The sequence below is a fragment of the Jaculus jaculus genome, chromosome 2, assembly GCF_020740685.1.
Source record: "Jaculus jaculus isolate mJacJac1 chromosome 2, mJacJac1.mat.Y.cur, whole genome shotgun sequence".
NCBI lineage: Eukaryota > Metazoa > Chordata > Mammalia > Rodentia > Dipodidae > Jaculus > Jaculus jaculus.
This window is the reverse complement of record NC_059103.1, coordinates 143,314,062-143,386,150: the sequence shown is the minus strand read 5'-3', so window position 1 is coordinate 143,386,150 and position 72,089 is coordinate 143,314,062. Positions and strand designations below refer to the sequence as shown.

The 72,089-nt window shown below is 42.5% G+C and overlaps 1 protein-coding gene across 1 annotated transcript; it reads left to right on the top strand.

Moving 5' to 3' along the window:
• Window positions 1–42,147: 42,147 nt before the first annotated feature.
• Sbspon (somatomedin B and thrombospondin type 1 domain containing) lies at window positions 42,148–67,810 on the top strand. The gene is made up of 5 exons (XM_045144024.1): window positions 42,148–42,367; window positions 47,233–47,427; window positions 63,687–63,777; window positions 65,037–65,213; window positions 66,166–67,810. Exons 1-5 carry the CDS (start codon window positions 42,154–42,156, stop codon window positions 66,281–66,283), a joined length of 795 nt encoding a protein of 264 aa, XP_044999959.1. The 5' UTR covers window positions 42,148–42,153; the 3' UTR covers window positions 66,284–67,810.
• The last annotated feature ends 4,279 nt before the right edge of the window (window positions 67,811–72,089 follow it).

The window sequence follows — 72,089 nt, the reverse complement described above, 5'->3', positions numbered from 1 at the left end:
CAAATGTCATAATGAAGTTCAGGGAACTCTGAGGAACTTCCCATTCTCATATAATTATTTATGAGAACAAATATTCTTAGTACAAACATAAAATGGAATAAAATTATGCCAACAATAAACATATATACCCACAGATACATGAATTATTATTTTTATTATTTTTTTAAAATTTTTATTTATTTATTTGAGAGCATCAGGAAGAGAGTAAGAGGCGGAGAGAGAGAGAGAGGGAGAGGGAGAATGGACACCCCAGGGCCTCCAGCCACTGCAAATGAACTCCAAATGCATGCGCCCACTTGTGCATCTGGCTAACATGGGTCCTGGGGAACCGAGCCTTGAACTGGGGTCCTTAGGCTTCACAGGCAAGTGCTTAACTGCTTAGCCATCTATCCAGCCCCATGAATTATTTTTAAATCTTTGTATTTATTTATTTGCAAACAGAGAGTGATAGAAGAGAGACAGACAGAGAGAATGGGTGCACCAGGGCCTCCAGCCACTGCAAACAAACTCTAGATGCAATGTACCACTTCGAACATCTGGATTTATGTGAGTACTACAGAATTGAACCAGGGCTTTTAAGCTTTGTAGGCAAGCACCTTAGCCACTGAGCCATTTCTCCTGATCCAAATTTATCTTTAAAAAGCTATTCTTGCTAACATCGAGCTGTTTTGAAACCCCCATCCACATACACACACAATACCCTAGTATCTCTGGGATGCATTCTTAAAGGTTCCATGGATAAGGAAAAGCACTTACTGCCTTACCCCTACCTTGGTGTGTGCAGACTGCCTAGGGGCTTCCCTAATTAGAAATGCACTGTGGTTTCTCCTGCGTTCGTTCAAACTGCTCAGTTGAACTAACTAAAGGGAAAGGTCCCTGACTTTGGGTGGAAAGATATAAAGCAGAGCCTTGTTGGAGGAAGTGTGTCAATGTGGGTAGGCCTTGGAGTGTGATGGTCTGGCCCCAGAATACCTACTCTGCTCACTCTATTTCCTCTCTGATGATGTGGAGATGTGGCACCCAGCTGTCTATTCCTACCATGATTTCTCCACCATGATAAATCTCCCCCTTGAAACTGTGAGCTGAAAGTCAACTGTTTCCTCCATCAGCTGCTTCTGGCTGAGTGCTTTATCCCAGCATTGAGAAGGTGACTACTACACAGGAGTTCATTGGAAGGAGGAAAGGGGGTAAAAGGAGGTAATGGGAGGAAATTATGGTCAAAATACAGCATCACACACATGGAAAGTTGTCAATAAAAGATAATCACTGCATAGTTGCACTCATCTACAGCACCTAACCTGAATCTACCCAAGATGCTGACATACCCAGCAAGCATCTCGAGGACTAACCATAGGATAGGTGGGGAGGGAAGGGAGGGCAAAGGAGAGAGTGGGGGACCCAAATGCCAATGGTACCATAAAATTCTACATCCTAAAACACAGATCAAATGGTTGAACCTTCACCAGGTCCTTAGAGGGAAAACCTGAGTCACAAGGCCCTGGACAGGGTATGATGAAGACTAACCTTAATCTTCTACTGCTTCTTTCTCTCTCTCTCTCTCTCTTCTCTCTAGCTCTTTTAGATTACTTATCTTTTTCTTCCTTCTCTTAGTGGGAACTGACCTGTAACTCCCAGTACCAACATGTGGCTATCATCCACAATGAGCTTTTGATCAGAGAGACCTACAAAGTTTCCTAAAAGAATGACAGATTTGCGTCATGACCCACCAAAAGTTAGTGGTAAGACCCTACTGCTGAAGACACCATATGTGGTTGACACATAACATGGAGTGATATGGCTGGAAGCTGGAAGAGAATCAGTTCCCAGATAGTCAGCACATCCAGTGCCAGAAGGTGCTACATGGGTGGCTGGAGGAAAATGACCAATATCTGTCCAAACAACTCATTGTCTAACCTACTTAACATTAAATAATATGTCATAATGCTCGCATAAGTGCAATAGTGGTGCACAGCCATGGTGAGAAACCACCTACTCTTGATTTGGCTAACTGATCCACTCAGTGAAACAGAACCCATAGCTGGAGCTGAGAAACAAATCAGAACTAGATCCCAAAATGAGCCCACTCCCCATTATCAAGATACTACCAATTGTGGGCTATAAGAGGGCCTACACCTATCAAATTCTCTCTAAAAAGTAATGGTTATCCCATTTATCTGGTGCTAACTTTACTCTCCACTGGAGGATCTGCTTCTCTTTTTCAGATAGATGCAGATCCTAAGGAAAGAACCACCCCATCATACCTCAAAAGGGCCCCAGCTGAAACTCAGAATAATTGGCGAAACAAGCAAGAGTGCTGTTTTCTTGGTGAACCTGGTACCAGCACAACGGTGAAGGAGATAGACACAGAGAACAATCAACTCCTACCAAACCAGATACACAGAGACATAGAGGCTCCCAAAACCTCATCACTGAAGCAGACCTAAAATGAACCCAACATGGCTCAGGAAAATTTGTGGAACGGGGGGGGGGGGAGGGGAACGAATGTCAGAGCCACACTTTGAGTCATGATACACAAAGACATTCCTCCTACCCATGACTGAGGGATAACCCCACAAGGCATGACCCATATATCCCAACAAGGAGGGTCCCTCTTTAGGGGGCAAGACAGGGAAGAGGCTAACAATGGTAACAGTTTGACTGTATTCACTGATTGCAAAACTAATTTTAAAAATAATTTAAAAGTTAAAAAAAGTACATTGTTAAATTGCTTATCCCAAGGCTTTTGGATTACTTGAGGCTTTTGAAATAAGGGGTCCAGTGTGATCTAAAGTGAAGCTCAGAACCAGTTTAATGATTGGCCTTAGTGCATAGAAAGTTTCTCTTTCTCCCATTATATAGTTTGTTAAGAAAAACACCTTTCTACAAATTTCCCTGAGCCATGTTGGGTTCCTTTTAGGTCTACTTCAGTGATGAGGTTTTGGGAGAGGAGACTCCTTGTCTCTGGATATCTGGTTTGGTAGGAGTTGAGTGTTCTCTGTGTCTATCGCCTTCACCTTGTGTTGGTACCGGGTTCACCAAGAAAACAGCACTCTTGCTTGTTTCCCAATTATTCACATGTTGGATCATGATATACAAAGACATTGCCTCCTACTCATAACTGATGGATAATCCCACAAAGGATGACCCATATTCCACAAAAGTGTCCCTGAGGAGGACTGCAGTCAGGGAGGAGGCTAACAATGGTACCAATTTGACTGTATTTACTGAGTATAAAACTAATTTTTAAAAGAAAAGAAAAGAAAAACACTTTTCACTGATGTTTCCATTCTCAGATGAGGCCATGGGCTTTCTAACATAAGGGTCTTCAAAATGTTTAGTTTAAAATAGTTTTGAATTCAGGTGTGGTGGCACAAGCCTTTAATCCAAGTACTTGAGAGGCAGAGGTAGGATGATTGAAGTGAATTTGAGGCCACTCTGAGACTACATAGTGAATTCCAGGTCAGCCTGGGCAAGAGCAAGAACCTATCTTGAAAAAAAGAAAACAAAACAAGAGTTTTGAAAAACCTTATATGCCTCGCACTTAAACATTTTTATAACTATTTTTAACATTGATATAATTTGAAAGAATGCAATTTGAATTATGTTGTTAATATTGCCACATAAAATATTATTAATGGTGGAGAGATTGTGCAAAGGTTATAGTCACTTGCTTGCAAAGCCTGACAGTCTGGGTTTAATTCCCCATTACCCATGTAAAGCCAGACATGTGTCAAGAGTTTGTTTTCAGTAGAAGCAGGCCCTGGTGCACCAATTCTCAAATAAATAAATTTTTTTAAATGACACTATTACATTGCTCAAATCTATCCACTTAACTACAAGTAACATACCTACTTTACAACAGTATCATCATCTAGTTGGTTGGAAAAGCACCAGCTAGTCAACCAGGAGTGAATATGCAGTTCATGGGAAAGCTCTTCTCTAATGGTGGGCAGGTTGTCATCTTCCTTTTCATCCTCAGACTTGTCTCTCCATTTCACTTCTTCCATAGAATTTATCACATTATCTTGTGCTTGTGAGTTTTTACTGAGCACTCCTCCATAATTTTCTACAATAGACATATTCGTGGAAATGTTTTGACTTCTTAGTTTTCTAAGACTGTTAACAATTTTATTCTGGAGTGAGTTCTCAAATATTATCAGAAGTCATTTATTCAAAACAATGCATACATTTTCAAATTTTTGTGAAAAAAATTATCAGGTATAAAATATAAAGTTTTATTGCAATTGTGTTTTGTTGCCTCCAGCTTCTCCCCAGAACCAAGCTAATCATGGTGCTGACTGAGGGCAGCAAGGAGACGCCCAGGAAGGAGTTTCATTCTCTTTGGGAGAGGAGCTATGTAGGAAAGAACCCCAAACACAGGCCAAACAGCTGCATTTCAATTTTTTTTCTCAGCTGGCTACCATTTTCCAAAGGTCAAAGGTCCCTACTTCTTTTAATCTCTGTTTCCCATCTTCGCAAACCAGAGTTAATACAATACGTGCCCTGTTTTCCTCCACAAAGTTTTGGGAAGTTTTATCCAAGATAATGTAAAATGAGGGCCTCACAGGGAATTACAATAACCCCACTGAGGAGGACCCTCTATGGAATGAAGGTGGGGAGAGGGGATAAAAATTTTAAAACTGGTGGGTGTGAACGCAGCTCAGTGGTGGAGTGCTTGCCGAGCATGCATGGAGCCTTGGGTCAATAAAGTTATGTATAAATGCTTGTATGCACTGAAAACAAAACACAGTTTCTTATTACTGTTACTAGTAAAAGAAGGAAATACACTTTCTGAAAATTTGCCTGTTTAAAGTTTATCTGTACCCTAGGCATTAAAATAAATGCTTTTTTTCTAAAGAAACATTTCAAGGTCCCTTGAGATCCTTGAAGTAACCTAAAAACATGAAATTTAAATGATTCTTAATGAACCTAAAGCATTTAATAATTACTCCAGTGGGAAGTTAGCTGTAGGTGAGTTCCCTGCTTGGGATCACAACCCAAGAGAGACCATCTACCTCCTAGTCACCTAGAAATGAGTTTGCAAGTCAGAATCACACTCTGTACATGCATCATGCAGTTCCTGGTCTTAGCAGTTTTCTATTCTAGACATTGGGTATGATGAAGGGAGGGGGTGGATATCTGTAAAGCGTAAACAGATACAGGGAAAAAGCAAGGGAGAGAAGAGGGACAAAGACAACAGAAGGATGCAGTGTGTTTGAAGTCTCCCCATCTTGATCCCATCAGTCAAATCCCCTGGAGAACAAAGTGAACTGAGCTTGTTTGTGGCCAGTCTGGGTGAGTAGCATGGAGGTGTGGCAGCTCCCCCACAGCCCACAGCCACACCTCAGCCCCGCTTTGAAGTTGACCTGAACCATCCTTTCATGGAGCTTTCAGTGTGCTGTGGCTATAATTTAAACTTGAACCAGGAACAAAGTGTTTTTACTATTGAGTTAATTCTCTCAGAGGAGGATCTCCATGTGTAGATGGCTTCCCTCTGTCTCTCCCTTCTTGGTGGTACACAACACACACACACACACTCACACACACACACACACACAGAGAGAGAGAGAGAGAGAGAGAGAGAGAGAGAAAGACAGAGAGAGAGAAAGACAGAGAGAGAGAAAGACAGAGAGAGAGAAAGACAGAGAGAGAGAAAGACAGAGAGAGAGAAAGACAGAGAGAGAGAAAGAGAGTTTCGAAACCAGCTCTGCATTGAACCAACAGGTCAGTAAAATATGCACCAGGGCTCACTTTGGGAGCCAGTCAATGATAAAACTTTTCTAAAAGTTTTCTTTTACCCTCCATCTTACCTTGATTTTTTTTCTTTCCTTTCCTTGCTTGCTTACTTTTCCTTCTTTTTTAGAAAAATGGTTTCTTATTCTTTTGGTTTGATCTATGTATTTGTTTATTTGGAGACAGGCTCTCATGTATCCTGGGCTAACCTAGAGTTTACTGTGTAGCCAAAAATTGCCTGAACTTCTGATTTGCCTGCCTCTACCCAAGTGCTAAGACTCCAGATATGTGCCACCAGACCAGGAATATGAGTGCTGAAGATGGAACCCAGGATTTAGTGCATGACAGTGAAAGACCCCCCAGAGGGAGACCTTCACTCAAGTCTCGAGATAGCACACACCCAAAGACACACAGGAGACCAAACTTGCTGCAAAAGCATGAGGCTTTATTCGGGAAACCAGAGCTCTGGGGTCGACATGTATCTCATGCAGGAAAGAGGAGTCGACCCTGAGCCCTATTGGGTGTTTCTTTTTATAGGGTTTTTAGCAAGGAAGGGAAAGGGGAGGGGGTTTCACAAGGGCATTTGCCAAGCTTGTACAGTTATGTCTACATATCTTTTTTTTTTAATATATTTTTTAAAATTATTTATTTATTTATTTGAGAGCGACAGACACAGAGAGAAAGACAGATAGAGGGAGAGAGAGAGAATGAGTGCACCAGGGCTTCCAGCCTCTGCAAACGAACTCCAAACGCGTGCGCCCCCTTGTGCATCTGGCTAACGTGGGACCTGGGGAACCGAGCCTTGAACCGGGGTCCTTAGGCTTCACAGGCAAGCGCTCAACCGCTAAGCCATCTCTCCAGCCCATGTCTACATATCTTATTTGTGCATAACCAGAGTTTAAGTCCTTGGTCAGGCTGTCTTGGGAAACTGTTTTATTATTTTAGTTTTTCTCAAAACTGTATTTTTGTTTATCCTCTTCCCGGGACATAAAGTTTAGGTTGACCCAACCAACTCATATCTTGGGCCACCTGCAGCCTATCTTTTAGCCTATTTTTGATTTACTCCTTTCTGAATATACAGTTCAGACTGTCCCCTAGCTGTAGCAACCAGCTGTTTTTTCACTAAGTTTACTTTAAAATTTTCTATCCTGCCTTTCAACAGACACACACACATCTGAGTTACATCCTCAGCCCTCCTTTACTTCTTAAAATACTAAGGTACTACTATTGGCCTTGTAAATTCAGTGCTTATTATAAAAAACTAAGAAAACATGGATAAGGAAAAACAACAAATCAACATGAAACTTCGTCCACATTAATCTCAGTCAACATTCTGGTGATCCGTAATTTCCATGTCTTTGTCTCCCTGTCTCACTGTATGTGCATGTGGGTATATCTTTTTACACATTGTCACTGTATTAGAACTCAGATCGATTGCTATCCTCCCAATTTGATCCCACTCAAAATGAAATTACCCATCTATTTGCTTGTCTAGAGATACCTTAGTTTCACTTACAAGGAATCAACACTTTACTGTGTAACACAATATGATTCTCAAGTCATCCTTATGTGAGGACAGTCCTCCAGTTTTGGTGTGTGAGGTTGATATGGGTTAAAATTTCAGACTTCGGGGCTGGAGAGCTGGCTTAGTGGTTAAGGTACTTGCCAGCAAAGTGTAAGGACCCACGTTCAATTCTCCAGATCCCACGTAAGCCATATACACATGGTGGCCCATGCATCTGGAGTTTGTTTGCGGTGGCTAGAGGCCCTGGTGTGCTCATTCTCCCCTTCTCTCTCTCTCTCTCTCTCTCTCTCTCTCTCTCTCTCTCTCTCTCTTTCTCTCTATCTCTTTCCCTTTATCTAATAAATAAATACAAATAAAATACTTAAAAAACTTTCAGAATTCTCAGTACACCCTGATATCAGTGTTTTATGAACTGGCTCTCTAATGACAAAGTGTGAATGAAAAATAATACAAAAGACACAACCAATGCATGGCCCTCACGAGGTTCACCTCCTCAGTTCACTCTGTCCCCAGCTTCCCAAGAGCCCATTGTTCCATGTGGTACAGGAATCCTGGGAAGATGCTCTAGTGAAGCCATGCTTGCTTATGGATACCACATCACCACTTCACTCAGCAACCTGGCACTCAATAACCCACCAGCCCTGATTAAGGGATGGGAGGAAAACCTAGAGAATGGATAGGACTGCTATGGGAGAGACGTTGAAGCAACAGTTAAGGAGGAGAAAGATGGAAAGATTCTGAGCTTTGCATTTCTCTACCTTGATGGGTGTTTCAGTAGTGAAGGACCAGGCACCAGCTCCACTCAGTGCACACAAATATGCATATGGGGGAAGGCATATCAGGTTTGGGCAACTGGGAATTTAGATACAATCCCTCCTTCTCATCTCTGCTTCACTGTCCCTTCAGTTCCTCTGTCTCCTAAACAATATCTTCAAATCACTCTCTTGGTTTTTGCTCACAAATAATCACAAGCCCTAATGTCACATACATCAACCCTGTCCCGGTACTCACCACATCTATGTATCATTTCCATATCTTATTTCAAATTTGTAGAATAGTGGCTGGTTTTTAAGACACATGGGGATTAGAAAACTTAAAGACCCCATTAAAAAGGAGTCTCACCCTTGATAATTCAATCATAGGAAAGAGAAAGAAAGGGACTGAAAGATCGCATTTGTATTTGGGTAGACTATCATAGTCTCTGACTGGCTGCCTTTGAATCAAATGTCCACCCAAGGACGACACTGAGCTGTAGTTTGGGCGGGTGGGGCCAGTTCAGGGTTGTGATCAGGGAAAAACAACAGGGAAGATTTGTTACAATACTTCCTTCAACCTATGTTTTCCACTAGGGAATACAAAATATAAATACAAATAAGAAACATAAAAACATGTACAAATCAGACCATGTTCACCTCACCTTAAAATCCTTCACTTGGTCCTTGATCTTTTAAGATCAAAATCTTTAACATGGTTCATGAGGGGAAAGGAATGTGAGGATACAAACATAGGGTAATCTAGAATGGAAAACACCAAAAGCAAAACTAAATGTTGGATAAGGACTCTGAGCTGCTAAATTGGTGGGCTCAGCTTCTTCATTATAAAATTGTGTTAGGGGTTAGGTGAGCTTCAATTTTCTCTGCCTTAACATTCTGAAATGTACCAGATGTGCACTGTAATTTTGGGACAGAAATCCATTCCAAGGCAGGAAATAGGATTTGGTTGCTATAAGATGGCTCATGAATTCTCTATTACTCAGCTTTCCATTGCCACTACTAAGTAGCTGAGATATTAGGTTAAAAGGAAAGGCTTGCTTTGCCTCATGGCTTTAGACATTCCAGCCCATGACCCGGTGACTGGTTGCTTTTAGACTTCGAGTGGGTGCGATGCTGGGTGGCAATGGTCATGAGCATGTGGTGGAAGAAATTGTTCATTTTATGACCAAGAAGCAAAGGAGAAAGAGAAAGAGGTAGAGGTTGGATCCAACAGTCTCCTTCAAGGGCATACCCCTTATGATGCAAGGACCTCCGAAAAGTCCCCACCTTCAAGAGATACCATTGCCTCCTAATAGTGCCTCCCTAGGGACAAAGATTTTAACACATATGACTTCAGGAAACATTCAACTCACAACAGATGAACTCACCTCCTCTTTTTTTAATATTTTATTTTTATTTATTTATTTGCAAGGAAGAATGATGCAGAGAGAGAGAGAAGAGAGGGAGAGAATATGGGTGCGCTAGGACCTCCAGCCACTACACATGAACTCCAGACACATGTGCCACCTTGTGCATCTGGTTTATACGTGTACTGGGGAATTGAACCTGAGTCCTTTGGCTTTGCAGGATAGTACCTTAACCACTAAGCCATCTCTCCAGCTGAACCTCCTCATAACTGCTAAGTAAAATTGAGAAAGCAGCACTTGTAGCAGGCTCAGTGCATAATACACTGACCAAATGTGACATTGTAGGAACAACCACACTGGCACATTCCTTTAGGCTTCTGCTAACACAGTCAAAGGACAATTGTGGTTCTTAGACCACTCTTTCAAAAGCATATTCCCAAAATCAACTTTTGAGGTAATCTGAGTTTTAGCTTTGTGAAGATATGACAAGTACTGAGATAACTCAGTCCAAAACCAATTTTGGGAATTTGTGCAAGAATGTGAAATTAACAACCAAGGGAAAAGTAAAAGTTTCTGTGCATGCCTTGTGTGGAGGGTGGATGAAATCGTGTGTCAACAATTCATTGGTTTGATGACTAGAATGGCTCGGTGAGGTGATGAAGAGGCTCGTGCTGTAGGATTTTTAGAACAAGCCTGAAAACACTTCATTCATTCCCACTGAACAATGTGCATGTCCCTGAGGTCAAAGATGACATCCCTCACTGTAACAGGCCAGGGTTTTAACAAATCCACATGCATCCATAGTACCAGACTGAAACTAGTGGTTATGTGGAAGACTGCTCAAAGGTCCTTTCATGGGGCTGGAGAGATGGCTTAGCGGTTAAGCGCTTGCCTGTGAAGCCTAAGGACTCCGGTTCGAGGCTCGGTTCCCCAGGTCCCATGTTAGCCAGATGCACAAGGGGGCGCACGCGTCTGGAGTTCGTTTGCAGTGGCTGGTAGCCCTGGCGTGCCCATTGTCTGTCTGTGTCTCTCTTTCTCTCTCTCTCTCTCTCTGCCTCCTTCTCTGTCTGTTGCTCTCAAATAAATAAATAAAAAAATAAACCAAAAAAAAAATTAAAAAAAAAAAAAAAAAGGTCCTTTCATGTAACATTCTGCTTGTATGCCCCACCCTCCTCCTAGCTCATCCCCAGTGCAGTAGGAAGTCCGTCTCTTCTGCAGGCTGGCCTTTCTCTCTTCTCACTCACTCAACACCCTAGGAAATTGCATATGCACTATGAAGGCTGCCTTTATTAGAGGGATAGAGGTGCTAAATTCTGATTCGTAATGTTTAATCACTCTATCATCTGTGTTGCTGTATCATCTTATAATTACCACCCTTACAGTATTAGCTATCTGTCTACCCCTCTAGATTATACATTATATGGCTCTATAGCAGTCATTATTATTCTTGTATGGTTATACTTCCAACATCTACCCTAACACCTGGCACATAAGTGGTATTCAATAATGACTTAGAGAGTTGATTGTGTTGATGACTGTGGGGAATGAGGAAGAGGGGAGAAGTGAGAGTAATCATTTCATAAGGACTTTTATCCTAGTTTATTATTACACTTAAAAGAACTACAGATTAATGCCCCTTAATCATTTAGTTTACACATCCCAGGTCCCTGAAAATCACAGACAATGCCTTGCCAAAATTTGCATCAATCCTCAGCAAGTCATGTGCCGTAGAGAAGGAAGGCTGCCCTGCATGCTTGGGACCATGGGCTGCTTGGCCTGCGTGCTGCTCTCTGTTGGTTGCAGAAGGAAGGGCTTGCCCAAGCTTTCTAAATTATATATATAACTATTTAATTATTTGCAAACAGAAAGACAGAAGAAGGCGGGCACACCAGGGCCTCCAGCCACTGCAAACTCCAGATGCATGCACCACTTTGTGCACCTGCCTTCGTGTGGGTACTGGGGAGTTGAACTCTGGTTGTCAGCCTTTGCAGGGCAATGCCTTAACTGCCCAGCCACCTCTCCGGCCTGTGCTGAAGCTTTTAAGCACACACGTGAGATTTATCTCCTTTATGAGTCAGTTTTTTATTTTATAAAATAGAAAAAATGATGTCAAGTGTGCATGTGAGATTTATCTCCCTTATGAGTCAGTTTTTTTATTTTATAAAATAGAAAACAATGATGTTTTTAAGTGGGAATGTGAAGTATTTTCAATGTGATAGCTTCTAGGAGGATTGGTCGTGAGAAAAGACAAGAAATACATATGTATGCATGTTGGTTTTGTCTCACCAAGTCTATCTTTGGTTGGTAAACATTTTAAACATCTGTTCTAGTGTGCAAATACTATAGTTTCATATAAAATAAACAATCTTAAAATCAATATGCTAGCCTTGCCTACTGTGAATGTATTTTATTCAGAGACTGTATAAATACTCAAAAGTGGAAGTCACTGTCAGTGTTGTAAAAAAATTTTATTCTGATAAACTGTATATGATGGCAAAATAACTATTTTCTCAAAAAAATTTTAAATTGCTAAAAAAAAAAAAAAAGTACTACAGATTGAGGGTCTGGAAATGTAGCTAAGACAATAGATGCTTGCCTGTGCATGAGATCCTGGGTTCATTCCCCACCACCACATCAACAAGGAGTGGTGGTGTATGTCCATAATCTTAGCACACAGGAGGCAGAGAGAGGCAGATCAGAAGTTCAAGATTGTCCTTGGCTACATAGCAAGTTCCAGGCCAGCCAGAAATACATGAGACCCTGTCTAAAAAAAAAATAAAATACTACAGACTAAAAATGGAAATACACCAGAATCCAGTACAATTTAAATATTAGTGGTTGGAATGGGAAAATGCTGCATAGGATATATTATTCTATAGGTTATTATTCTGAGGAAAAGAAAACAAACTGGCTTACATGGAAAAGGGTGGGGAAGGACTGACTAAAGGAAATGACAGTAGCTGGGTAATCTTCTTTTTTCTTTCTTTTTAAAAAATTTTTATTTATTTATTTGTGAGTGTATATATAAGTGTGAAAGAGATAGATGGGGGTGGGGGGATTGGTGTTCCAGGGTCTGTAGCTATTGCAAACAAACTCCAGATGCATGTGCCACCATCTAGCTTATGTGGGTACTGGGGAACTGAACCTTGATCCTTAGGCTTCACAGGTAAGTACTATAACCACTAAGAGATCTTCTTCAGCTCCTGATTTATTTATTTCTTCTTTTTATAATTTATTTTATTATTAGATAAGGACATATTTTGAATGTAAACATCACATATTGGTACCATTCTTTCCCACCTCCCTGCTCCTTTTCTGAAGAGCACTTCCTTGTTGGGGATAAAAGTCAAGCCCATGGAGATTGTAGGTTATGTATTTTGGGTGGTGGGAGAGCAACTGTGCAAAATGTCCCAACTTGTGGCACTAACAGTGTTTCCACTCCCTCTTCTGCAAAATTCACTGAGCCATGCTGGGAGCATGTTAAGTCTACTTCAGAGATGGCACTTAGGAGCATCTGGATCTCTGGTTTGGTAGGTGTTCAGTGGTCTCAGTATCTTTCTCCATCACCCTTGTGCTGACATCAGCTTAACTAAGAAAGCAGCACTCTGGCTCGTTTCCCAAATTCCTCTGTGTTTCCAGCTGGGGCTGGGGTGGAGTACGCTGGGTCATTTATCTCCTCAGGTCCAGTTCCCATCTGAAAAAAGAGAAGCAGATTCTCCAACAGAGAGTGAAGTCAGCACCAGTTAAATGGAATAACCATTATTAATTTAGAGAGAATTAAATGGGTTTAGACACTCTTATAGTCTAAGGTTAGTGGGAGCTTGGCAATGGAAAGCAGAATCATTATCTAGATATGATTCTGACTTTTTTCCCAGTTCCAGATATGGCTTCCTTTCCACCGAGCAGATCTGTTAGCCAGTCCAAGAGTAGCTGGTTACCCACCATGGCTGTGTGCCACTATTACTCTTATGTGAGCATCACATAACGTTGTTTGCTTCTGAGTTGCTTAGACTTTGAGTTGCTTGGATAGATGCTGGCCACTTTCCCCCAGTAGCTCATGTAGGACCTTCCAGCACTAGATGGGCTAATTGTCTGGGGACTGGCTTTCCTCTGGATTCCAACCAGTTTTCTCCATGGTCCAAACCAACAGCATTTGGTTCTTCGGCAGTAGGGTCTTACCATTAACCCACAGTGTGTAAGCAAGTACTCTAACAGAAGTATGTCTTGTTTGTTTTGTGAGATCTAGTATGTCTCTCTGATCAACAACTCATTGTGGATTGATACTAAATCCTGATACAGGGAATTACAGGCCATTGCCAAGGGAAAATGAAAAAGAAATAGCCTGAAAAGAAAGAAACAGGAGAAATTTGAGGATAGGCTTTATTTCACTATCTACAGGGCCTTTCAAATCAGGTGCTCCTCTAACATCCTCTTGAGGGTTCCACATTTTAGTCTGACTTCCAGGATATAGAAAATAGGGTTAACTTGACTTCTTCCTTTCCAATTTGAATCCCTTTTATTTCTTTCTCCTGTCTTATTGCTTGGGCTAGTACTTCTAGTTCTATGTTGAAGGGCAGTGTTGAGAATGGGTATCCCCTATCTTGTTCCCAATCTCAGTGGGAATTCCTTGAGATTTTCCCCATTAAGTATTATTTGGGCTTTAGAAGCTTTATATATATAGCATTTACTGTGTTGAGATATAAACCTTCCATGCCTATTCTTTCCAGTGTTTTGATCATGAAGTAGTGATGTATTTTACCAAAGGCCTCTTGTGCATCAATTGAGATGATCATGTGGGCTCTTATGATTCAGTTTATTCATGTGGTGTATTATGCTGACTGATTTCCATATGTTAAACCATCCTTGCATCCCTGGGATGAAGTCTAGTTATCAAGGTCAATAATGCTTTTGTTTGGTTGTTGAATTCAGTTTGCAAGGATTTTGCTCAGGATAGTTGCATCTAAGTTCATAGTTCTATAGTTTTCTTTCCTTGTTGCATCTGTGTCTGGTTTTTGTATTAGGGTGATGCTAAGTTCATAAAAACAGTTGGAGAGGATTCGCTGGTCTCCAATTATGTAAAATAGTTTGAGAAAAATTGGTGTCAGTTCTTCAATGAATGTTTGATAGAATTCAGCTGAGAAGCCATCTGTTCCTGGACTTTTCTTTTGGGAGAGGTTTTGATTACTTTTCAATATCCATGGATGTGGTAGGTTTGTTTAGGAGTTTAATCTATTCTGAGTTTAGTTTTAGTAGGTGGCATGTGTGTAGAAATTAATCCATTTCTTACAGATTATTTAATTTTGGTGAGTAGAGGCTTTGGAAGTATGTCATGATGATTCTTCCAAGTTCATTGATGACTGTTGTGATCTCTCCTTTTTTATTTATGATTTTGTTAATTTGAGAATTTTATTTTATTTTGCTTGATCACCTTGGACTATGGATTATCAATCTTGTTTACTTTTTCAAAGAACCAGCTCCTCATTTCACCAATTTAAAAAATTTTTTTTCTTAGTTTCAAATTCATTAATTTCTGCTCTAATGTTGATTATTTCTTTCCATCTGGAGCTTTTTGAATTAGATTCTTCTTGTTTTTCCAGTGCCTTTCGGTGGACAGTCAAATTCTTTATTTGTGATCTCTCTGTCTCTGTACTGAAGGCATTGGGGGCTATGAATTTTCCTCTTATTACTGCCTTCATTGAGTCCCATAAGTTTTGGTAGGTTGGGTTTTCATTATCATTCAAATCTAGGAATTTTACAATTTCTTTTTTGATTTCTTCCATGACCCATTCATTGTTTAAAAGTGTGTTCTTTAGTTTCCAGGAGCTAGTAGAGTTCTTGATGTGTCTCTTGTTAATTTCTAGCTTTAAAGCATAGTGATCTGACATGATGCAGGAAGTTACTTCAATTTTCCTGGCTTTATGAAGACATGCTTTATGGCATAATGTATGGTCAATTTTGGAGAAGTTTCCATGGCCTGCTGAGAAGAATGTATATTCTGTAGATTTGGGGTGGAAAGTTCTATAGATACCCATTAGGTCTAGTTGATCTATGATTTTGAGTATTAGTATTTCCCTGTAGATTTTCTGCTTGGATGATCTGTCTATTGATGACAGTGGAGTACTGAAGTCTCCAGCTATGATGGTGATGGTGTTTATTTATGTTTTGTTGTTGAGTAGATTTTGTTTTATAAACTCTGGTGTCCCTGTATTTGGCACATATGTATTTATGATTGTGATATCCTCATGTTGGATCTTCTTGATGAGTAAGAAGTGGCCTTCTTTGTCCTTTTTGATTACTTTTGGTTTGAAGTCTATTTTATCAGATATTAATATAGCAACACCTGCTTTTTTATTTCCATTTGTTTGGAATATAATTTTCCAACCTTTCACCCTAAGGAGGTGTCTATCTTTAGTGGTGAAGTGGGTTTCTTAAAGATAGCAGATAGAAGGGTCCAGTTTTTTGATCCATCCTGACAACCTGTGTCTTTTGATGGGTGTGTTAAGAACGTTAATATTTAAGGTTATTACTGTGGGGTTTGAATTAATCCCTGCCATGATGAGATATTTTATGGAGTTTGGTGCTTTCTTGTGTTATGTACTGTTTTGAGCCTGGTTTATTTTGGTCATTGTGATCTTCTTGTTGGCTCTTGAGACTGGTTGTTTGACTGTATTGTGTGGAGTATTCCCTCAAGTATTCTCTATAAGTTTGGCCTTTTGTTCATATAATCATAGAGGTGACTTTTTTCTTGGAAAGTTTTTCTTTTACCATCTATTAATGAGGAATAGTTTTGTTAGGTAGAGTAGCTTGGGTTGGAAGGCATAATATTTTAGACTGTGAAGTGTTCCATTCCAGGCCCTTCTGTATTCAGGGTTTCTATGGAGAAATCTAATGTCATTCTGATGGGATTGCCTTTGTATGTTGTGAATTGCTCCTCTCTTGCTGCTTTTAACACTCTCTCTTTGTTGAGTATGTTCTCTATGCTTTGGATCTGGATTTCCTCTCATTCTGGTATACCCATGATCTGGGTGTTTGGTCATTCAGGTGTCCCACAGTTACCTCATATTCTGTTTATTTGATTTTTTTGAACTTAGCAAAGTTTTTGTCCTCTTCTGTCTTGTCTTCCAGATCAGATGTTCTGTCTTCCACATGAGTACTGTTGGTGAATGGTTGTAGAGAGGTTTTTATAATTTCTATTTGATTTTTGTTTTCTGTTGTGTTATTTTGTATTGTGTCCATCTCTTTTTTAAGGTATGATTTCAATTTGAGTTCTGATTTTCTTTTTTTTTAGCATTTTTTAAAAATTTAATTTATTAGTTTTCATTTCAGTGAATACAGGCAGTTTGGTACCATTATTTAGGCTCATCTGTGATCTACCCCCTCCCATTAGACCCTCCTTGTCAATGAAAATGGGTCGTGCATTGTGGAGTTAGCCCCCAGTTATTAGTATGATAAATGTCTCTGAAAATCATGACCCAACATGTAACTCTGACATTCTTTCTGCCCCCTCTTCCGCAAGATTTCCCTGAGCCATGCTGAGTACATTTTTGGTCTGCTTCAGTGCTGAGCTGTTGGGGGCCTCTGAGGCTTTGGCTCTCTGATTTGGTAGGAGTCGATTTTTCTCTCCGTTGATCTCCTTCCCCTTTGTGCTGGTATCCGGTTCACAGGAAAACATCACCCTTGCTTATTTCACCAGTTGTCCTTAGTTTCAGTTGGGCCCCTTTTGAGGTATGTTGGGGCAGCTCTCTCCTTAGGATCTGCATCTATCTGGAAAAGAGAAGCAGATTCTCCAACAGAGAGTAAGTTAGCACCCGGGAAATTGAGATAACACTTACTTTTTTGATAGACAGTTTGATAGGTGTAGGCCCTCTTATACCCTGTGATTAATGGTAGCTTGATATTGTAGAGTGGGCTTGTGTTTGGGTATGGTTCTGACTTGTTTCCCAGCTCCAGCTAAAGGTCTAGTACCACTGAGTGGATCAGTTAGCCAAATCAAGAGCAATTGATTCCTCACCATGGCTGTGTACCACTATTGCACTTGTGTGGGCATCACATCCGGTTATTTGTTGCTAATTAGGTTAAATAATGTGTTGCTTGGACAGATCTTGGTCATTTCCCCCAGTCGCCTATGTAGCGCCTTCTGGCACTAGACACGCTGATTGTCTGGGGACTGACTCTCTCCTGGCTTCCAGCCATGTCATTCCATTTTACACGTCAGCTGTGTATGGAGTCTTCAGCAATAGGGTCTTATCACTGGCCTTTGGTGGGTCATCAAGTACTCTGACAGAAGTCTGTCATTGTTTTGGGAAACCTTGTAGGTTTCTCTGATCAAAAGCTCATTGTGGATGGTAGGCCCAAGCTGGAAGTGGGGGTTTCAGGTCAGTGTCCACTAAGAAATTGAGGAAAAAGATAACTAATATACAAGAGTTAGAGAGGAGAGAGATAGAGGAGAGAGGGGGAGAGGGAGGGAGGGAAGATGTAGGAGATTTAGGTCAGTCTTGATCCTACCCTCTCCAGTGTCTTGTGGTTCAGGTGTTTCCTGTAAGGGTCTAGTGAAGGTTCAGCCATTTGGTCTGTCTTTTAGGAAGTAGAATTTTATGGTACCATTGCCGTTTGGGTCCGGATTACTGTTTTCCACCCTTTGATTCCCTCCCCGCCCTCCCATGCATCTTATTGTCTAGAACATGAGGTGCTTGCTGGGTATGTAAGGCATCTTGGGCAGATTCAGTTTAGGTGTTGCAGATGAGTGAGACTATGTGTCGATTTTTTTTTTCTGTGATTGGGTAAGTTCGCTGAGAATGATCTCTTCCAGGTTCAACCATTTTTCCTCAAATTTCTTTATGTCGTTTTTTCTTACTGCTGTATAGAATTCCATTGTGTAGATATACCACATCTTTGTTATCCATTCTTCTAATGATGGATATCTGGGTTGATTCCAGCTTTTAGCTATTACGAATTGAGCTGCTACAAACATGGTTGAGCAAATCTCTCTGGCTTTTGGTTTGAAGGTTTTAGGGTAGATGCCCAGTAATGGTATAACTGGGTCTGTTGGTATTTCTATAGTCAGCTTTTTCAGGAGTCTCCATATTGCTTTCCAAAGTGGTTGTACCATCCTGCATTCCCACCAACAGTGAATGAGTGTCCCTGCTTCTCCATATCCTCGCCAGCATTTATTTTCATTTGACCTTTTGATGTTGGCCATCCTTATTGGGGTAAGGTGGAATCTCATAGTTGTTTTAATTTGCATTTCTCTGATGATTAGGGATGATGAACATTTTCTTAGGTGTGTGTTTGCCATTTGTATCTCTTCCTCTGTGAATTGCCTGTTTAACTCTGTGCCCCATTTTGTGAGTGGGGTATTTGTCTTCTTATTGTTTAGACTTTTGAGTTCTTTGTAAATTCTAGAGATAAGGCCTCTATCAGTTGGATAACCTGCAAATATTTTCTCCCATTCTGTGGGTATTCTATTGGCTTTGCTTATTATATGCTTATCTGTAAAGAAACTCTTCAGCTTCATATGATCCCAATGGTTGAGTGACTGTTTAAGAACTTGAGCCACTGGGGTTTTATTCAGGAAGTCTTTTTCCATTCCTATATCGTGGAAGGTACTTCCTAAATTTTCTTCCAGTAGGTTTCGAGTTTCTGGTCTTATGTTGAGGTCTTTGATCCATTTGGATTTGAGTGTTGTGCATGGTGAAATGTGTGGATCAAGTTTTAGTTTCCTGCATGTGGTTATCCAGTTTGTCCAGCACCATTTGTTGAAGATGCTATCTTTTTTCCAGTCTATATTATTTGGGCCTTTGTCGAATATCAAGTAGCTATAGTCGCTTGGCCCAAAATCCGGGTCCTCAAGTCTATTCCATTGGTCTATACTCCTGTTTTTATGCCAGTACCATGCTGTTTTTATTACTATGGCTTTGTAGTATAACTTTATATCGGGTATGGTGATGCCACCAGAGGTATTTCTTTTGCTGAGGATATGTTTGGATATGCGAGGCTTTCTGCCTTTCCATATGATATTTGAGATCATTTTTTCTATGTCTGTGAAGAACACTGTAGGGATTTTAATTAGAATTGCATTAAATCTGGATATTGCCTTTGGAAGGATTGTCATCTTCACAATGTTAATTCTGCCTATCCAGGAGCATGGGAGGTCTTTCCATCGTTTCAAGTCCTCCTCAATTTCTTTTTTGAGAGTTTTTATATTTTCATTGTATAGATCTTTTACTTCCTTGGTTAATATTATTCCAAGGTATTTTTTTTTTGTTGTTGCTATTGAAAATGGGACTATGTCCTTTATTTCTTTTTCTGTGTCTTTGTCATTTGCATACAGAAATGCTTCTGATTTTTGTGCATTGATTTTGTATCCTGCTACTTTGCTATAGGAGTTAATCACCTTCAGGAGTTTTGGGATGGAGTCTCTCAAGTCTCTTACATATACAATCATGTCATCAGCGAATAGCGCTAACTTAACTTCTTCCTTTCCAAATTGTATCCCTTTTATTTCCTTCTCCTGCCTTATTGCTTGGGCTAGGACTTCCAGAACTATATTGAAAAGCAGAGGTGAGAGAGGACATCCCTGTCTTGTTCCTGATCTCAATGGGAATTCCTCTAGTCTCTCTCCATTAAGTACTATTTGGGCCTTTGGAGCTTTGTGTATTGCCTTTATTATATTAAGATGTGAACCGGCCATGCCGATTCTCTCCAATGTTTTGATCATGAAGTGATGTTGTATCTTGTTGAAGGCCTTTTCTGCATCTATCGAAATGATCATGTGATTTTTATGTTTAAGCTTGTTTATGTGGTGTATTACATTGACAGATTTTCGTATGTTGAACCACCCTTGTCTTCCTGGGATAAATCCCACTTGGTCAAGGTGGATAATGCTTTTGATGTGTTGTTGGATTTGGTTTGTGAGAATTTTGTTGAGGATCTTTGCGTCTATGTTCATTAGGGAAATAGGCCGATAGTTTTCTTTTCTTGTGGCATCTCTGCCTGGTTTGGGGATTAGGGTGATACTAGCTTCATAGAAGGAGTTGGGTAGTTTTCCCTGTTCTTCAATTGTGTGGCACAGTTTTAGGAAGATTGGTTTGAGTTCTTCCATGAAGGTTTGATAAAATTCGGCTGGGAATCCATCTGGTCCTGGACTCTTGTTTTTTGGGAGGTTTTTTATTACTTTTTCAATCTCCATGAGCGTGATGGGTTCATTGAGGTGGTTGATCTGCTCTGAGTTTAGCTTTGGTAGATGATATGCATCCAGGAATTTATCCATCTCCTCCACATTTTCCAGTTTTGTGGAGTAGAGGTTTTTGAAATAAGTCCTGATGATTCTGCCGATTTCACTGATGTCTGTTGTGATCTCTCCTTTTTCATTTTGAATTTTGTTAATTTGGAGTCTCTCTTTTTTTTGCTTGATCAAATTGGCCAGAGGTTTGTCAATCTTGTTTATTTTTTCAAAGAACCAGCTCTTTGTTTTGTCAATTGCCTTAATTGTTTCCTTGGTTTCCAATTCATTAATTTCTGCTCTGATTTTAATTATTTCTTTCCTTCTGGAGCTCTTTGGGTTGGATTTTTCTTGTTTTTCCAATGCCTTTAGGTGGATGGTTAGGCTATTGATTTGGGATCTTTCTGTCTTTTTTATGAAGGCATTGAGGGCTATGAATTTTCCCCTGAGGACTGCCTTCATTGTGTCCCACAAGTTTTGGTATGATGTGTTGTCATTGTCATTCAATTCCAGGAATTTTGCAATTTCATTTTTTATTTCATCCACTATCCATTTATTGTTTAAGAGTGTGCTATTCAGTTTCCAGTTGCCATTGGGGCTCTTGTTGGTTTTTTTGTTGTTGATTTCTAGGACTATAGCATTATGATCTGATATCATGCAGGGAATTATGTCAATTTTCCTAAATATGTGGAGGCTATCTTTGTGACTCAGTATATGGTCTATTTTAGAGAATGTTCCATGGGCTGCTGAGAAGAATGTGTAGTCTGTGGATTTGGGATGGAAAGTTCTGTAGATGTCTGTTAGGTCTAAGTGCTCTATGGTTTTGTTGAGCTCTCTTACTTCCCTGTTGAGCTTCTGTTTGGATGATCTGTCTATTACTGATAATGGTGAGTTAACGTCCCCAGCTATGATGGTGTTGGTGGTTATTTCTATTTTATTGTCAAGTAGGTTTTGTTTTATGAACTGCGGTGCCCCTGTGTTTGGTGCATACAGATTTATGATTGTAATATCCTCTTGATGGATTGTTCCCTTTACAAGTAGGAAGTAGCCTTCTTTGTCTTTTTTGATTGTTTTTGGTTTGAAGTCAACTTTATCTGATATTAATATAGCTACACCTGCTTGTTTCTTATTCCCATTTGCTTAGAATATTGTTTTCCACCCTTTCACCCTGAGGAGGTTTCTGTCTTTAGTGGTAAGGTGGGTTACTTGAAGGCAGCAGATTGAGGGGTCTAATTTTTTGATCCACCCTGTTAGCCTGTGTCTCTTGATGGGTGAATTAAGGCCATTAATGTTTAGGGTGATGACTGTGAGATTTGATTTGATCCCTGTCATGTTCTGGTGGTAGAGGTGTGTTGGCATTTTCATGGAATTTAATTTTTTTTTTTTTTCTATCTACTCTGGGTTTGGTTGCTGTGATCTTCTTCTTGTAGGCATTTGTGTTTGGTTATTTGTTTCTTCTCTGTGGAGAATTTCCTGGAGTACTTTCTGTAGGTTTGGTTTTGTGTTCATATAATTGTAAAGCTGAGTTTTGTCATGGAAAGTTTTCCTTTCACCATCTATTATAAGGGAGACTTTTGCCGGGTAGAGTAGTTTGGGTTGAAAGCCATAGTTTCTTAGAGTTTGGAGAGTTTCATTCCAGGCCCTTCTAGCTTTCAGGGTTTCCATTGAGAAGTCTGAAGTATTTCTGATGGGGTTTCCTTTGAAAGTGGTGTGCTGTTTTTCCCTAGCTGCTTTTAGGATTTTTTCCTTGGTGTCAATGTTTAGAGTCTTAATGATAATATGCCTTGGGGAGTTTCTCCTTTGGTCTAGTTGGTTAGGAGTTCTGTTTGCTTCTTGAATCTTGATGGGCCTTTCTTTTAAGAGACGGGGGAAGTTTTCTTCAATTATTGTGTTAAATAAGTTCTCCATGCCTTTGGTCTGAAATTCTTCTCCTTCTGGTATTCCAGTGATTCTGATATTAGGACGTTTAAGTGTATCCCACAATTCTCTCATGTTCTGTTCACAGGAACTTTTGAACTTACTGAATTTTTTGGACTCTCGAACTGTTTCTTCCATCCTGTCTTCCAGATCAGAATTTCTATCTTCCACTTCGCTGAGTCTATTCTTGAGAGCCTCTAGTGAGTTTTGGACTTGTTCAATTAAGTTTGCATTTTCTACTACTTTCCTATGTATCACTTCCATCGCTTTGTCCAGCTCCCTTTTTGTCTCATTTTCTGATTTTCTTGCTGATTCTTGGAAATCATCCTTGCATTTCTTTATGTTTTCATTTAGTGTGGCCAGCTGATTTTTAAGGTCCTCTTTTTTTTCACTCTCCCTCAACTCTCTTAGCTCTCTTTGAATTCCTTCCAGTGTCTTATCATATTGCTCTAGCTTAGTGATGGTAGCATCCATACAATTATCTATCCTTTGTAGCTTTCCTGTCAGTTCTAGCAGTAGTTTGGTCAGGGTTGCATTGTTCATTGCTTCCACTTGATGTTCTGATCCTAAACACTCTTCTATGTTTTGGTTAGTTGTGATCCTTGTTGGACTGGGTGATCTGTCTGGATTTTCTTCCATTTTATTTTTCGTGTTATTTCTTTTGCGCTGTGGTCTACCCATGTCAGTGGATGGGCAGGTAGGTGGGTGGAGCAGCCTGGGATCTAGCTTAATGCGAATCCAAGGCAGCCTGGGGCAGTTGTAAGCAGCCTGGGTTTTTGCTCAGTCTTGCTAAAGCCGCCTACCTATAGCCTGGCAGGGGCACCAAAGTTGCCTGAATTCTCACCCAGTAATGCACCTAAGCTGCCTGCCTTTGAGCTTGAAAGGGGACTGAGGTAGCAAGCCCTGAAGGTGCCTAGATTCTGGCTGGGTACACTGGGGTCTGTAAACAGTCTGTGCTCTTCCGCCTCAGGGGAGTGGGGGCTGGGTGGCGATGTACAGGTAGGGGATGGCAGCTGCGCTGGCGCTAGTGACTCAGTGTGGACTTATGTGGCTCTTGCTGTGGGGTGGGCCCGCTGCACGTGCAATCGTAGTGCAGAGGCAGATGATGTGGGTACGGAATCAGGACACAGCAGAAGCTGACCGGCGGCAAGTGATGTGAGCACAGCAGCAGGGGATCTGGCAGCCACCTATTCAGGACAGGGGTGGCCCCACAGGCCTGCAAACCGAGCACCACGTGGCTGGTCTACTCGCAGGATCAGAGAACAAGGGCGAGGTAGGAGGTCTCAGCTTCAGTGCAGCAGGCTGGCAGGCGTGACTGGTGGGTGCCCAATCAGAGCACAGCCATGCGGGATGTGCAGAGGGTGCGTGGGCGGGTGGGCAGAAGGGGGCGCGGGGTGCGATGGTGTGTATGGAGTGAGTGGGGCAGGCGGCAGGGGGCGGTCGGGGTGCGCCGGGGCACCGGGCAATCAGGGTGGGGTGTGCGGGAGGTGGCAGGGCTCGGGGGCGCAGGGTGGGGTGCCCTGGAGGGGCGGGGGGCGTGGGGCACTCTGATCAGTTAGGGGGGTGCACATGCAGGGGAGGTGTGCGGGGCGTGGCAGGGTGCGGGGCACCTGGGGGGCGCGGGGGGGAACGTGGGGCGTGCGGGGTGTCACAGGGTGCGCAGGGGGGCGCAGAGGAGCTTGCGAGAGGCGCGGGGGGCTAGGGGCACAGGGCACGTGGGGGGTGCACGGGGTGCGCAGGGGGTGTGCAAGGTGCGCATGGGGGGAGGGGGCGCGGGGCACACCGGGGTGCAGGATGCCAAGGGACACCGCAGGGTGCTCTGGACGCGCAGGGGGGCGGGGCTTGCAGGGGGGGTTGAGGGGGTCGCGTGTGGGGTGCGGGACGTGGAGGGGGTCGGGGTACGCTGAGGCACTCAGGGGCGCAGGACGCGTGGGGGTGGGGCACAGGGGGCACGGGGCACGCCTGGGCACGCCTGGGCACGCAGGGGCGCGATCGGGACTACGGGGGCGCCCGGGCCACGTGCCGCAGGGGGACGAGGGGCGTGTGGGGTGGGGGGCGGGGCGCAGGGGGGGTGCAGGGAGTGCTTCAGGGAGCACGGGGCTCAGGGCGAGGATGCTCTGGGGCATGGCGCAGAGCGCATGGGGAGGGTGGACGGCTAGGAGCGCGGGGCGCTCGGGTGGGCGCGGTGGGGGGGGCACAGGATGCTGTGGGAAGCTGCGGGGTGCTCTGGACTCGTGGGGGGGGGGTCGCGCGGGGGAGGGGGTCAAGGGTGTCGCAGGTCTTACAGGGGGTGTGGAGCACGCTGAGGTAAGATGGAGCGTGGGACGCTGGGGGACGCTGCAGGACACCACGGGGCACTCTGGACATGCAGCAGGGGTGGGGCGCACGGGGGCCGGAGGCTCCAGGAGCACTTGGAGCACGCCTGCCGCGTGTGGGTAGGGAGTGTTGGGCGCGCGGGGGGAGGCGGGGGGGGGCGGAGCGCGGGGGGGGGGCTCAAGGCGCGTGGGGGTGGGGCGCGGGGGTCTCGGGGCGCACGGGGGCGCAGGGGTGCGGGGCACGCCTGGGCGCCCGATGCGTGGGGCGCTTGGGGCACGCCTGCTCAGTGTGGATGGGGAGCATGGGGCGCGCGGGGGGTGGGGCGCGCGGGGGTCGGGCGCGCGGGGGGCATGGGGGCGCAGGGCAGGCCTGGTCGCCCAGGGCACGGGAAGCTTCAGTTCGCTAGGGCTGCGCCTCTGCGTGTGGATAGGGAACGTGGGGCGCACTGGGGGAGAGGGGTGCGCTTGGAGGGGCGGGGGGTGCGCGGGTGTGGGGCTCAGGGGTTGTGGGGCGCGAGCGGGCCGCCGGGGCACTGGGCCGCTGAGGCGCCGGACCATGCCCAATGCGGGGATTTGCGGCGGGCGGGGTGGCGGGGCGTGGGTCGCGGGGGTGTGTGCTTCCCTCTTTTACCCGGATCTGTGCTCTCCCTCTTCAAAAAGTTCCTAATTTCCCTTGTATACTTACCTTTTTTTCCCCTTATTGTTTGTAGTGCTGCTAGGCGGTTGCCATCTTGACCGGAAGTCAGTTCTGATTTTCTTAATGCTTCTGTAGTTCATTCTTGTATGTGTTCAAGTCTTCATTAAACTTAATCAACCAGTTGTTGAGGTCTTTCATTTCTTGACTTTCCTTCAATTTATTCATATCTCTTTAGAGGGTTCTAACATTTTCTTCAATCAAGTTAAGCCTACTGTCAAAGGCTGAATGCTCTAAGAGATTATTTGGTTCAATTTCATTGATTTGATTATTGTTTCTTAGATAGTTTGCTTCCAGTTCAGTGATATATTTTTTTTTAATCAGGGTGTCCTTGGTTGTTGGGTTTTCATTTTGGGAATGAATTTCTGTTGATTTCCCTGGGATTTCATTGGAGGCTTCCATAGTAGGAGTAGGCATCTTTAGTGAAGATGTCTCCATTTTCTGACTTTCTTTGATGAGTTTGCATTGTTGTCTACCCATTTTAGTAAGACTCTATTTTACTGAAGAGGAAGCAGTTTTGATCCATTGCTCTGTTCACTGACTCAAGTGAACAGGGAAGTTAGTACCTACTGGCTAGTCAGGATACCAGAACAAAAGGCCTGATTCCACAACTCACACAGGGACCAGGCCCCTCCCCTCCCCAGTAAGTCATATTGGGGCCTACCAGGACCAGGGGACTTGGAGGAGCAAGAGAATAGGAATCTGACCTACTTTGTACCATGCCCTACAGGACAGTACAGGAAACCTAGACTGGGGAAGTGGGAGAAACCCAGATACAGGCATCTGGCCTACTCACTCCAGACCACCATACCTGTGCACACACTCTTCTGCAAGGAACTCAGACTCTGGCTTTGGGAGGAGCCCAGATATGGGTCTAGCCTTCTCACTTCAGACCACCTGAGGAACTCAGACCTGGGAGGTGGGAGGAGCCCAGAAATGACATGCTCGCTCCAGACTGCTGCAGCCTGAACCTGGGTAATCTTAAGGGTTGTCAAACTCTACACCCAGGCGCAATTGAATTTCAAAGCACACAACCTTCTTCCTTCTAAATATGGAAATTCTTACATGTTACTACCATCTATGAAGTCATTTCACTGGTTTACAAATGTAGGTAGAGGAAAAGTAGAAAAGAGATAATGAGAATAAGGATCCTCTCCAGAAATATTATCAGTTTTGAAGAAGAAAGAAGAAAGGCAGTTGCTATGGATAGAATTGTGTTTCCCCCAAATCTTTATGTTGAATTCCTAACCCTACTATCTCAAAATATGACCTTATTTGGAAAAAAAAAATCATTGCAGATGAGAGTAGCTAAGTTAAAATGAAGTCATCTTGGAAAGGGTGATAGTCCAATATAATGGTTATCCTCATGAAAGGGTGAAATTTGGACTCAGAGCCATGCACACAGGAAGAATTCCACATGAATGTGATAATGGCCATCTACAAACGAAGGAAGGAAACAGAAAAAACACAGAACAGATTCTTTCCTCAGAGCCTCAGAAGGAACCCACTCACCCACATCTTGATCTCAGGCTTCCAGCCTTCAGAACGGAGACAATACATTTCTGTTTGAGCCACCATGTTTGTTTTGGTTTTCCTTTGCCCTAGCAAACAAATACAAGACTGACAGAGAATGTGTGCACGTGTGGAAGAATGAGTTCTTGGGGTGAATTCATTGACTTGAGGATGTATGGTTTTGAGCAGGAAGCAAACGGGAGAGGACAGTGACTTCATTCCTGGCACAAACCAGCAGATGGCGCTGTTGATTGGAGCGGTTCTCTGTGGTAGGAGGAAAGGTTAGTTGAGGTGGGTCTTTCCAACTTTGCCTGTGATTGCAGCTGATGTAGCCTGGATGTAATGCTGCTGAGCTTGCAGACTGCTGCCAACTTGTGGTCCAGTACCTCTGCAATTCTTGGGGGGTTGCAAATATGGGGAGTTGTGGGAAATATTTCTGCTTGTTCTAATCTGGAAGGTGTACATGGTGCAGTATAATATGTGGGCATGGATTTAAACTTTTGCCACCTCTGACTAAAACACAAACTCCTAAAGGGTTTTTGACTAGTGGTGGTGTTCTGTTTGCATATCATCTTATATAAAGTTACACAGTGGTTTTTCTGGCCTGACAATGTGGCACATACCTGTAATCCCAGCACTTGGGAGGCAGCGTGAGATGGATAATGTGTTCTGGGCTACATAGCAAGATCCTGCTTCAAAAACTAGAAAGTTGGGCTGGAGAGATGGCTTAGCGGTTAAGCACTTGCCTGTGAAGCCTAAGGACCCCGGTTCGAGGCTGAATTCCCCAGGTCCCATGTTAGCCAGATGCACAAGGGGGCGCACGCGTCAGGAGTTCATTTGCAATGGCTGGAAGCCCTGGCGCGCCCATTCTCTCTCTCTCTCCCGCTATCTGTCTTTCTCTCTGTGTCTGACGCTCTCAAATAAATAAATTTAAAAAAATGAACAAAAAATATTTTAAAAAAAACTAGAAAGTTTTTCTTTATGATAATTTTATCCCTTAAAGGAGATAAATATGTTTTAAATTACATTTCTACACCAATAGTATGTACAAAGCTTGTATTTAAACATCTTTGAGGGCTGGAAAAATTACTTAACAGTTAAGGGACTTGCCTGAAAAGCCTAAGGACACAGGCTCATTTTCCCAGTATCCATGTAAACCAGATGCACAGGTGGCACGTGTGTCTGGAGTTCATTTGCAGTGGTTAGAGGCCCTAGTGTGACCATTCTCTCTCTCTCTCTTTCTCTTTCTTTCAAATAAATAAATAAATATAACAAAATAATCTTGGAAATTTAGTGTAGTGTCACATTTCTGTAACCACAGCACTTGGGAACTGAGACCAAAGGATTTTGAATTTTAGACCATTTTAGTAAGCAATGGCTATGAAAGTTGTGCAGCGAAAAGGAACCCATAGCTGTAAGTGGGAACCAAGTCAACATCCTATGGAGACCAAGATGATGGATTCCAATGAGAAGCTTCCACTAGTCTTTGACCAAAACTGAGGCAACAGACATCAAAATCTCTCTAAATTAACAATGTTTGGCCCCTTTCACCTATGCTGAGCTCACTCTCTATTGGAGAATCTGTTTTCTTTTTTCAGAAGACAGTAAGAACCCAGGACAACCAAATTCTACCAACAAGACAAGAAATGATAGCTGACTCACTTGCAGGAGATGAACCACCCTTCACATATCAGCTAGGGCCCAGATGAAACCACAGAGGAACTGAAGAGATGAGCGAGCCTGACAACCAGTGGCAGGGCAATGGAGACAGACACTGAGGACTTAAAAAATGTACCAAAGCAGAAATCTACAAGCCGCTGAGAGCACAACACTAAAGTGGAATTGATACACACCCATTAAGACTCAGGAAAATTTGTGTAGGAAAGGTCTGAAAGACTGTAAGAGCCACAGGGTGGGAGGGAATATCCAGAGGCATTGTCTACCCGTTCCCCTCAATGACTGACTGCTGCTCTTATGTCTCAACCCCATGGTGAATACCAGCAATCCAACAGAGGAGGGCCCTCAGTGCAATGGGGGCAAGGACGAGTGCAATGATGGTAACAACACATGATGTGTCCATACAAAGACTGTACTTAATACAGTGGTGGTTTGATTCAGGTGTCCCCCATTAACTTAGGTGTTCTGCACGCTAGGTTCCCAGCTGATGGAGATTTGGGAATTAGTGCCTCCTGGAGGCAATGTATTGTTGGGTGCAGGCATATGAGTGTTATAGCCAGTTTCCCCTTGCCAGTGTTTGGCACACTCTCATACTGCTATTGTCCACCTTATGTTGGCCAGGGGGTGATATCCACCCTCTGCTCATGCCATCGTTTTTTCCTGCCATCATGGAGCTTCCCCTTGAGCCTGTAAGCCAAAATAAACCTCGTTTGGCACAAGCTGCTATTGGTTGGGTGACGTCTACCAGCAATGTGAACCTGACTGCAAAACTCTTCATAGACAATCATAGCACGTTCCTGTCCTTGGGCTTTCTATAGTCTATGCCTTACTTATCATAAGATGTCTATGGAATTTCATGTTTTTATATTTTATGCATGTGTGTATTTGTGTGTTTTTGCACATGTGTGCACATGCATGTGAAGGCCAGAGGACAGCATGAAGGGTGTCATTCTCAGGAACACCATCTACTTCCTTTGAGACAGGTTCCTTCATTGGCCTGCAGCTCCACTTAGGCAAGACTGGCTGGCGGAGCCCCAGGGATCTTCCTGTGCATGCCTCCCCAGCACTGGGATGACACTGCCATATGCTGCATTTTTTATGTGGGTACTGGGGATTAAACTGGGGTTCTCATCCCTACAAAGTAAGTACCTTACTGACTAACATTTCTAACTGATGTATCTTTCCTATCCTCTATGAAAATTTTAAAAATATTTCTTTGCAAATAGAGAGTGAAAGACAGAGCGAAAGACAGTGAGAATGGGCAAGCCAGTACCTTTTGCCACTGAAAATTAACTCCAGATCCACTTGTGGATCTGACTTTATGTGCGTACTTGGGAAATGAACCTAGGCTGGCTGACATTGCAAGCATTTGCCTTTAAATGCTGAGCCATCCACTCAACCCCCTCCATGAAATTTTGATGGAAAATGAGCTGTTCATTACAGCTCATTATTATTATTATTATTACTATTATTATTATAATTACTTTTCTGAATAGAAAAACATGGACTTTTGAAGTCATGCAGAATTGGTTTGTGTATCTTAATTTAGGGAGGTCATTTAACAACATAAATTATAACTTCTTCAACTGTGAATAATGAATAGCCACAAATAGCATTTAAGCTCCAGCAAGATAGGATACATTGTGTATTAATACAGCTCCTGGTACCAAATAGACCTTTAAAATGGCAGCTCCATTATTCCTAGTAAATGAGAGTTATTTAGAGGCTTAGCGTGCAAAGAGCATATTTTCTCTCAAGCAAATGTCTTGGTTCAAGGTCAAAGTCATAATATGCAGCTATGGACTGCCTCCACACCCACACAGGGCTGCCTGCTGGTCAGGGAGTGCACTCGCTTCCCACTTCTTGTTAGAACTAAGGCATAGGAACATTCCTCTCCCTGGAAGGGGCACATTTCATTCTGTATGATGGACCTCCTTGTAGGGCTCTGTGCCCTTCGCTGACACAGTGAGAGTTTGTGTGTAGGAAGAAAGAATAGTTTTTTTCTATAAAGATCCTTGCTGTACATCAGAGGTTATTTTACTGTAAAAGGAGAAAATTTACATGACTTCCTTAATATCATCCAGATGATTTTCCCCTCTTAATTTTTTAACTTTTGCTTATGATTCTAAATGCTTTCCTGCAGCCCAGGAGTTACCTTGGCACTGTGCAGGGCTTTGCCCTTGTAAACAGTGTTTTCTAGCACAAATATTTGGCTGTACTATTTTTAATTTCAGAATTCCATTTTCCATGAACCCCTTGCAATGAGGATGAATGCAATGCCATTTTCTAAGTGTAGAGTGTACACTAATTCACACAGTTTCAGAACTGAATGCACTGAGTAGGAGTTCATAGACTTTTTCTCCAGGCCGAGGTTATGATGGTTTAGGCTTGAGGGTCTTACAGTTTCCGTCTACTGTAATGACTCGGCCGCGCCCTGAGGCACAGAGCAGCCATGGACAATTCTGGCACATGTGCTACTGGCATGTGTTCTCCAGCAGTTCATGTGTTGGAAACTTCATTTTCAGAGCAATGATGTTAACATGTTCTGTCTTTGCCAGATGAGGTTATGAGCACTCTTCATGTATTAATGAACTTCTGGGTTATTGTGGGGATGGCTCTGTTACAAAGGCAAGCTTTCTTTAGCATGCTAGCTCTGTCTCACTGGGTGATGCTCTACATCACATTATAAGGTAGCAAGAAGGCCATGACCAGAAGCTGATCAGAATTACCCAGTTTGTATTTCACTTCCAGTAACAGAAAACAGATTAAGACAGAAGAGTGTTTTGTTGTTTTTTTTTTGCTTTGCATTTTCAAGGTAGGGGATCACTCTAGCTCAGGATGACCTGGAATTTACTATGTAGTCTCAGGACAGCCTTGAACTCACACCAACCATCTAACCTCTGCCCCACATGCTAGGATTAAAAAGGCATGCACCATCACGCTAGGCAGGAAAGTGTGTTGGATGCTCATGAGGGTCTGCAGGTGGTGGAGCTTGTTGCTACCAGGAGTTTTCTATAGCAGAACACCCAGTGTGAGGGCCAGCAGTCCTCACTCAGCTGTAGCCTCACCAGAGTCTTTCTCAGGGTGTCGGGCACTGCTGTGAGCCTCTGCCCTCCTACCACTTCCCATGTGGATAGACAAGCCCCTTGGAACTTGGCTATTGTGCTTGCCCTGTACTTGGAGTGCTGACGAGGCAGCTGAAACAACTTGTTTTCTAGTCTGGGACACGTTATCCCTCTTTGGCACTGAAGCCATTCTGATGTGTGGACTAGGCTGTTCTGTTAATGACAGATAAAAAGTTACAAGAACAGTAAATCACCCAATAGCCACTGGAGACATTTCAACTTTACTATCCTTTGTTTAGCTCAGAAGACAACTGACCTTGACACTGGGCGTTCTGAGTGTGAATGACTAGAGTAAGCTCTGTGAGCAGCATCCTTACTTCTGTCACCATCTGTGCAATAATGAGAAGAATTCCATCCTGGCCTCAGCCTTGGGTTGATTCTTAATTGGGAGTTCTACTTGGATGGTCTGCTATCAAGAGTTCTGTATGCCTGGCTCTTCTTAAAAAATATTTCTGGTGATATGTAGACCCAGATATACTATTTATGCCCATCAGGACCAAAACTGGGATGCTCTGATTGGTCTAAAGTTCATGCCACTATTGTTCAAAGCAAACACCAAGTGAAAGTGCATCTGCACACAAACATGCATACACACACATGCACACACCACATTCTTCATGAAACGGTATCCCAAAACAAATGGCTCAGCATGGTAGTTCATGTCTTTAATCCCAGAACTCAGGAGGCTGAGGTAGGAGGATCACTGGGGGCTCTAGGCCAGCCTGAGACTACATAGTGAATCCCAGGTCAGCCTGGGCTAGAGTGAGACCCTACCTTGAAAAAATAAATAAAAAGGAGCGGGGTAGAGATATGACTTGGTGTGTAATCACTTGCTGCATAAGCATAAGGACCTGAGGCGAATCCCCAGTACACACATAAAAAAGCCGCATATTACTGCACATACTCGTAACCCCATTGCTAAGGGAGCAGGGACCGGAGGGTAGTTGCCGCTTCCTAGTCAGCCAGTCTAACTGAAAAGTGGTGCAAGCCCCAGGTTCAGTGAGAAATGGCCCCAGAGAGATAAGATAGATGAGCAATAAAGAAGGGCACCCAACACCCTCCTTTGGTCTCCACACAAGTGCACAAGTAATATGAGCATCTGCATACTCATGTGCTACACATAACGCACACAGATATATATATAGATTATGTATACATATACACATTATATGCATACACACATAAAGCTGGGCAGAGTGGCTCACACCTATAATGTCAGCACTCTGGAGGCTGAGTTAGGAGGATCACCATGAATTGGAGGACAGGCTGGACTACAGAGTGAGTTCAAAATCAGCCTGGGCTCCAGTGAATAAGATCCTGCCCAAAACAAAGAAAAGAAAGAAAGAAAGAGGGAAAAGAAAAGGTGCCTCACACCTGTAATCCCAGTGCTTGGGAGGCTGAGGAAAAAGGACTGCCATGGGTTCCAGAACATTTTGAGGTATATGGTAAGTTCTAGGCCAGCCTGGACTACAGACTGAGACCATATCTCAAACCACCACCAACAACAACAACAAAAACCCCACAAGTAAAACAATTTTCCCATATCAGATAGATAGTGACATATGGGAAGAAAACTAGTTCCTATCTTTGTTTTTTTCACTTTTGTCAACTCATTGCTGTAGTAATTATCATGATTTACACATATTTGCTATGGGTGAATGGGAGTTCCCTAAAAGCTTGGTCCCCATTATTAAGAGAAGGGAACATGTAAGTGGAGACTAATGGTAGGTTCTTAGGTTATTGGAGGCATACTCATGCAGGGGATTATGGACACCAAGTCACTTCCTGTTCCCATCTCACTCTGCTTCCTGTCTCATGAAGTGAAAGGTTTGTTTTACCACTCATGCCCTCCTTACCAGCTGCCCAAAGTAGTTGATCTTGGACTAGAACTTCCAGAACCACTAGATAAAGTAAACCTTATTTGTTGCTGTTGTTTTCTTTTATTTATTTATTTATTATTAATTAGTTTTGTACTCAGTGAATACAGTTAAGTTGGTAGCATTATTAGCCTCCTCCATGTCCTCCCCTCTCTCCCTGGTCCCTCCTTTTTGAGGTATATGGGTCATGCATTGTGGAGTTAGCCCTCAGTTATGGGTAGGAAGAAATGTCTCTATGTATCATGACCCAATATGTTGCTCTGACATTCTTTCATCCCCTTCTTCCACAAAATTTCCCTGAGCCATGTTGGGTTCATTTTAGGTCTGCTTCAGTGATAAGGTGATGGGAGCCTCAGTGTCCATGGATATCTGATTTGGTAGGAGTTGATTGTTCTCTGTGTCTATCTCCTTCACCCTTGTGCTGGTACCAGGTTCACCAGGAAAACAGCACCCTTGCTTGCTTCGCCAATTATTCTTAGTTTCAGCTGGGGCCTTTTCGAGATATGATGGGGTGGTTCTTTCCTTAGGCCATCTTGACTGGAAGTCCTCTTTTTTGCTTTTTGAGGTAGGGTCTCACTCTGGCCCAGTCTGACCTGTAATTCACTATGTAGCCTCAGACTGACCTTGAACTCATGGCGATCCACCTACCTCTGCCTCCCAAGTGCAGTGATTAACGGCATGCACCACCATTCCCGGCTTAAAGTTAACCTTTCATCTTCATAAGTGATCTTAACTATTTTGTTATCTAAATGCAAAACTAATACAATACCCATCAAGGCATCTATGATGAACTTGAAATTAACCTGTGAGCATAAGTGTCTATCTCTATATTAGCTCTCTGACCTCAACATGCAGAGACTTGGATTTCATAAATTCATTTTCTCATCTATGTTACTTGCAGCTAGTATTAGTGTCAAAGAATGTGGGACAAATTCTGTTTCATGGCTTATACTACTACTTAAATTGAATACTATAGTATTTTTAAGCAAAAAGGGTTCTTGTGGATTTTCTTAGTTAACATCAAGTCATAGGGGCAAAACTGAGACCAAGAGAACCTATTTGAACTGCCTGAGATCTCTAACTGGCAAGATCAAAGCTATGTCCTTGAATCCCCAATAGAGTCTTTTCAGTTGTATTGTGTAGTCTAACGCAATAGTTTATGGAGGAGGGGGAACTATTATTAAAAATGAAAGCACATTTTTGTCCAGAGTACAAGTACAATGATTACTATTAATTGCTAACTTATTCTTAGGTTCAGGAACCATACTAGACATGAATATATGATAAGATTTAGTACTCTCCTTGTCTTGATTTGTGAACCAGGAAGCTGAAGACTGAAGAATTTACAATCATTTATTTTGTGTTACCTAGCTATTAAGTTGCAGGGCCACAGTTCAAATCTACTGTGCTTCTGAAAACCTGAGATCTTTTCACCTTCTCAATCATCCCCACTAAGTTTTTTTTTTTCTTTTTCATACATTTTAGTAATTTTGTCTTAAGTCACAGAAGTTGCAACTGGAACTGTCACTAATTATAAGGCTTTATTGGGGCAGGGGAGTGTGGAGGAGCAAATGTAACTTCTGTTATTTAAAGCCTAGAGTCCCTGGCTCTGTCCTCTCATCTTGCTTAATGAAATCTGAGGCTGGCTTTACATGGGTACTCATTCTCCTCTGGAAAAGACAAAAATAAGCTGGGAATGGTGGCACATCCCTTTTGTCTCAGCATTTGTGAGACTGAGGTAAGAGGATCTCTGTTAGTTCAAGGCCACCCTGAAACTACATAGTGAATTCCAGGTCAGCCTGGGCAAGAGTGAGACCCTACCACAAAAAAAAAAAAAAAAAAAAAAAAAAAGCTTCAAAGACAAAACCAAATGATTATTGAACAAGCATACTGATTCTAGGGCTGTCATTGGACCAATCACAGAGAGGTCCATAGACACTCCAAGACTGTTTCTAATAAGCAAAGGAAAGGGTGTTCCTTCAAAAATGAAATTCCAAGAACTTTTTGGAAAAAAAAAAGAAATGTTGAAAATATTATTTAGCCAGGCGTGGTGGCGCATGCCTTTAATCCCAGCACTTGGGAGGCAGAGGTAGGAGGAACGCTGTGAGTTCGAGGCCACCCTGAGACTCCATAGGTAATTCCAGGTCAGCCTGGGCCAGAGTGAGACCCCACCTTGTAACGCTAAATATACATATACATACATACATGCATATATATATACATATATATACATACATACATACATACATATGTATATATTATTTATTTATTTGCATGAAATAAAGAGAAATAAAATAGGCATGCTAGAGCTTCTTGCTACTACTACAAAGGAGCCCCAGTTGCATGCACCAGTACCTAAGTATTGGGAAGTTGAACTCCTGGCTTGCAAGCTTTATAAGCAAGTGCCATTAACCATTGAACTATCTCCTCAGCCCAGCAATGAACTTTATTTTTTATTAAATATAGATATATTTGGTATGTAAAGAACACATATTGGTACCATCCTTTCCCTCCTCCTTACCCCTTTTCTGAAGAGGCCTCCCTCATTGGGGATGCAGGTCAGCCCCATGGGGATTGTGGGTTATGCATTATGGATGGGGGAGAGGCAATGTCTCTGTGCAAAATGTCCCAACTTTTGGTGCCAACAATCTTTTTACCCCTCTTACGTAAAATTCCCTGAGCCGTGCTGGTAGCATTTTAATTCTACTTCAGTGATGGGCACTCAGTAGCCTCTGGGTCTCTCATTTGGTAAGTGTGGAATATTCTCAGTGTCTGTCTCTTTCACCCTTGTGCTGATATCAAGTTCATAGAGAAAGCAGCTTTCTTGTTCATTTCCACATTTCCATTGCAGTTTCAGCAGGGACCAGGGTGGAGTGCACTGGGTAATTTATCTCCTCAGGTCCAGCTTCCACCTAAGAAAAGAGAAACAGATTCTCCAATGGAGAATGAAGTCAGCACGGGTTAAATGGGATAACCATCATTAATTTAGAGAGAACATAAAGGGAGTAGACACTCTTAGAGCCCAAGGTTAGTGAGAGGTTGATAATGGAAAGCAGAATCATTCTCTGGATATGATTCTGTCTTGTTTTCCAGCTCCAGCTATGATTCCCTTTCCACTGAGTGGATCTGCTAGCCAATCCAAGAGCAGTTCAGTACCTACCATGGCTGTGTCACTATTGCACTTGTGTGAGCATCAAGTCAAAGTTGTTTGCTTCTGAGTCACTTAGACTTTTAGTTGCTTGTACAGATATTGGCCACTTTCCCCTGGTAACTCTTGTAGAGCCTTCCAGCACTAGATGGGCCAATTGCCTGGGGACTGGCTATCTTCTGGATTCCAAGTAGGTTTCTCCAAGGTCCATGCTGACTGCATATGGTGTCTTCAGCAGTAGAGTCTTACCTTCAACCTCTGGTGGGTAATCAAGTACTCTGACAGAAGTCTGTCTTGTTTGTTTTGGGAGATCTAGTAGGTCTCTCTGATCAAAAGCTCACGGTGGATGTAGACCACATCCTGGTACAGAGAATTACAGGCCAGTGCCAAGGGAAAAGAAAAAGACAGAGAAGGAAAAAAAAAAAAAAACAGGCTGGCAAGCTTCACAAGCAAGAGCCATTAACCACTGAACTATCACCTCAGCCCAGCAATGGACTTTAAAATAGGCACCAGTGAGTTGACTTTACCACTGTCATATCCACACTACATGTATTTAATCAATGCATCAGAGATAGAGAACTGACAGCACAGACTTAGGTAGCAAAGGCGACTGCTCATTGTAAGGCATTACACACAACAACCTTAACCTAGCATCTTTGGGTTCTTGTATTCACAGTTGGGCATCATTAAATTAATAAGCAATAGTCTATCAAGGCAGTACCTTTTCAAAAGTTGCTGGAGATTTTCCTGGTGGTTGACTCTGAAGTTTCCAGAAACAAAATAAAGGAACAGAGCTGGGTAGAGTTCAAGGTCGTCCTCAACTATAAGTTCAAGACTAGTTTGTAGTACAGGAGAGTGTGTCTGAAAAAAATAATGCTAAGTAAAAGCTTTAGAAAGTGAAAGAGCTAATAATAACCCAAATGTGACCTTTGTCTTTTTTTTTATCTAATGTTTTTTAAGATATTTATTTATCGGTAAGCAGAGAAATACAGAGAGAGAGAATCAGAATGGACATGGGCATGTCAGGGCCTCCAACCACTTCAAATGGACTCCAGATGCATGCACCACCTTGTGCATCTGGCTTCACAGGGCTACTGGGGACTCAAACACAGGTTATCAGGCTTTGAAGCAACAGTCTTTAACTGCTGAGGCATGTCGCCAGCCCTTGTTCTGGTTTGTGAAACAGGATGTAGCCTAGGCTGGCCTCAAACTCATATCCTACTCCCTCATTTTTCTGAGTGCTGGGATTACAGGTGTGTGCCAAACCTCACTGGGCCCAATCCTGATCTTTATTATCAAGTCTTCTTTTCCCCTGTCTTCTGAAACAAGGCCATTTTTACCCACCTTCAACTCCCAGCATGGAGTGCCATCTCACCCCAGAAACAGAACAGTGGTAGGCATGTGCTCAGCATGAGCTCTGATGACAGGATACCACGCAGGCCACTGGCTTCTTATGAACCTCCCCGTCCACAAAATGCATAAGCTACCAGTCTCTACCTCCTAGACACCCAGGAAGTTGTGTTATAAAATGTAATGTAATGAAGGTGCTGTTTCTACATATATGCTTGACTATAGGATCCATATCCCTGAAATGGAAGTTCTTTCATCTTACAAACTGTGTGAGTTTGCCTCATAGATCATAGTTTAGCTGGTAAGTGGTGGTGAGAGTTTTGTCTTTTGCTCTTGGTAGACCATAAATTAGTAGTTCATCATGAAGTCAAAGATGTCTGCCTGCAGAAACTCATGCAGTATTCTGCCTCTGACAAATGCTGGAGAACTGTGTCAATTGTTCTGTTTGCCAGCCTCAAGAGATTCCCTTACAGCCTTCACAGCATTCTGGCTGGTTTTAGTAAAACTCCTTATCCATCTTTCATGGGTTACAATGTAAAACTTGGGATTGGGGAGATGGCTTAGCAGGTAAGAGCACTTGCATGAGGGCCCAAGAGGGTCTGAATCGTCTGAGTTTGATTCTCCAGCACCCATGTGAACAGTGGCCAAACACGCCTGTAAACTCCAGTCTGTGGGAACAGATAGCAGAGGATCCCTGGGGTGTGGGTGGCAGAGTGGTGAGCATAGAGCCTTCCAGAAAACCGCCAGAGCTCGCAGAAGCAGCAACGCTGGGTTCAGAGTAAGACTCCAGCTCAAGGAATATGACGCATGCATATCTGCACGCACAGATGCATACACCACACACACACACACACACGCCACATACTACACATGCAAAAACACATGAACAAAAATGTAAAGCTTTCATTTTAAGTGTATTCAAATCTTTTGGAAAATTATTTTTACTTTAAATTCCATAGACACCATGTGCCATATTTACAATAGTGCTTCTTAATGTCACCTGCTTTACTTTCCATTGGCATCTTACTTCACTACCCTCTCCAAAACCTTTATGCAAATGGGAAAACCCTGTTGTGTGTTGGAAACAATAATTTCGGTTCCAGACCTATTTTGTCACTATTTAGCTATTTGTCTAGTATGTCTGTCATTTGCAAGATGGAGGTGGTAATAGTTTCCTCGTGGTTCTGCACGATCCAATGAGACCATGCAGTGGAGGTGTCATTCAATCACTGTAGGTCTCTGTTCCATTCTACATTTTTACCAGTCTTGGATACTTTCCAAAGACAACACCTCCGAAGACAGGATGCTTTTAAGGTACATTTGATTACTTCCTACATTCATGCACATGATTGCCGGGGTGATTTCTGTCCTCCAAACATCCACATAGCATGGGATAATACAAAGCAAGTCATTGTTACATCTGACTACATCCAGTTTCCAGTAAGGCTGTGGACACCCTGCCTTTAAATGTCAGTGTCCCTGACTTTGGCCTTCTGCACACACTGCTGTGTTTGCTAGGGCCTGCTGGGGAAGGCTTATCTTGATGGTTTCAAGATAGCAGGAGCTTGAACTTGAGGCTGTGAATTTCTTTCAATGCTACTTTCCAGAGACAAGCTCTCTGTTATGTTTGCTTTAAGTAGTGATCATTTCCTTGTGGTTTTCTGCCTGTTTAAAAAAAAAAAAAAAAAAAGAACTTTGTGTTTTCTCTGATGTTGTACACTAATAATACTGCATTTGTCTTTTATATGGCTTTAGGCTTAGATTATGAACTGGACATGAGGGTGAGTATTAGGTCACTAATATTTAGCACTCACTTTGTGCTCAGTTTATACTTTTCACCTGTTTCACATGGGCATGCTATAGACATTAGATTCATAGTCCATGTCTAAGATGAGACCTTGAGGTGATTGCCAGAAATCAGAGAATCAGAACTGGGCCCATGTTCTGTCTAGGCCCCAAACACAAACCTCCCTACTGCAGACCTCAAGGGTTTTGTGGGGTAGTGTTGGGCCTCACACATGATATGCAATTGCTCTGCCACAGAGCTACATCTCCAGAACATTCCCATCATTTTTGTTTTTGATTTCTGGTTTGAGTTCTATCTGTGTCTAAGACAAAAGGGAGTGAAACTGTGGTATTTAAACAAGCATTTGACCTTATTTTTTTTTTTTTAACTTTTCTTAAACTAGAGTTCATTTCCTTCTTCCTGTTATCACTTTATTTCATGTTTTATTCTGGAAAGTGAACTTGTCAGTGAATTGCTTTCCTTTACATCTTTCTGGAACTACTCCAGATTCTTATGGTATCACAGAAGAAATATCTGCCTGGAGGCATTCCATAGAAGAGACAATTCTGAGAAAGCACCGAGGATAAATTATATGAACAAGTTAGTACAAAACTGCCTATAAACCTGCCCCAGGAGAAAAAGGTGGAGAGTATCATTTGCTGGGCAAGGCTAACTAGTTATAATACCAAGGACTGAAAATACAAGAGAATATGTTGTCTCTTTAAACTGCAAAAAGGAGAGAGACTTGCCTAAAGGTGGGTGTTGGGGGGGGGAGGATGCTGAGGGATTATTTGCATAAACTCACAAAGAATGGTAATCCTTTTTTAACTTGAGAGCATGTTTTCTTTGGACAATCAAGTAAGATTGCATTCTACATTGGTCAAACTTAATATGTGATTAGATTTAATAGCACACAATACCTACTACATAGTAATTTTTTTCCATCTCTCAGCATATTTATTTTTTGTTTGGTTGCTATATTGTTTTACTACTTTTGTCATCATGGTTTTTTAAATGTGATTCTTTCTCTTCATCAGGGAAAAGGAATTCCTCTGTGAGAAGTGCTCCCATCAGGAAGAAAATTAGTCTCTGATTTTCATTTTTTTAATTTAATTTAATTTTTTAAAGCAGTGTCTGACTCTAGCCAAGGCTGACTTGGAACTCACTATGTAGTTTAAGGGTGCTGTTGAACTCAAAGCGATCCTCCTACTTCTGCCTCCCAAATGCTGGGATTAAAAGTGTGCGCCATTATACTCGGCCTTGATTTTATTTTATTTTATTTTTTTTTCTGGTTTTTCGAGGTAGGGTTTCACCCCAGCCTAGGATGATCTGGAATTCTCTATGTGATCTCAGGGTGGTCTTGAGCTAACAGAAATCATCCTACCTCTGCCTCCCAAGTGCTGGGATTAAAGGCGTGCGACACCACGCCCAGCGAGTTTTAAATTTTTTTTTAAGTATTTATTTATTTGAGAGAGAGGGTGTGAGAAAGAATGGGCACACCCATGACTCCTGCAGCTGCAAAGGAACTCCAGATGCATGGGCCACTTGGGGCATCTGGCTGTCCATGGGTCCTGGGAAATTGAAGAGGGGCTCATTCCATAAAGCAGCTTTCACAGAAAGCAAGGCAGTTCATATATTTCATTTCTATTCATGAACTGTCCCTTCAGTGAAAAACAGCGCTATATTCCCCGAAGTAGCAAACTCCCACTGCAAGATGCAGCAGAGAAAAGAAGTGCTGCTTCCTGGTGTTCGGAGCGAGGGCGCCGTGGGCCGCTCCGGGCGGGGGGCGCCGCGCTGTGAGAGCGGGCTGAGAGCTCCAGGAGACGCGCCCCGCGCGCCGCCGCCCCGCGGACTTGGGGAAGAGAGTTCGGAGCCCCGAGAGTGGCCGCCCTGCCGCTCGGGGCTGGGCGGGGCTGGGCTGGCCCGAGCACCTGCTTTTCCTTCCCGCCCCGCGCGGGGTCGGGGCAGCCCCGGGGCGCGGCCGGGGAGCCCCACCTGGGCAGAGCCGCGCCCCCCCGCCCCGAGCCGGCCGGCGAGCTGCCAGGACCGCGAGGGGCGGCGCGGCGGGCAGAGGGCGGGAGCCGCGGCTCCCCGACGGGCAGAGCCCGGGCCCCGAGGGTCGCTGGCGGCGCAGGAGGCGCGAGAGCTCCGGCCATGAGGGTCCTGTGCTTGGCGCTGTGCGCGCTGGCGCGGCTGTGGCCCGGGGCGCTAGCTGGCTGCTCGGAGGCCGGGCGCTGCTGCCCAGGCAGGGACCCAGCCTGCTTTGCCCAAGGCTGGAGGCTGGACAGAGTCTACGGGACCTGCTTCTGCGACCAAGCCTGCCGCCTCACCGGGGACTGCTGCTTCGACTACGACAGGGCTTGCCCAGGTGGGTGGCTGGAGCCAGGGAGGGTCCCCAGTCGTTTGCCCCTTGGTCAGCAGGCACAGGGCAGGGTACAGGGATGCGACCCAGGAGCCAGGCTCTCCCCCGGCCCCCCGCCAGGGCCTTCTATTCTAGCATCTAGTTTACCTTTCCCACCCATTCCAGCCACCTCCATTCAGGTACCCCTAGCTCAATCCAGGCCAGGGTCTCCTGGTTCCCTGTACTGTCTGAAGCACCTGTCTCCACTAGGGCAGGACTGAAGAAGCCAGAGCCCTCTGCTGTGCTTCTGGAAAGGTGTGGGGCCGCCTCTGCTGATGAGTTCCGTGACTCCGGTTGTCTAGCTGTACTGGGCCACGTGGAAGCTTGCGGGATGGCACTGACAGGTTCCAGAGATGTGCCCTTGGCCAGCAGCCTCTGTCACATTCATTCTGTCAACCTCTGCAGTGTTTGGGGCTGGAGAGGGGTGATGAGAACAGAAAGGTGTGACTGGCCCACTTTGTACCAAACTTGCTCTGGGAAGGTCCCTTCCTCCGGAAAGAAGTTCTCTGAGGTCTGAAGTCATGATTGACCCTAGACCCCAGCGTGCAGCACAGCCCCTTCCTGAGTCCCACCATGCTCTTGGAATCCAGTTTGTGTAGCATGTCCAGGGCTTTTTTATTTTTTTTTTTATTTTTTTATTTCTCATGGTCTTAGTCTCTAAGTCTTTTTCAAATCTCAGATTTCTCACCGTCCCTGGCCCCTCTAAATAATCGAGTAATTGCTGATTCAATTGAATTAAAAGTTAAAGGCAGAAAAGGGAATGTACTGCTGGGGAGACTCCATCTCTGAAAGTAAACAGTTATTTTCCTTGCTAATCACATCACTCCCAAAGCCAGGCATCCATTAGGGTTAAAGCTCATGGGCCTCCCAGAATGTGGGGTCCTTAATGTCTTCTGGGTAAAAGATCCCACAAAGCTGTTCCATCTCCCAGGATCCAGATGCCTAGTAGGGACAAGCACTTCCACTCTTTGCCAAGTGAAGAGGCTGCCACCCTAGGTCAGGCCAGTCCTTAAAGAGGCTGTCAGCTGGGACAGCCCCGTCACCCAGGTCAAGTACTGGAAGAATGCAATTGGAAAACAAGAAGATTTATGGACTGAGAGCTAATGATTTTCCTGTGAACAGGGATATTCTTTTCGATAAGTTTCTTTGCTTTTCCTACTGCAGGTTCAGAATGTTTTATCTCTGAAATAAGCAGGTAAAGTTAGCTATTCAGGAAACACAGTGTCCGGGCACTGTCTACAGCTCCTAAACTCCTGTGTGCTTTGGTTAGGTGCGTAACTCAAGCAATGCCTCTCTCAGGTCTTCTGCGACTTCGCTTGTCTGTATTATAAGGTAATTACAAAATTCCTGGTGCCAATATAATGTGTCTGAATTTATAGCAAACACAGAGATGGAAGATACTGAAGATGTGGTCTCTGTTCCCTAAGGCTATATAGTGTAGCCAGGAAGACTCGCAAGCCCATGTGCAGCATTCTACTAGCAAGGGATGTATTCCAACCCCCCCCCCCCCGAGGATGTCTAATGCCATAAAAATACTATGCCTTTTTCTGCTATGTCTTGTAGTGTTGTTACATAGTGCTGATTAACCTGTTCTTTCATGTCTAAACTCCTGTACTTTTTGCACATCATTACTTTTGCACTTCAGGGCTATTTTTAAGTGAAGCTGAGGATACTTGAACACTAGTGCCACAGTTTCAACACTGTGGATCTAATAACTGAGAGGGCTGCTAAGTGGTTTAGGGGCAGACAGCGTGCGCAGCACTGACACACTGAACAAAGAGATGGTTTGTGTGCCAGGTGAAACAGCAGGATACTGTGAAATTGTGTCTCACTACTTGGAGTGGCATGCAAAGGAATACTTATGACTTATTTCTGGAATTTTCCAATTAATATTTTCAGACAGTGGTTGGCAGTGGGTAAGTGAAATCCTGGAAAGTGAAACTAGGGAAAAGGAGGGAACTATTAGCAAAATAGGTGACATGGGAGATGATCTGGAAGAAAGTGTATAGAAAACCCAAGAAAGTCTTTGCAGAGGAAGGCATGGGGCTCTCGTCAAAATAATGAGCATAGGTCTGCAGGAGAGGTGTAAAGGAGTGGAATCTAGGAGGGAAGACCAACATCTCTGTTCAGTTGCCCATGGAGGACAGGCTGGATAAGTCAGGCCCTAAGAATAAACACAGTGATCCGGATAGAGTGTTGATGTAGCCAGATCTGGAAAGATTAAGCCACTTCAGAGGGAGGAGGAAAATGATAGGAACTGGTTTCTAAAGAGGCCACACAGTGCAACATGGAGTTGCAAACCCCCCCCCCCCCAAGTCTTTATTTGGTCACAAAGAAACCCCTTCTTTTCAACATAGGAAGAGGTAAAGATAGTAAAATCAATTATTTTGGACTTAGTAAACTGAGAAGAAATAAAGTGAGATTACTATCTTGTGAAGAACTCACAGCAAATCCTGGCAAGTGTGTATTGGGAGAATATCTGTTAGTGGTGGATGAAGGTGCTTAGGACAGAGAAGGAAAGAGTGTTCTGTAGAATTTAAAAGAACCAGCTGGGCATGGTGGCGCACGCCTTTAATCCAGCACTCGGGAGGCAGAGGTAGGAGGATTGCCTTGAGTTCAAGGCCACCCTGAGATGACAGAGTTAATTCCAGGGCAGCCTGGACCAGAGTGAGACCCTACCTCGAAAAGCCAAAAACAAAAAAAAGAAAACAAAACAAAAAGAACCATGACCAGGAGTCCTAAATGTACTTTCTGAAAGGGTCTGCAAAAGAGGTCCTTGGAGGCTTAGATAGAAGAAGCAGATATGAGGCTGAAATGGCTCCTGGCTGGTGTATTCTCTGGCCTGATGTTTCTTGGGAAACAAGGAAGGACACAAACTACTGGAAGCTGGCTACTTGGTGAGACTGAGCCTACTCTGCCCATAGAGATGACAGCAAGAGCCAAGTGGTCCAATGTTGCCAAGAAGCACAGCCTCCTTAACCCTGGACAAGGGCAGCTCAGCAGACATAGCAGGGTGGCTATAGACTTGCCTCCCCTGACCAGAGCTTAAGGGGGTAGCTGACAGCTGTCTGGAAGAGGAACTCCTAACAGACTTCCTCTCAAATATTTATTATTTGCTTTTGAATTTTTCTCCCTTGAAATAATCTTAATGTCTTTAAACTTATTTGCATGTTTATGTGCATGCCATAGGTCCCTTGCCACTTCAAATGACTACACTGCATGGCAGAAAAGGAAATTGCTTGAGTTTAAGCAAAGAAGAAAAGTCACTGAATTTCCTGCATCCATAGATTCCAGGCTTCTTTCCCTTAAAAGGGCAGGATGATGTCATCAAACCCTAACAGTTAAGCCAGTGGGAAACAGTGACAAGCTTGGAAACTGGGGTCCTCACGCTCTAGCTCATTAGGTAACACAGTGGCAGACTTTATTAATAGCTGGAGAAGTAGGTGTGAAAACTGATAAAAAGATTTTAATAAAGAATATTCTAGAAGCCGGGTGTGGTGGCGCATGCCTTTAATCCCAGCACTCAGGAGGCAGAGGTAAGAGGATTGCCATGAGTTCAAGGCCACCTTGAGAATACAGAGTGGATTCCAGGTCAGCCTAGACTAGAGTGAAACCCTACCTTGAAAAACCAAAAAAAGAAAAAGAATATTCTAACATGATGTCTTTAGATATGAATTACATAAGCATTGGTGGGAAAAGGGACAGGAATACTAATGGAATATTTCAAAAGGAAATGTGTGTCATGAGCTAAAATATATGACATATGGTAATAAATCTGTCAGAAAGTCCTGTACTTCCTCTCACCTCTGTGGGCAAAATTTTCCTGTGATCTATGATGGTTTCCAGGTCAAATAATCAAACGTTCACAAGTGAGTCAAGGGGACATTCTTTCACTGTGGAAGAGGAATAAATATCTCAGATTTATTTTCCAAACCAAAATATTTAATGGAACACCTTTTTCATATATTTATCACATCAATTTTTTCTCTCCTTTTATTACCATGAAGTTTAACAGTAGAGTTTGATTCTAGGGGTCAGGTATGAATTCCCTCCTCCTGCACGGGCTTCATATCCAACCTGAGAACAGTTAATTGCCCCACCTAGTTGATTTTGTAGCTTGCAGGATCTCCTGCTTGTTCATGTGTTGGTGACCATTATCCACCCAACAGCTCACATTTTCGGTTTTATATATCTTTCCCCCTGTTTTCTACAGTGAATGTGTATATAAAAAATGTTTTGGAAAAGGTAGGAGGGGAATGAAGATGAAAGGATGGCTACGAGGTATGGGATACAGTCAGAAGTAACTCTTACAGCCCAGTTAAGTGACTATGGCTGGTTACAATTAATCTTACCTAACAAAATAGCTGGAAGTTCCCAGTGTAAGAAAATGTCAAATGTTTGAAGTAATGAATATACCAATGACCTTAATCTGATCATTACACAGTCTGTATATGTTCTGAAATATCACACTGACCCCATAAATATGCACATGTGGGGAAAAAAAAGATATGAAATGGAAAAAGTAATGTTCCCAGCAGGGGCAGACAAAAGTTATTACGGAGGAAACAAAAGGAAAGAATTTACTTGGGTGTGTGTCCTGGGTGGATCCTAGGATATCCGCCCATCTCAGAGGTACCTAATAGTCATGTAACCATCAGGGTGGGTGGAGCCCATGTGAACTGGGGCCTGCTGGGGCTCTGTGCTCCCCCTGATACCTGGCCAGGTAAAGGCAAAGTTTGCACTGGCTATGCTCCACTGTTTGAGTTGGGGGGAACATCCCGGCTGGCTGGCTGGGTTTGCACAGGTGAGCATCCTGTCCTGTTGTTTTGCAGCTCGCCCTTGCTTCGTGGGAGAATGGAGCCCGTGGAGCGGCTGCGGGAATCCATGCCGGCCCGCCATGCGCGTGCGCAGGCGCTCGGTGCAGCAGGAGCCGCGGAATGGAGGCGCGCCCTGCCCACCGCTGGAGGAGAGAGCCGGCTGCCTGGAGTATGCCAGCGCGCAGGGCCGGGACTGCGCGCACTCCTTCGGTACTGAGCTGCTCAAGGCCGCGGGCCTTTGTTCTCTTTCATGACCTCTTCACCTCCTAACAGATCACGTGTTGTGCAGGGAAAGTTCCATGCTGTGCCAAGAGTGGGATGAGCCAGTCTGCCCAAAGTGGGCAGTGAGTTCAGGAAATCTTAGTGAAGGGATTCGTGGCCAGTTGCATACATGCCTTCCTTTCCCTTGCTTCCCTCAGTTGTGTTTTTTCTCCCAATGGCCCATTTCTTAGTGTGCATGGGCTCAGTGATAAAATAAAGCACATACATTGGGCTCTTTGCTTCTGGTGCTGGGGACTGAGCTCACTCACTAAGCAAGCACTCAGCCGCTGAGCCCCACCCAGCATTCTCACGCACACATGTGAGTTTTAGTAAGTTAATTACGCTGCTGAAGGAATGCTTTAGGTAGGATGGTGATATTTCACGCAGGATAATGAGTGTTCAGTTGGGTAGCCATTTCATTGCTACTGTGATTTCAGATCAAACAGAAAATTTAATTTATACACTCACAAACATGAAAAATGATAGAAAAGAGATAACATTTATTAACACTGATTAAATGATCTTTTAAAACACTCCCCTCTCCTCTGAAGCTAACTGGACTGAGAGCTGGCGTGGTCAGATTTCTGATTATTTGGAAAGATTGCCCTGTCTGGATGTGATGGCAAACAGTTGTACTCACAGCTCCTCCTCAGGAAGAAAGATCAATTAAGCCAGGAGGTCAAGGCCAGCCTAGACAATATAACCAGACTCCCAGCTCCCAAAAAGAAAAGGTATCTCTGGTTGCGGAATAGTCAGTGAAGGGGCAGGGCGCTAACTGACTATTGTGCTCGGAACTGCCTGTGTCTTGTCTAGATATAAACAGAGCTCAATACCAGGGTGTTGATCTGGAATGAATCCAATAGAGCAAAGCACAGACTTTTCAGGAAAGCAAAGGCCATATCTTTTTCATGGGAAAGTAGATAATTTTATGTTATCTAATCTTTCTCCAACAGTTTCATTCCTCTCTTTATTCTACATTCAAATATGTACATATTGAAAGTTATCTTGATACCAGGCTGGATGCTGGAATTGTAGTGGGGAGGAAAATTGGCATGAGGCCTTCTGTGTCAACATAGATTGAAGCTTAATGGGAGGGGACATAAACATCACATGATCCCAGGATTAGTTGATTTCAGAAATTTGTGTACATAGTAATTGGTCCTGCTAGTAGCAAACACAGTGAATGGTACGGGTATGATACGGTGATTCCTCTTGGTCTCAGAGTGCAGGAGGGCTTCCCGGAAGATGGGGTTGAGAGATGTAGCACTGCCTAGCAGACAGACCAGTGTGGTTAAGCCTGATGGTCGGCTGTGGGGGGTTTGAGTGTTTGGGGGCTGATCAGGGGCAGCCATGGAACCAAGAGAGGCAGGCTTTATAGGGCAGTGCTTGGACAGGGTGGCATCACAGCATGGTGTTCTTGGTCCAGGAAGGGTAGGAGTGGCATACAGAGGAGTGGGGGTTACAGGAAGTAGCAAAGTAGAGGGTCAGGGGAGAGGACTTAGTGTCTTGGTGATATTGCTCAATAACAGTGGGGAGTTTCTAGATGAGAGAACCCTGTAGAACAATGGCACCTTGGAACTATAGAAACATAAGGTTCTGTCTGATAATGACCAGTGGATTCTGGGTATAGTGCCATGGCATGCAAGCAGGCAAGCCCTAAATGGCTAAAAATCTGCTTGTTTGGCTATTTTTAAAACAACTGGATAAGTAAAAATTTGGGTTTGGTGCCAACAGCTTTTGAGCTAAGGAATTTCAGTCTCTGGTAGGGAAACAGCCAAGCTACTGACCATCTGTTGCTTGCTTATGTAATAAATGTAGCCAGGAAAACATGGGTTCCATTTGAGAACCCAAGGAAGGCTGTCATGTTGGGGACCTATTTTTGATTCTGGTCTTTTTCTGAAGAGCCCTGGGAAGCCATTGAGGTGTTTTCTGTAGGACCATTGTAATCAGATCTATGATAGGAAAGGATCATAGTGGAGGGCTGGTCTGGAGCCTCTTGTTGATTCAGCAGTCACCTTAAACTCATGGAGAAACAATTTAGTGTCTCTAAAGTGGTAAATCAAAGAAACAGCATCAGGACACAGTCACAGTGAGCACAGGTCCTCTATAGAAACAGCAGGAGAGCCTCAGCAAGGCCACTGCACAACACTGGCTATTTATTGTTGTTGGTTGTGGTCTCTCAAGACTAGAGTGAATATGTCAGAAAATCATCCACTCCACTCATTCATGGTGTTTCTTAGGCACACTATGTTCTTGAGTGCTGTCTCAGGCTGTTGGACTTCCCTCCTTAGCCCTGGGATTCTACAAAAGGACCGAGTGGCAGGGAGGTCAGGAAGAGGACAGAGAACACAGCTGAGAGTGCCAGGAAGCATGATTGTCATTCGCCCAAGGGACAGTATTTTCCTGGGCAACCAGAGGCTGGGGGCATTCTCTCTCAAGATTCGAGTCAACATGTCAGAAAATCATCCGCTCTACTCATTCATGGTGTTTCTTAGGCACACTATGTTCTTGAGTGCTGTCTCAGGCTGTTGGACATCCCTCCTCAGCCCTGGGATTCTACAAAAGGATTGAGTGGCAGGAAGGTCAGGAAGAGGACAGAGAACACATGCTGAAAGTGCCAGGAAGCATGAATGTCATTTGCCCAAGGGACAGTATTTTCCTGGGCAACCAGAGGCTGGGGGCATTCTCTCTCTCTGCCTGAAGATGTCCACTCCTCTGTTCTGTGGTTCCAAATGACCTTCTTCCAAATGTCTTCCAATTACCTCCTGTCACTGCTTCTGCTACTGCACCCCATTAAGAGGATTTGATGCTGCCAATTTCTTTCTTCCTCTTCCTGGAAGGTGTTAAGGATCTTGGTTTAAAATTGGATGGCAATATCTGTATATAGTCTTTCTTATAAATTACAAAGAATAACAATTCTCTGGTTTGCAAAAGGGTTGTCTTCCCAGTAAGATGCTTCATAATGATAACTCCCTTCATAGGCTGAAAGGAGAGGATGGGAGCCCTGGAGTATCCATTCTAGTGTTTACTAACATGAGGTTCTGGACCAAGGGTATTGGAACCACCAGGGAATTTGTTATTTGTGCAAGTTCCTGGGGCTCTACCCACCCAGACTCATGGGTTCAGAATCTCTGGTGTGGGCCCAGAACTCTTAGTGTAGTGAGTCCTGCTGGGGATTCTGATGTTCACTGGAGCTTGTGCACTGCTGCCCGGGCATGGACACACACGCCTGCCTCTGTCACTGCTGCCCAGACATGGACACACGTCTGCCTCTGTCACTGCTCCCCAGGCATGGACACACATGCCTGCCCGTGTCACTGCTGCCCAGGCATGGACACACACGCCTGCCCATGTCACTGCTGCCTGGGCATGGACACACACACCTGCCTCTGTCACTGCTGCCCAGACATGGACACACACACCTGCCTGTGTCACTGCTGCCCAGACAAGGACACACACGCCTGCCTATGTCACTGCTGCCAAATTTTCCAAAGCGCATTCTCTTTTGTGATGACATTGCAAAACAGAGAATTAGTTTTCTCTACCACAGAAGTTTTCAGAACTAACAATGATAGATGTTTGTTCACTCAACAAGAGGGAGATAAATATTCTTTATTTGCTTAAACAAGCCTTTTCTTCCTCAGGGTGTCTCACTAAGATTACTGGAGCTCATGAAATATACTTTGGAAATTTCTGGATAACTAAGGGGAAAACCAAAGGGAAGTGGAAATGGTAATGTTAACATCCAATTTGGTGAATTTTTCAGGGCCTCTGTCCCGTTTCATCCCAGCTCTTGTGTCACTTGGTTCCATGAATATTTGACACTCACTGAGCCCATACTATGTGGCATCACTGTGGTGGGTTTTGAAGATCCAAACCTGAATAGCTCAGGCTGGTTATCACTATAGTAGAAAGACACTCAGGTGGATGTGGGTGCATGGAGGAAACCCATGGAGGAAGACTTTGTTCTGCTGCATAATCACCTGTGTGCCTCTTACTGCTTCCCTCCAGCCTGATAGACTTCCTAAGTATGGATTTGGAGCCTTTGTTCATGGCACACTCATCCCTCACACCTGAATGACCTAGAGATTTAGTAGACATCAAGTCAGTCTTCATAAAAACCCTAAAAGGGAGTGTATTTGTTTTTATGGCTTCTGTCACAAATTACCCGAAACTTAAAGAAGCACAAGTATTATCTGACAGTTCTATGGGATAGAATTTCAATATGGCTGTACACAGACCAAAGCCAATGGATCAGCAAGGGTATATTCCTTTCTAAAGGCTGCAGCGATGTCCAACATTTGGACTTCTCTGGTACACATCATCATCTATGGAGTTCACACTTGAGAACTGCAAGAGTCAAGTTATAAAAAATATCACAAAGAACCTCAAGTTTTAAGTAAATTTACAATTTTGTTTGGGCATGCATAGTTATTGTGAGTCTCATGATTAGACACCTCTGCAGGTGAAAACTTCCTTGCTTTTTTTGTGGGTGACAGGGAATCCTTGACAGACAGAAACAGAAAGTATAGGAGAGGTTTTCCTCTTTTGGAAAGCAGAACTTGTAAGTGATCAAGTGAGTTTGGCTATTTAGCTAAGGTGAGTTCCAAGCACAGTGTTGACGTGTAACCTCATTTATTCTTGCTGCTCATAGTAAAACAGGAGTAGGAAAAAAGATATTGACCTAGAGGGGAAAAAGTTTAATTTTAATGAAAGCAGGATATGGAATGGGAAATTCTCAGCTTACTAAAATGGCCAAAGGATGCTAAAATTAAGAGATCTGCTCTTAGGAAAACACTGGGGTGTGGGTGTCTTAGAAATTTAGCGACTTAATACTAATTTATTGTTGCAGTTCTATAGGTAAGAAGTCTGACGCAGGTCTCACTGGGCTGCCATCAAGGTGTTAGCCATTCTACATTTCTTTCTGCAGACTCAAACATGACTCTGTTCTCTAGTATTTTCCAGCTTCTGGAGGCTGAACACATTTCTTTTCCCATAGACCTTTATTGCATCGTCACTCCCAGCAATGCTGCATCTGCCCGTGGCATTCTTTTAAAGTCACATCTCCCTTCCTCTATCCAGATCTCTCCCTTAAAATATATATTCTTGGGCTGGAGAGATGGCTTAGCGGTTAAGCGCTTGCCTGTGAATCCTAAGGACCCCGGTTCGAGGCTCGGTTCCCCAGGTCCCACGTTAGCCAGATGCACAAGGGGGCGCACGCGTCTGGAGTTCGTTTGCAGAGGCTGGAAGCCCTGGCGCGCCCATTCTCTCTCTCTCCCTCTATCTGTCTTTCTCTCTGTGTCTGTCGCTCTCAAATAAATTAAAAAATAAATTTAAAAAATATATATTCTTGCCGGGCCTGGTGGCACATGCCTTTAATCCCAGCAATTGGGAGAGAGAGGTAGGAGGATTGCCATGAGTTCAAGGCCAGCCTAAGACTACAGAATGAATTCCAGGTCAGGCTGGGCTAGAGCAAGACCCTACCTCAAAAAAAAACATATATATATATATATATATATTTTCTTACAATACCCTTACAATAAAATGTTTTGAACTTTTTATTGACAAGTATCATGTATGTAAGTAATATATTATATTTTAGGTCTGGAAAAATGGCTTAGTGGTCAAGGCCAAAGAATCCAAGTTGGATTGCAATCCAGGACCCAAGTAACCCAGATGTACACGGTGGCACGTGTGTCTGGAGTTCGTTTAAAGTGGCTAAATGTCCTGGCATGCCCATTCTCTCTCTCTCCCTTTCTCTCTTTCTCTTTGTCTCTGTCTCTCTCTACTTCCCTCCGTCTCTCTCTCTCAAATAAATAAAATGAAATGAATATTATATTTTGATCATCGCCCCCCTAATTAACTTCTTTTGTACCTCTCTGCTGCAGAATCCTTCTAAAAACAACCTTCTTCTTCATAAATACCTTTTCTACTACTTTAATGTCTTTTTTTCTTTCCTCCTCCACCACCCATGACAAAATGTTGGTGGCCCAATATTGTGCAGGTGTCTGGCAAGTAACAGCAGTCACTGTGAGGTCATGAATGTGACAGCACATCCAGAGCACTCCCCCCGTCCTCTAACTCTCACGTGCTTTCTGACCCCCCCCCCCCCGCTGCTTCCCTGCACCTTGCAGAAGGCTATATAAACGTGTTATTTAGTGCTGAGCACTCCACAGTCACTCAGCACTTTGATGAGTTTTGAGTCTCCCCAGCTGTCACAGCCAACTGCAAAAGAAGCTGCTCTGACTAAAGGCGAGAGCTGCACTGGTCTGTAGAAGTAAACATAAATCTTTAAGGGCCATTTGATGAGCACAACATATCCAGTTAGCCAAACAGCGGTAGCAGCTTCCTCCTCAGGGCTTATGGTCTTCCCAACCATGGGCTTTTGACTGTGTTTTTCGGGAGCAAGTGTGAACCAGGATTGCATTCTCTCCCATGAAGTGGTCTTCAACCCAGCCAGAGAGTAGTTTGTTACCCCCATAGTAGTCAGGCCACTGTTGCACAGTAGGCACATCTTGCCTGTGACCAGACCTCTTTAAAGTCCCTTGTGATTATCTAGGACCCATCTGGGAGACCCAGGATAGTCTTCCTGATTGAAATTCAACTCAGTAGTAGCTTTTATTTCATCCCTTAATTCCTGATTGCCAGGTAGCATTATATACTCACAGGCTCGGGGGATTAGGATGTGGGCAGCTTCGGGGTGTTGTTATTCTGTTTACCACTAGGAATAAGACAAGGTCATTAACCTTGCTTGACATATGAAGGCACTGAGTTTTGGGAGGTGAGAGCATTGTGAAAGGCTTAAAGGACTTAAACCTGGATCTCATGGCCAAAAGTCCTGTGGAGATTCCCTGCTCCCATATTGTCATCATTGAAATTGTTAGAGACTCATGACTAAGCAGAAGTATGATAGCCCCACACAGCCAGTGAACAAAATAATATCACTGAAACTCTTGTTAATGGTATTTCCTTGCTTCATTAATACTTATGATTATATTTTATTCTACAGACAAAAGTAAAAAGCTGATTTAGGGCTGGAAAGATGGCTCATTAGGTAAGAGGGCTTGCTGTGCAAGCATGAGAAGATGAGCTAATCCCCAGAACCCAAGAAAAAAGCCAGGCATGGATGTGCATGTCTATAACCCCAGGGCTGAAGTTGTCAAAGATAGGAGGATCACTGGGGAACCTGGTGAGCCAGTAAAACTGAAAAAACAGGGAGTTCCAGGTTCAATGAGATTAAGTCCCAGGGAAATAAGGCAGGTGGGAAAAGCAATAGAGGAGTAAAACCAATGTCTTTCTGTGGCCTCTGCATGCATTGCGCATGGGACTCATGTATCCACACCCGTGCATGTAACACACACACACACCCCAAAATAACTAAAAAGCTAAATTTTTCAATTCATCACACATTGCTGATGTTTGTTTGCATTCTTCAGTCTGGGCATGGTGGTGCATCCCTTTAATAATCTCAGCAGTTGAGAGGCAGAGGTAGGAGGACGAGCATGAGTTTGAGGCCAGCCTGGGACAGAGTCCGTTCCAGGTCAGCCTGGGCTAGAGTAAGTCCCTACCTTGAAAAATAACAAGACAGAGGCATTTTCCCTTTGGGAAGATCAATGTGCATTAAGATAAATGATGTGCTCCCAGGAAGGCGTGATTTTCAGGTTTCCATCTCATTCTTTTCTGCACAGATTCTACAGACCAGAGAGCCTAAGCCTGCCTTTGTGGCATGCTATTGTGTCAGAGGGCTTATGCAATTCTGAAAGCAAATTTACTTTCATGTTCAAAGAAATTATGTGCACTGCCATGCTTTTTTCAAGTGGAAGTTGTAAAACTGTACAATGGTGGGCTCATGGAGTGCCGGGAAATCTGGCAAATAGACTGCGAACAAAACACATATCACATTTGAATGCTGCTGCCAGAAAGGGGAAGGGAAGGGGAGCCAACATTTATGCAGAGCCTTTGTCCTGGGGCACCGGCTGTGTGCCTCCATGCATGAGCAGAGTGGGACTGACGGCAAAAATAATTTCTAAATTATTTACAACTCTTAAGACATGAAAGTAAACTTTTTGGGCAATATTAAGGAGTGGTTCTTGTTCAAAGCACCCCAGGCAATCTGGCTTCTGGTCTATTTGCTGAAGTTTTGTAGGGGGGAGGTGAGGAGGTCCTTGTACTGGAAATGCCAGTGATCCACATCCTGGGGCTGCAGCAGGCGGAGTGGAGCCGGCAAGGTCCTGAATAACTGACTTGCTTTCTAGATGCCAGCTATAGTGAGGCTGAGGCAGAAAGATCAGGAGTTCGGGGTCATACCAAGACCTTGTCTCAAAGAAACAAAAAAGCACCATAGGCACAACTGTGAACACTGAAACTGAACATATACATAGATTGTGTGTGTGTGTGTGTGTGTGTGTGTGACAAAGAGAGAGAGGGGGATTGAGAAGCAGACAGACTGACTGACTCATGTATACTACTAGCCTGGCCTCAAACTATATATATCCAAGGATGACCTTAAATTGCTGATTGGCCTCCACCTTCTGAGTTCTGGGATTACAGGTGTTCACCCCCACCCCTGGTTTGTGTGAGACTGAGGATCAAACCCTGAGCTTCCTGCACACTGCACAAGCCCTTTACCAACTAAGCTCATCCTCAGCCTCAGGACAGTAAGTCTTAAAAACCAGAAAGCATTTTCTGTGTTGAGAAGCTTTCCCATTCAGCTGCTAGCTATTTTTCCATCATGAATTGCTCTGGATTCTAGTTTCACAAGAAATAAAATTGGTTTAACACCTCTTTATAGAGGTTTTGTGAAGTATGAATGTATGGTGTGAAATTCCTCTGTAAGTGAGCAGGCATTGGTGATACAAGGGGCCTTCACGCTAAGGGGATACCTGCAGTCCACTGTGCCCCTGAGGTCCCCTGGACCACACCTCTCACCTGATGGGCCTGATGGGATTCGAAGTGATAGGCTAAAACTGCCACCTCTTTCCTTTCTGGAATATGACTTCACATTAAGGATAATGATTTGTGACACAAAAAGAAGCTTAAACAGCCAGGCATGGTGGCACACGCCTTTTATCCCAGCACTCAGGAGGCAGAGGTAGGAGGATCGCCTTGAGTTTGAGGCCACCCTGAGAATATAGAATGAGTAGCTCAGGTTAGCCAGAGCTAGAGTGAGACCCTACCTCAAAAAAAAAAATCATTTTATTTCTTTATTTTCAAGCAGAGAGAAACAGAAGTAAGAGAAAGAGAGAGACTGAGTGAGAGAGAAAGACAGAGGGAGAGAAACTGGGCATGCTAGAGACTCTAACCATTGCAAATGAACTCCAAATGCCTGCTCTCCATACCTTTGGGCTGGAATTCAGACCTTCCTCCAAACACACCTTTGAGCTGGATGCCAGGATCTGCGCTGCAGTGATACCTCTTCCAGCTAGGTGGCTGGAGACCCAAGCTACAAGCTTTAATGGTGTCAATGGAGGGCATACATTCAAACGACCACGTATATGAAAATTCAAATGCATGTTTTGCTTCTTATCATTGAGTCTGATAGAAACAGAGAGGGATCTGGATACGTGCACTCACTTGCTCTTGTTCCCTGAGAAGCAGCTGTCACCTTTAGAAGGCTTTACAAACTCTGTGGAAAACAATGAGGCATGTCACTACAGCAAGGAACCATCTCCAAAACTGGGATTCTAGCCTGTCCTCCAGGTGCAGATCCATTTCATACTGGGAAGACTAGGCACCAGACCACCCAACAAGAATCAACCCTTGGAATCAAAGGCTAGGCTACCCTTATCTTCTCTTCCTTAGCTGTGTGTGGAGGCTTACCCCTGTAATCACAGTATTCAGAAGGTTGAGGCAGGAGAATTGCCATGAATTTGAGGTCAGCCTAGGCTTCAGAGTGAGACACTTCTAAAAATAAATAAATAAATGAACAAAATTCATTAAGAAAACCTAAAAACGTAGAAAAGAATTGATGGTCTGCCATCTTGTGGCAGTAAGGAGCCATGCAAAATCAACACATATATATATATATATATATATATTCATTTATATATATTAATATAAAATTTTATTTATATATAAATATATATTATATACATTTATTTATTTTAGCAACTAGTACATTCATTCAACTTTTCTCATCTTAATTTTGGCATCTCAAAATCTAACATCAGTTCATATCTGCCCTCTCAGGATTGTCCAAATTCTGAAGCAATGGGTAGGAAGGGCTGTTGAGACATCTATAAGCTCGTCACCCTTCCACATCCACAGATTTCACACCTACAGATTCAGCCAGCCAAGGACTGGACATATTTGGGGTCAGGAGTTAGAGGCTGACAACTTTTTCCCTTGTCATTATTCTTTAAACCAGGACATCTTAAACTATTTACACTCACAAACCAAAAAATTTGACTTAACTCCAGACAAATAGGTGTATAAAACAGACATACAAAACAAACTTTTCTTGATAGTAAATCATAAAGAAATTTATTTATTTTATACTACCTTTAAGCATGAAAACAAATTGGCATGGTAATGAGATAGAAATGCTTACTTTTACATAAAGAATGCAATCTTAAAATAAATTTTGATATTACAGGATATAGAGCATCCTCAATATTTTTCAAACTCCTTGATATTACATGTAAAATTTATTTTACAATAGCCAGTGCTGAGAACACTGCTTTGCATAAACACATAATACAAAATGGCAGAAATTTTTGATTAAGGCCATTTCAGAAATTGTTGGCAATTTTCTCCTAATCCCAAGTCAAAATTCAATGAATGATTTTTATGATACTCAAGTCAGCAATTCAAACAACTTTCAATAAATCACTTACTCATTAATGTGTATGTATGCTGAATATGTGTACAAGAGGTCATCTTGCCACTCCAAATGAACTCCAGGTGCATGTATTGCTTCTTGTATCTGGACTTACATTTGGTACTGGAGAATTGAACTTGGGCTGGTAGGCTTTGCAAGCAAGTGTATTTAACCACTGAACCATCTCCCCAGCCTTCATATAGCAATTTTAAAAATTAAATATTTTAACAATATAATCCAGAGATATACTTAATTTGATATCTATATGCTATTGAAGTAAAGTTCTCATTGCTAGAACAAAACACCTGACCAAAAGCACTTGATAGGAGTAAAGAGATTATTTTGGTGTACAGTCTCAAGGAGAAATTTTTGCATGACAAGTCAAGTATGGTAGAGCCGAAGCTGGACATAACTTTTCCCACAGCAACTGGCAGAAAGCAGAAAGCTAGACAGAGAGAGAGAGATTAAGATTGGCAGAGAGAGAGATGAAGATTGAGAGAGTGCTGAGCTCTGGCAAGGAAGAAGATGAATCTAACACTACTAAGCCCACTACTAGAAACATTTATCCTCTAGCAAGGTTCCACCCCTCTGCACAAATTGTCATTGTCTGGGGAACAAGCATTCAAAGCACAATATTCTACAGGGAACAATTCATTCAAGTCACCAAATTCCTTCACTGGCCACCATAGGCTTATATCTACCACATGATGTGAAATACATTCAGTCTAGCTGATAAAATTATTATTTATTGGAGAGAGAGAAGAAAAAAATGGGAATATCAGGACCTTTAACCAATGCAAACAAACTCCAGACACAGAAGCAAGAGACTCATATCTACCTCATGATGTGAAATACATTCAGTCCAACTTTTAATCAATTTTTTATTTATAAGAGAGAGACAGAGAGAGAGAGAGAAAATGGGCATGCAGGACCTCTAGCCACTGCAAACAAACTCCAGACACATGTGCTAGCATGTACATCTGGTTTACGTGGATATTGGGAAATCAAACCTGTGTCCTTTGGCTTCGTAGGCAAGTAAGTGCCTTAACTGCTAAGTCATCTCTTCAGCCCTCAGTCCAACTTTTACAGTCTTCATAATCTTTAACGGTCCTAGGACTGTTCAAAAGTTCAATGTCTCATCTGAAACTTGAGACAGTCTCTTAACTATGTGGCCTATAAAATTAAAATGAAAGTTAAATACTTCCAGCATCGAATGACACAGGGTAAACATTCCCACTGTAACAACAAGGGTTAGCAAAGAATGATTAAATCAGTGTAAGATCAAAAACAAGCATGGCAAACATCAAATCCTACAGCTTTAAGCCCAGCATCTAAGACCCACAATGAAATCTCTGGGTTCCACATTTGGTCCCTCCACTTGGGCTACTTGTGGCTCAAGGAAAAATCCATCCCAAGAAAGCAACTCTTCTTGGCAACCAGTCCATAGCCCTGACATCTTCAAAATCCTGGGGTCCCCATTGCTACCCATATTTCATCCTCGTGACTCCATGCCATGGCCTTCCAGGGCCTCGAGGCCTGCCTCATGTTGTCCTCTGGCCACCTTCAAATGACCACACTGCAAATCCAATGATCCTCTATTTCCTGCATATTTTATACTTCCAAAACCAGTACCAGGTGGACTAAAAGAATTGTCAATACAGAGGAGAATAAAGCCAACTATGAAGAGGAGGAAAACTCCTTCAGCATTCTTTCTTCAGGTACCCTCCCTTCAAAAGAGTCAGCATCTTACCCAGAGTTCCAATGCAGAAAAGCCGGTGCATCTCAATGTTGATAATCTCTCAATAAGTTACAGCAGAACTGGACTATAATTTATGGCTTGAAGTGTTCATTTCTTTCTGTGACAACTGTAACTCTTTCATATCCTTCAGTTGCTTTGTCTGGCAAACATGCCAGACCATTATTTTTATTTATTTATTTATTTTTTTATTTTTTTTTGGTTTTTTCGAGTTAGGGTCTCACTCTGGCTCAGGCTGACCTGGAATTCACTATGTAGTCTCAGGGTGGCCTCGAACTCTCGGCGATCCTCCTACCTCTGCCTCCCGAGTGCTGGGATTAAAGGCGTGCGCCACCACGCCCGGCTCAGACCATTATTTTTAAATCCAGCATCTTTCAAGTTCTCAAGACATGGGCAGAACACAGCCTCTTTTTTTGTACAAACTGTTTAGCCCAGTTCTGACAAAATTCTTCCTCCCCTCATTAGCCAAGCCTCTAAGTCCCACACAATTCTTTCTGCATTTAAGTCTTTCAACTCTCTCAAGAATGGTCCATCATGCTCTCTGTAGCACTGAAAGGTGTCTCTTAGTCCAAAGTTTAAAAGCCTGCCACACTCATCTCTTAAATCAGTTCCAAAAGTACAAAAGTCACATGCTCAGGTTTCTAACAGCAACATTCCTACTTTGCCAGTGCTAATTTTCTATTGTAGTTACTTTGGCATTGCTGGGATAAAACATGGTCTGACTAGAGGGAAAGTTTCACCAGAAAGGATGGTAAAGCAGAGGCTGAGCATCTCCACCTTACCACAGCTGCTGGCAGGAAGAAGCAAGAGTGAGCTGAGCTCTCGCAAGGGGAAGGTGGTTATTACAACCCCTAAGCCAGGCCCTAGAAGCACACTTTTTCCAGTAAGCTCTACCTCCCAAATTGCCACCACCTAACAACCAATCATACAAAACATAGGAGTAAGTGGCAGGCTTACAATTCAAACCACCACATGTTCTGAGGAATGATGGTAGACAAATATTAAACGTTTTTATTTTTCTTTTTAAAAATATAGTAATTTATATATTTGAGACAGAGAGAGAGAAAAAAAAATGGGTACACCAGGGCTGCCAGCCACTGCAAATGAGCTCTAGGTGCATGCACCACCTTGTGCATCTGGCTTATGTGAGTCCTGGACAGTCAAACTGGAATCTTTTGGCTTTGCAGGCAAACACCTTAACCTCTGAGCCATTTCTCCAGCCCAGGTTTTTATTTTTCTTAATCCATTATGTGTCTTTGAGAGCAGTAACTTTGTGTATACTGTAAAAACGCCACAGTTCAGGGCTGTAGAGATGGCTCAGCAGTTAAGGCACTTGCCTGCAAAGCCCAAGGACCCAGGTTCAATTCCTCAGGAACCATGTAAGACAGATGCCTAAGGTGGTGCATGTATCAGGAGTTCATTTGCAGTGGCTGGAGTCCATTTGTCTCTCTCTCTCTCTCTCTCTCTGTGTGTGTGTGTGTGTGTGTGTTTCTCTCTTTCTCAAATAAATAAAATAAAATATTAAAAGAAAAACAGTTCATAAAATACAGTAGTCTCCAATCGGAGCTGTGGCAATGAGTGATGCGATGGCGTGCATAGTGCAAATTTGCATGGTGTTTCTTCAGACCAAGGCTACAGTGAAATTATGTGATGCAAAATGGGTATGTGCAGCCAGAGACACTTCACTTCATTTCATATTTGAATTATTCATTTATGTGACTCCATACAGGATTGTGACCTGTAGTTTAAGAAGCTGGTCCCTAAACAACATAATATAACAACTATTTGTATAGCACATAATACTTTCGGTATTGTAAGTAATCTAGATATGATTTCAACTCTATGGGAGGGTTGAGGGTATATCTCATTGGTAGAATGTGAGCTTTGCATGTGTGAGGGCCTCAGTTTGATCCTCAGAACTTAAAAAATAATAGTGTAAGAGAGGGGATATACAAGTTAAATGCAAATAGTATGCCATTTTACCTAAAAGACTTAAAATATATAAGAAGTTGGTGTCCCCGGGGCATCCCACAGATTCTGAGGATCATTGTAGCATGGAACGGAGGACTACAGGAGGTGGGATCTATGTGTTGATGGCAGTACCATGTCTTCATTCATTTACTTACTGGCTCATTCATCCATTACACAAACACTTACTGAGTACACAAATATATTAGGGATATAGTGATGAACAAGGCAAAAGCCCACCTGCTTGAATTGACAAGAGTGGGATCAAGAGGTCATTTCTAGGTGCAGTAGATACCTCCTTAGACAGTAATGAAATAGAAGTGAGACACACAGACAAGATTCAGGAAAAGAGAAAGAGGCAGGAGGAATGATCACTGGTGCTTTTTCTTTGGAAGGAAGGGCCACTTGAATCTTTCTCTCTCCAAGGCTGTGCTGCCTGGCACTGGGCAGTCATACCAGGGCACTGTATGGTGGGCAAAGCTACCAGGTTGTAGTTACCAGGAAGCTTGGGAGCACTGACATTTCCTTTCTTTATTCATTTTTATCCTTTCTTACTTTTTCTCTTTGCTTGTTTTTTCCTTCCATCCTCCTTTATCTCTTTGATAGTTCTGTCTCCTTTTTATTCCTTTTAAATTTTTTTATTTATTTGAGAGAGAGAAAGACAGAGAGGGGAATAGAGAGAGAATAGGCATGCCAATACCCCTAGCCACTGTGAACAAAGTCCAGATGCATGTGCTACTTTGTGCATCTGGCTTGTGTGGTTTCTGGGGAATTGAACCTAGGTCCTTTGGCTTTGAAGGTAAATACCTTAACTGCTAAGCCATCTCTCCAGCCCTTATTTCTATAATTGTACTTCATTTTGAACTTACTATGAGGCCACCAAGGAGTACATTGCACTTCTGAACCCCCTGCTTCCCCTTCCTACATTATGGGATTACAGGTATGTTCTATCAGCCCAGGTTAATACAGTACTGGGATTAATCTCAGAACTTTGTATAATCAAGACAGGCACTCTACAAACTGAGTGACACACCCTATCCCTTTGCTTTCATTTTTTTTAAAAAAAAACTTTTTTGTTTTTCTTTTCAATATATTTTTTATTTATTTGCAAGCAGAGAGGGATAGAGAGACGGGAGACAGAGAGAATGGGAATGCCATGGCCTCCAGTAGCCGCAAAGGAACTTCAGATGCATGTGCCACTTTGTGCATCTGGTTTTACATGCATACTGAGAAATCAAACCCAGGTCTTAAGGTTCTGCAAGCAAGTGCCTTTAACCAGTGAGCCATGTCTGCAGCCTTTCTTTTCTTTCATTTTTTGAAAAACAGATTCTTTATCATTTTACAATTACCTTACCTTCCCCTTCCTAGTTTTCTTCTATTTCCTGCTGGTTTTGTTTGTATCCTGTCTTTTTCCTTTCACATAGTTTTATGACTACAGACAGCTGATCTGAGGTCTGTAATCCCCTCTGTACATATCTGGATGCTCACAAATCTTTACTCAATTTGGTTCCATAGACCTGTGGCAGCCTCACCATGTGTCTTAGTAGTGTGCCAAGGTCTTAGGATTTTAGAAATTGAGATCTTAGACAGGTGTGGAACCCTGTTTGGGAAATTTGCTCTGAATACTTTGGCTGCATGAATTCAGTGTGATTTTCCTTTTTCCAGTCCCTGCCTTTATAACTACCTCTGCATTCAACAAGGAGAGAACAAGACAAGGTTCATCTCCCCGGTGGTCTGCACATACACAGGATGCTGGGTAACTTGCTGTTGTTTTAAAAATATTATGTTTTCCCAGACTATTCCGAAAGGATGTATTGGGTTTGGCTCAGCTCTCCTGTTACATGTTGGTTACCTTTGAGTGAAACATGACTTCACCACAGACATGTAAATACTTATCCTGTCCTCAGTATATGGGCCTATGATCTCCAAGAAGGAACAATCTATTTAAACAGGAGATAGTGTGATTTGTTTAATCACACTAAGGATGCTACTCTGAGAGTCTTTGTGAAACCATGGGCTCCTACATCATCTCTGTTTTTGAAAGTGGTATACACTTCCACTGAGAGGATTTCTTATTGACACTTCATGGCACAGGCTGGAAAGTGCTCCCATGGTCACTTGAGGTCCCTTCTGCCATCAGCCTAGTGAAACCAGATGGCCATGTACATGGATCCCCATCACTATGAGTGGTTGCAGCTCACATATTTTTATTTCTAAAAGTGAGAATATTAAATTTGCATGATAGGCACTGGAGAGATGGCTCAGCAGTTGAAGGCAGTTACTTGAAAGCCTGCCTGCCTGAGCCCAATTCCCCAGCACCCACAAAAATCTAGCCAAAACAATGACACGTGTTTCTGTGGTCCTAATGCCCCACAGGAATGAGAAGCTTAGCCAGCAGAATCCAAAGCTCATGGGGAAGCCAGACTAGAACATATACAGTGGCAAAACCAACAAGAGAGATCCTGTTCTAAAAGACAAGTGGAAGGAGAGGACAAACACCCTGAGGTTCACCAATGACCTCCACACATACTGCATGTGTACCATACCACACACTCATGCATTGTACACATCCACATGCATCATCACAATGATAAAATTGGGCATGAATTGGGTATGATGGTACCCACATGTAATCACAATACTTAGAAGGAAGTCAAGCAGATCAGGAGTTCAAGATAAGTCTCAGCTATGTAGTGAACTTGAGGTCTGCCTAGGCTACATGACACCCTGTCAGAAGACACACACACAGAGGGAGTATATGAGAATGTTAGTTGGACATAGTGGCCACAGCTATAGTCCAAAAATCCTAGCATTCAGGAAGCTGAGGCAGGAAGTTTGCTACAAGGAATGCCTGGGCTACACAGTGAAACTCTATATGAAAAATAACAATGACTTTAAAAAAATAACAATGCCAAAACCTAATGACAAGAATATTAATATTTATTGCATGGATTGGGTGTGGCTTCCTAAGCTTCTTATTTTTACCAAGTGAAATTTTTACTTCTTTTTCCCTAGATACTGTATGGAGTTCAAGACAGAGTCGCTGACTCCTCACTGTGCTCTGGACAACCGGCCCCTGACCCGGTGGATGCAGTATCTCCGAGAGGGATACACAGTGTGTGTGGACTGTCAACCTCCTGCTATGAATTCTGTGAGCCTGCGCTGTTTCGGAGATGGCCTGGACTCCAGTGGGTAAGAGAGGGTAACTGATCATATGGTTATTCTGTTGTCTTATTCCAGCTATCTGTCCTCTATGTCCTGACTTGCGTGTAACATCAGCAAGATGAGGACGGTGAAAAAAACCTTCCTTCAGCAAACCAAGCTCAGGGATTCAGTCCCCAGTATGCAATCAGAGGCTTTCTGGACCAGAAACACCCGGGTTAATTAGGAAACTGGGGTTCAGGTAAAGCTTTCAAATAGCCACAAAATGCCCAGTTGCTACAAAGTGGTCTTCTTAAGACCACATGAATCTGAATCTCCTGGGATATAAATTTAAAATATGAATATTATTGACCCCACTTTGGACACAGTGAATCTAGACTCTTTTGGGGTAATATTTTAATATTCTTTTTGGTCAGGGACTAGAAATCTTTTCCTATAAAATTCTAGAGGTTACGTGCTTCCTGCTTTTCTTCCCATATATACTGTCATAACAATTCAACTTTGACACTGGGACATGAAAGCAGCAGATACCTTATAAACCTTGGCTTTGTTCTAACAAAACTTTATTTGTGGGCACTAAAATTAAAATTTCATAGAATTTTTACCTGTCAAAAAATACCATTATTCTTTTGGTTTTCTTTTAATTCCTTAATATACTACTATTATTTGAGACAAACACTTGCTGGCAAAGCCAAAGGACCCATGTTGGATTCCCCAGCACCCATGTAAAGCCATATGCACAAGGTAGGTGCATGCATCTGGAGTCACTTGCAGTGGTTAGTGGCCTTGGTTTGCTTACTGTCTTTCTCTCTATCTGCCTCACTCTGTCTTTCAAATTAATTAATTAAATATTTTAAAAGATTGAATAAATTAAAAAACTGTGATCACCTTTTTAAAAAATCTTTAATGATTGATTCTATAAGTTAGAATTTTCTTTGGCTTGCTCTTGGCATTAATTAACATTTCTAAAATATCATTTCAGAAATCAGACACTCCATTGGCAAGCCATTGGCAATCCTCGATGCCAAGGAACCTGGAAAAAAGTGCGTCGAGTTAACCAGTGTTCTTGTCCAGCGGTTCACAGTTTCATTTTTATATAGATTGCTGAGCAAATATTTCAAAATATGCTTATAAACATTGCTAAGTTGCGGTTAACCCTTCGTAAACTTACAAAGTCTGGCCAAAATTTCTGGCATGTGTCATCGCCACACTCTGCTGCTGAAAAAGAAAATTTATGGACTCGTTATCAAGAAACCATGGTAACTTTGTGTTTATGTTTACTAACTTGGGGATTCACACTCAAAGCTCCTTTGGTTTTATACCCTTCATTTTCTATTCAGTCACAGAATACATGTATATCTGTCCACATTAGCATTATTACCATGTACTCCAGTTTTTGGTAAGGTGTTATTTAAAGGTATCTATATATTTTTGTTTCTATTCCTTATTTCTTAAAAGCTTCTAACTTAAAAAATATATATATATATACACACATATGTGTAAAGTCTCATATCTATCCTCCCCATATACTAGCCCCATAAATTCTACAATAATTTTAAGCATATTGTTATAAAATAATTTTCTATTGGAACAGTTATTAAAATTTCAGTAGGAATTTTGTAAAGAAAAGCCAACAATATTGCTAAAATTTTTTGAAGAAATTTTCCGTTGTTAATTGCAAAGATCAATCAAACACCCATCCTGGATTAATAAGAATTCCTTGAAGTGTTATAATTTTCACACCAATCAATCAAATATTTTAGTTATGATAATTCTACCATTTGTATCTAGTATTATTGCCAAAGGTTAAAGCCTATGACAGAGTAAACAATCTTTTAGAGTACAACTTTGAGTTTAGTTGAAGTATTCTTATATCGTTTTTCTGAAGCATATATTTTCTCATGTTTGGAGTGAAAGGCAGATGTTTGGATGGCAAGAGGCATAGAATTTCATTGCACACGCTCTTATCTCACACACAAGGAGAGAAATATGGATCTTATTTTATTATTATATCAATGAACTTGAGGCAGAAAGACATGGTGTGTTTGAGAATCGGGGATGTCAGGCTGTGTCAGGCTCTATAGTCAGCTTCAGTGAAAGTCACCCTGATTACACCAAAGACTCCATATTATGAGCTTACCATAGTTTAGTTTTGAAGCAGGTTTTAAATTCAGGAAATTTTCTTTGGAGAATTGAGTCCGGAGATTTTAACTATCTATAATTCATTTGGTTTAAGTTGGATTACACAGTAACTTACTAACAATGTTTAACTAATATACAAATTTCTTGATACTTTATTATGTAATGACGGATTTTATTATGTAATGACAGAATGACAAGAGCAAGGGTTGAGAACAACTCTAATAGTTAACATTCTGATAGTTATACTGAGAATAACAGTATTTCTGACTATATATTCCTATAACTGCCAAAGTTATTTTGATGGAAGATTAAAAATAAAAATATTTAAATTTCATCAATGTTAGCAACTTCAACTATGAGTTCTATATTAACAATTTAAGATCACTTAAACAATTATTTAGCAATATTTTTGAAACTATGCGTGGATATTTTCCAATGATACTTACATTTTTTTAAATATGTTTTTATTCATTTTTCATTTAGTTATTTGAGAGCGACAGACACAGAGAGAAAGACAGATAGAGGGGGAGAGAGAGAATGGGCGCGCCAGGGCTTCCAGCCTCTGCAAACGAACTCCAGACACATGCGCCCCCTTGTGCATCTGGCTAACGTGGGTCCTAGGGAATCGAGCCTCGAACCGGGGTCCTTAGGCTTCACAAGCAAGCGCAATTTCTCAGGACATGGGCATAACAGCAATCCTCTCACACAAACTGCTTCTAGTCTAGTCCAAATAAAGCACTTTCTCACCCTCAAACCCAAACCTCAGAGTCAATAGTACTTATTACATTCAGGTCTTTCAACTCTGTCCATAATAGTCCATCAAGTTGTACTTATAGCACTTCAAGGCATCCCTTAGGCCAAGCTTTCAAATCCTTCCACATTCCTCTTGAAAATCAGCTCCAAAGGGCCAAAGCCACATAGTCAGGTGTCTAGCAGGAATGACACCACTCCTCAGTACCAACATTTTTGTTGTAGTCAGGCTCACATTGCTGGCAGATATCAGCCAACCAAGAGCATCTTGTGGAGAAAAAGGTTTATTTTGGCTTACAGGCCCAAGGGGAAGCTACATGATGGCAGGGGAAAATGATGGCACAAAGAAAGGGTAGACATCACCACCTGGCCAACATCAGGTTGGCAACAGGAACAGGAGAATGTGCCATACACTGGCATGGGAAAACTGGCTGTCTATAACACCCATAAGCCTACCCCCAACAACACACTGCCTCTAGGAGGCTTTAATTTCCAATTGCCATCAGCTGGGGAACCTAGCATTCAAAATATCTAAGTTTATGTAGGACACCTGAATCAAACAACCACATGCACTTTCTTTTTGTTCAGCCTGGGACCCCAGTCCATGAAAAGGTGCCACCTACAATTAGGGTAGGTTTTCCTACTTCAGTTAATCTAGTCTAGAAAGTTCCTTATAGACAAGCCCAGAAATATTTCTCTTAGATGATTATAGATTCTGTCAAGTTGACAATCATCACTAACCATCACAAGTCCACCCCTTGGCAAGTTGATATACAAACCTACCACTTTTGAACCATAATCTTCCACTTCTTGTCTCTGTAGACATGGCATTTATAATGTAAAATGCATCCAGTCCAAATTTAAAAGTCTCCATAATCTTTTGTTGTCCTAACACTGTTCAAAAGTCCAAATCTAGTCACTTCTTACACTCAAAGTAGTTGCTTAACTGAGAGCCCCTATAAAACTAATAATTGAGTGAAATGCTTCCAATATATAATGACACAGAGTCAGTATTCCCAGTTGAAAAGGCAGGAATCAGGACATCAAAAGGAAAGATCAAACCTGGCTCTGCTTCCCATTGCCAAGGTGGGTTTGGGTTACAGGTGTGTGCCACTTTGCATCCAGCTTTATGTGAGTGCTAGGTATCAAGTTTGGGTGGATAGATTTGTGGAGCAAGCCACATGAAATAAATCTCTAATAAAGTAGCATATTATAATTGTGACAACTTTTAAAATGGTTTATGAAGGCTGAAGATATGGCTCAGTAGTTAAAGGCACTTACTTGCAAAGTGTGACAGCCTGGGTTCAATCGTCCAGTACCCACATAAAGCCAGATGCACAAAATGATGATGCATCTGGAGTTCATTAGTGACAGGAGGCTCTAGTATGCCCATACTCACTCTTTCTTTCCTGTTTAAACAACATTTTATTTTATTTTATTTATTTTATTTATTTTATATATACAGAAAGAAAATGGCTGAGTCAGGGCCTGTAGCCATTGCAAACAAACTTCAGATGTATGCACCACCATGTGCCTACCAGATGGCTTACGTGGGTTCTGAGGAATTGACCCTAGGTCCTTAGGCTTTGCAGGCTAGCAAGCACCTTAATTGCTAAGCCCTCTCTCCAGCTCACTCACTCTCTTTCTGTTTGCTTCTCTTAAACATAAGTTTAATAAAAAATAGTTTATGAGCCAGTTGTGGTGGAACATGCATTATTTCCAAGACCTGGGAGGCAAAGGTAGGAGGATTGCCATGAGTGCAAGGCCACCCTGAGACTACCTAGTGAATTCCAAGTCTGCCTGGGCTAAAGTGAAACCCTAACTCAAAAACAAATAAATAAATAAAGGTTTATGAAATACTAGTGAATCTGATAATAGCAACAGACATTTGATTATCTATAGGAATTGTTCAGGATGAGGGTCACTTACAAGACTATTTTTACCCAAGATGCCATCTTTGGAATTCATCAATGACTTTGAGAAGTATGATAACAGCGTCATATGGTACAACATGATAGACTGAATCATAAAGAGCACACAGTAATTAAGCATGTTTCTGTTTATATATAGGACAGCATACACTCAATAAGAAAAAATTCCCAAAACTTTAATGGAAAACAGAGGACAAAATATATTTTTATGTAAATATATCAATATTTTCACTTGTTTTGGTACCTACAGATCATAAAAATCAAAATGCTAAATAATTGTTAGCCTTTGACTATATTTTCTTATGAATAAGTTGCTGCTGAACTCAAAACTGTCTAAGAAGCTATGTCATTCTTTGCTTATTATTATTTGTAAATATCATGGTTAATATGCATTTAAACTAAGCAATTCTATTTATACTCAATACTGCTATACTGAATTGAGGAATCAGAGATCACTGTATCAGTTTTAAAGACGTTTAATCTGAAACCATTTTTAACTTTTAAAACTCAAAAATAAAATTTCCTAAGAGAAACACTAAGCTATTTTTGCTAGCTTTGTGTACAAATTTTGTCCCATATGTAGTATTATTTAAGTTCTTTCCTTGGCATGAAACTGCTAAAAAAAATATCATGATAAAACTCATAGGTTGTGCTGTACATTCACAATTCTATTAACAAATATGTCAGTAACATAGTAAGCCAAAATTCAATAATTATCTCATATTGAAGGACAACCTCAATGCAATATTTTAGAGTATTCACTTTTACATGCATCTTATAAGGTTAAAGTGAGTAAATAAAAAATACTTATTTTCTCTTCTCAGGTTTTACTTTTGTATTAAAAGATGATATGGCATTGTATTTAGTAAAGTTCAATATATTCCTATTTTACAGAATGAAAATTCTTGAATAATTATGACATATAAGTTTATTCTCATAGCACAAATTCTTATTAAATTGTCACAGAAAAACAATGCTTTAAACAAAAATTTTAAGATACATCAATTTCCACCAAATTGTAAAGAACACGTAGTGGTCAAAAGTATTTTACTCTCTTTTTAACCAAGCTCTGACAAATACATTCAGTCTTCATTGTCTGAGCAGATCAGTGTTAGTTTCTTCATAGTTCTCCATCGTCTTTTAACATGACACTTGTTTGGTTGTTGAATGTGTAACGTGATAGTATTTTAGCCCAGCTTCCTTCTTTATACTTCCTCACACTAGATCTCAAATTCTTTTCCTCTTCCCAAAGCCATGCCTTTTGATAAAAATTAGAAATTACTCAAAGAAACAGTCATTAAAAGTAATACATCTAGAAACACGGCCTTTTATTTTTTATTTTATTTTTTTGTTTTGTTTTTTTTAAATTTTTTCCGTTTATTTTTATTTATTTATTTGAGAGCAACAGACAGAGAGAGAAAGAGGCATATAGAGAAAGAGAATGGGCACGGCAGGGCCTCCAGCCACTGCAAATGAACTCCAGACGCATGCGCCTCCTTGTGCATCTGGCTAACGTGGGACCTGGGGAATCGAGCCTAGAACCCGGATCCTTAAGCTCACAGGCAAGTGCTTAAGCCTTTTATTTTTTATTTGTTTTATTTCTGAGGAAGGGTGTTGCTGTAGCCCAGGCTGACCAGGAACTCATGGCAATCTTCCTACCTTTGCTTCCTGAGTAGAAGGATTAAAGGCATGCACCAACAAACAAGCCCAGCTAGAAATACAGCCATTTAAAAATCAAAATAATGCTTACAGCTAAGATATAATTATTCCTCCATATAAATTTTGGGTTTTTAAATTACTGTTACTGTTCATGATATATAAGCTCAGCCATCCAAGACTAAATAGCTAGAAAACAGACCCACATGCCAACCCAAACTGTCAGAATTTATGCTTATACTATCTCTTAAGATGCTTTCCTATAACTTCTGGTAGTCTGCTTCATATCTCTAAATAGAATTTATACATGTTTAGTACCTAATTAATGAACTCAGTGAACATTCTGTTCTCCTTATGCTGGGGAAAATACACACACACACACACACACACACACACATCTCAAACCTTCCTTTACATTTTTAGAAAT

Excerpts from the sequence above, each read along its gene's own strand:
- Sbspon (XM_045144024.1), top strand. The coding sequence starts at position 42,154 with ATGAGGGTCCTGTGCTTGGCGCTGTGCGCGCTGGCGCGGCTGTGGCCC. Across the intron at positions 47,428-63,686 it reads GGACTGCGCGCACTCCTTCG|TCCCTGCCTTTATAACTACC; the intron begins GTACTGAGCTGC and ends TCCTTTTTCCAG. Across the intron at positions 63,778-65,036 it reads GCACATACACAGGATGCTGG|ATACTGTATGGAGTTCAAGA; the intron begins GTAACTTGCTGT and ends CTTTTTCCCTAG.